The sequence below is a fragment of the Balaenoptera borealis genome, assembly GCF_965194805.1.
Source record: "Balaenoptera borealis genome assembly, chromosome: 5".
NCBI lineage: Eukaryota > Metazoa > Chordata > Mammalia > Artiodactyla > Balaenopteridae > Balaenoptera > Balaenoptera borealis.
The window spans coordinates 126,775,559-126,847,647 of NC_138862.1; the positions used below are offsets into that span (position 1 = coordinate 126,775,559).

General features: G+C 41.9%; 1 long non-coding RNA gene and 3 pseudogenes across 4 annotated transcripts in view; all 4 read right to left on the reverse strand.

Annotated features, from left to right (window-relative positions):
• Positions 1 to 3,778: 3,778 nt before the first annotated feature.
• Positions 3,779 to 4,729, reverse strand: LOC309629535 (proline-rich protein 23C pseudogene; annotated as a pseudogene). Its single transcript has one exon. The product of its transcript is annotated as a proline-rich protein 23C pseudogene (transcript).
• A 7,986-nt stretch (positions 4,730 to 12,715) lies between these two features.
• On the reverse strand, positions 12,716 to 13,753 carry LOC309629579 (proline-rich protein 23C pseudogene; annotated as a pseudogene). The gene has a single exon. The product of its transcript is annotated as a proline-rich protein 23C pseudogene (transcript).
• Positions 13,754 to 19,805: 6,052 nt separating this feature from the next.
• On the reverse strand, positions 19,806 to 20,600 carry LOC309629537 (proline-rich protein 23C pseudogene; annotated as a pseudogene). Its single transcript has one exon. The product of its transcript is annotated as a proline-rich protein 23C pseudogene (transcript).
• A 49,249-nt stretch (positions 20,601 to 69,849) lies between these two features.
• The window catches only part of LOC309629588, a 7,323-nt gene continuing 5,083 nt past the window's right edge, over positions 69,850 to 72,089 (reverse strand). Inside the window, exons 1-2 of the long non-coding RNA XR_014245121.1 lie at positions 72,074 to 72,089; positions 69,850 to 71,754 (exon numbers count right to left, since the gene is read on the reverse strand). The exon at positions 72,074 to 72,089 is cut by the window's right edge and continues 5,083 nt beyond it. This is a non-coding gene — a long non-coding RNA (uncharacterized lncRNA). The remainder of the gene's footprint in view (positions 71,755 to 72,073) is intronic.

Consider the following 72,089-nt stretch of genomic DNA (forward strand, 5'->3'; position numbering starts at 1 on the left):
TTTTGCTAAGGCTGAGGCAAGTCAATGAAAACCTTTTATAGGCTTCCTTGTTCTTTGAACAAAGTAGATTATCTACACATTGTGTTAGGACTAAATCACAAGGGAAATTTAGATCTTTTCACGCTTGATCAACAACCAGGGAAAAATAGAAGGGGGTTCCAGTGTACTCCAGGGGCATGACTGTCCATGTACGTTGTGGTCCTCTCCAGGTAAAAGCAAAATCACATTGACTGTCTTGGTCTAGAGGCACACGAAAAAAAGGCAGAGCAAAGATTCATTAGAGTGAGGCAAGTGGCTTCATGTGGAATTGATGAGAAAATGGTTTTTGGGTTAATTTTTGTCAGGAAGTGAGGTATACCTATTATATTGATGGCCTTAAGGTCTTGAACAAATCAAAATCCTTGTCTGTTTGGCTTCATTTCTTGCTGGATGAGAGTGTTACAAAGGCAGTGCGTGGGAAGACCTTTGTAGAAGGCATTCAACTATACATTTGAGCTCTTCTTTTGGCATCAAGGGATATTGTGGGAAGTTTGGGTAATGGTTTTGTAGAATGATTCTGAACTTCAATAAGTTCTGCTCCCATTATCTTTTCTACGTCAGTGAAATTTCTAACTCATAAAGGTCTGATGTTGTGTCAAGACATTTATCTGGAGTATCTATCAAATATAATGGGGAATGTAAAGGTGTATTCAGACCAAACAACATTGATTATGAATAGAGAACTCCTCTGAAAACTCAAGAAATATTCCCTCTGGTGTGCTTCTAATATAACAATTCTATGTGTAAAGTTAAGTTCTACCCTGTTAGATTGGCAGGTGTGTTGTCACGGAGCAGGAAGGAATGTTTCCAGTCAAAGGGCTCAAGGGTTACATATAAAGGCTGAGAGACAGGGAAAATCTGTGCGTTATTTGAAATACTGATCACGTGTGTGGGACGTTTATGCCAAGGAAGAGGCTGAGCAAAGGTGGCAGGGTTTATTATAGAAAGAGTAGCAGTTGCATTGATTTTTATTGGAAATGTTTCAGGTATGATTTTTAGGAGACTTTGCCCAACTTTTCAGGCTTGTTTTTGAACCCTTAGGTTTATTGTGGCAAGAGAGATCCTGCAGGTCCTTTCCTGGGTCAGTCCAGTCTGCTTTACCATCCAGAAATGAGCATCGGCAGTTCTGACCAATATGTGTATGAGTGATTTGTGTCAAGACAAGTCTGGGGCTTATGCACCCAAAAGAACGCTAAATTCTTCTCTGAATATTTGCTGGTCTTGTCTGAATTTAGAGACATTTTTACAAATAGCTCTTAATTCAGCTCAGGTCCAAGGTTTAAGCTCTGAAGTTGTCTGAATACCTGGTGCATGGGGGTGGATCTTCAGAGGCAGCTGGCATTTTGGATTCTTGGGAGGTTTGTTGGGCAAAGGCAGGGGACCTGGACAAGGGGAATTAAAAGAGGAGTCAGTGGAATTCAGAAGGAGAGAGAATGGCAGGAGAAGAGGCACAGGGAGATCTGGGAAAAGCAACTGGAGGACTTAATAGAGAAATAAGTCTAGTTGTCTTTCAAATTGGTCATTAGCTTTGGCCAGAGAATGTTTTAATGAAGCAGCTTTTGATTCAGAGTTTTGTTTGGAAGCTTCCTTATACCAAATCAAAATATGCTGCCCATTGAAACTGAGAAATCTTCTCCCCTTCTTATCGAAGGAGCCTCTCAAATCCACAATTTTGTTCAAGCCAAATCCTCCTTAGTGAAGCTATGAGGAGTTGAATGAGACAACATGTAAGAAGCAGGCATGTTTCCTGGAAGAGTAGAAGCTCTACACTTAAACTACCCCATAAGAGCTGGCAATGGTGGGTAAATGAGGTGCTTGTACATCTCATGACTTAGGCCCCAACATGACTTCTCTGAATGCAGACTCCAGAGCCTCCACCACCTGACACCAAAGAGAACACTCTTTCTGGATTAAAGCCAAACTTTCAGGTCAAAAGAAAATCAGGAGAAGAAAACCTCATTTGGTTTTATTGAATACCCACTGCAAAGTGTGTGCAAATGGATGCCAGTCTGATGAGAATGGAGTTCTGCCATTTGCAACAACGTGGATGGACCTAGAGTGTACTCTGCTTAATGAAATTAGTCAGAGAAAGACATATACTCTATGTTATCACTCAATGTGGAAGCTAAAAAATAAAACAAATAAATGCATAGAATAAAACAGAAACAGACTCACAGATAATGAGAACAAAGTAATGGTTGTCACCGGGGAGAGGGGAGGGAGGAACAAGATAGGGTAGAGGACTGAGAGATTAAAACTACTGTGTATAAAGTAAGTAAGGAATAAGGACATATTGTACAGCAGAGGAAAATATACCCACTTTTTGTAATAAAGTTAACTGGAATATAATCTATAAAAATATTGAATTATTTTGTTGAGCACCAAAAACTAATATTGTAAATCAACTATACTTCAAAAAAAAAAAAAGAAAGAAAGAAAGGGATGACCCTATTGACTATACCAGTCAACGTGGATTTGAAGTAATATCCAATAAAAAAGATTAAGGAGGGACTTCCCTGGTGATGAAATGGTTAAGAATCCGTCTGCCAATGCAGGGGACACGGGTTCGAGCTCTGGTCCCGGAAGATCCCACATGCCACGGAGCAGCTAAGCCCATGCACCACAACTACTGAGCCTGTGCTCTGGAGCCCATGAGCCACAACTACTGAAGCCTGCGTGCCATAACTACTGAAGCCCACGCGCCAAGAGCCCATGCTCCGCAACAAGAGAAGCCACCGCAATGAGAAGCCCGCGCCCTGCAACAAAGAGCAGCCCCAGCTCGTCGCAACTAGAGAAAGCCCGCACACAGCAACGAAGACCCAACGCAGCCAAAAATAAATGAATAAAAGTAAATAAATAAATTTATTTTCTAAAAACATTAAGGAAAAATAAGATGTAAGAGGCTTCTCAAAAAAAAGAGACATACTCTCATTATTTGGAGAGATCTTTATCAGTCAAGCAAGAGAATCTACAGAGAAGTGGTTACAGAAATTATGTAATTTTGCTGGATGTCAGACCAATATAAGAGCAAATTATTTCTATATGCTAGTAGTAATGTACAAAACATATTTGGGATCTTCGAAGTGTAAAACACAGAATCTTTAGAATTACAAACTTTTCCAGGACAAGAGAAATATATTAAAAGCATATAAGAAGAATGGAAAACAGCTGGCTCTTTTGAGAAAATACCACCCCAAACCCAGCAATAAAGTTAAACCATTTGCCAACCTGCTCATTCAAAAAGAGGAGGGTGCCTGGTCATTGTTCCCCATTCTGTGTTCTGTATCCAACAAAGACTTGTCCACATACAACTACTGGCTACATTCCCCCAAACGGGCTAGAGCTGCCATCCAGAAAAGGTCAAACTGGGTAGAGGGTTGCTGTAAACTAGTATGGACACTAAGTCCAAAACCCTGTAAACAAAACAAATTTAGCAATTACTCTATTAAGGGGGTTGGGGGGAACAGGGGTATGGGCAGTGGTAGGGTGCCCGGAAAAGGATGGCTTTTGAGAGAAAAGTGCTGGCGCTTAGGTTTGAAGCGAATGGGAGGGGGGTAGAGCTGCTTAAGGGTGCCCTCCCTAGAGGAAATCTAAGCAGCAGTGTGGCTGTCGGAAAGCACACTGTATTTCAAGCGGCTTTTCTTTGCCCGGGTGAGCTTCCTTTCAGGTGTTTTAATCAGTCACTGATCAAAACTCTGCAGTGCAGCCTGCATCCACAAAGCATCTGTTCCTGTGATTCTTACGGTGTGTGCAAGGTACACACAGCCAATATCAGAAGACCCTCTCCTGCTGCCCGTTCAGTTGGCCAGGAATTGTGGGAGGCAGTTGATTCAGGGAACAGGCATCTCCGGGCCTTGCGTGGAGGACCATGAGGGCGTTGGGGACGCTGGTGAGGACCTGGACTTGGAGAGGGAGGTAGAGGTTGGAGTGGTGAGTCGGGGAAGGGCTCCGGAAGGTGCAAGTCCAGGTTGTCGTCGTGGTGAGGAGAGCCTCTCTCTGGACTAGTGTTGGGGGCCCGCGGGGATGGCTCTGAGACTAGGCCCAACAGGTCGAAGCCAGACATACATCCAGCCGAGGGGCGGAGCCCAGCGACCGAGACTGCAGCAGCATCCGTCCCAGCCGGCAGGAAGTCGGCGTCAGCATCCGCCTCCTCCTCGTTGACCTCTTCTTGGCAGGCGATGTCTGGGACAGCTGGGCACAAGAATCCCGGCTCCAGGGCCATGTACTCTCCGGGAGCGCTCAGGAAAGCGCCCCGTCCCAGGCCCTGTCCCCACGGGCCTTCCACTCCCGAGCCCAGGAGGGCCTCGGGGACCAGCATGAGGATGCGATCTCCGAGAGACACCTGCATCACGGACGTTGGCTCGGGCTCCAGCAGCACGTCGACGTCGTCCAGGGACACGTGCAGGGCACAGCCGGTGGGCAGGACCACCACGAAGATGAGCGTGTCCGCGGTCGGGGGCCAGGTCAGGTTGTCCAGGCTGGGCGCCACCTTGGACTTGGACTCGGGGCCCGCGGGCTCCTCCGTTCGCCGGCGCTTGGCAGGGCCCGGTCCTCCGGGCTGCGGTCCCCACCGGTCCGCAGGGGAGGCGCTGGGGCTGCGGGGCCGGCTGCCCATCTTCTCAATGTCGCCGCGGGCCTGGGGCCTGGCAGAAGGCGAGGAAGGGCTGGGTCCTGCAGGCAGTGACAGATCGGTTTGACAGGTGAGGCCGACGCAGGGCGGTGGGGCGCAGGACTGCGGGACGAGGGAGGAGCCTTCGGAGCTCTGGGGGCGCCTCTCGGGATCCCTCAGTCCTGGCTTCCAGGGGAGCTGCTGCGCTAGTCTTTGCGTGTGTGAATCTTCAGGTCCTCACGTGGACTGGTTTGCGCAGGAGTGGGCCAAGGACGTTGTGAGTGACGCCGGCGGAACCTGAGTCGCAAAGCGTTCTCACGCTAAGCTCCGCCCCTTCCTAGGCTCCGCCCCTAGAAGTGGAGGCCTCTGTGTCGCCCAGTAGCCCTGGCTGTGGTGGGTAGTTTACTCTAGAGAAATACTTTCATAGGCCTCAAGGGGGCTGAGCAATCGTGCCGCTCTAGGACTAGGCTTCCTGGGTCGAGTTCCTCGCTTTCCTTGTGTTGACCTCAGATACGGAAAACCTTAACCGGAAAACTGATTCAAGTTCAAGTCCCACCAGTGGACAGCTGCACCAGGACAGTGAGACGTAGTTCCCTCTTCCCCTGAGACCTCGCCCTGGAAGTGACCTTTTAACTTCTTTTGGTCCAACAGTGAGGTGAATTTTTGGATGACATCCTTAAGCCTCTCCTTGCCTGTGATGTCAATGACTGTCAGATCCTTGAAGGTGGTTGCCAAGAGAAGGTGTGGCTCGACGGCCTGACCAGTGTTAATAGGAGAAAACATCCAAGAATGATTCTGGCATAGGTAATACTTTCATATGGTTTCAGAGGAAGGTGAAACATTTCCCTCCCTGTCCTTTAACCACGTGATTGCTCACTTTGTCCCTTTTTACAAAATAGCTTATATGTTCTCATTTTGAGGGCCACATAGCATTCCTTTGTACTGAATTCCATTTAAATCGGGCTTCTCTCAATGGGCGTTCAAACTAGTGATTTGTGAATTGGCAGTCACTGGGCTTCTCTGGCCAATTGGTGTAAAATGCAGATTCTTTGATGCATCCCAGAACCACTGCCCAGAATTCCTGGAGTCATGGGCGTAGGAATTCTCCTTAAGCACCTCCACAAAGATTTTGTTTTGTCCGAAAGTTTAAGATCACTGCATTTGTTTTCATTCAGCATTTGAGGGGTTCAGGAATAGGGCGGTTTATGGTTGAGGTCACATCCCAGCCTGTTAGTGACAAAGTCATGAAGGGAACTCAAACTTCCTGGGCCTGCCTTGAGGGGTTTCCCCTACACTCCCGGCCTGCACCCGCTCTCCTGGCTGCATTTCCAGTGTTTCAGCCACGGGCCAAGAAATTCCCCTGCTTAGGTCAGGATGCTGGCTGGGGGAACTTACAGGAGCTGTACACTGGCATAGGGGGCCCTGCCAGGAACCTGAGTTCTCGTGGGGTGAATGTGGATGCCACTGGCACCTTCCTCTATGTTCCCAGGTGATGGGAGCCGTTGCTGTGCGCCTGTTGTTTGGACAGAGGGCGGAGTGGGGAGATGTTGGGGAGCTTGCAGGAAAGAACTACTTTTGTCCTGGAGAATTCTGTTGGTGAAGCTTGAATATCCCATGGTCAGGGAATGTTCAATGGGGGCTCCATTCAGGAGAGTGAGTGTGAACATGCTCTGTTTTAAGGGCCAGAAGGAGGAACCCAAACTTGGCCAGGACACAGGGTGGGGCTCGGGGCTGTTGGCCTGGCCAGGGATGGGGGCCCTGAACGTGGTGGCTCCTGTCCCAGCCTGTGCCACCTCTTGTCCACGGCTCTCCTGACCTCAGTAGTCTCACATCTGGGCTCATCATTGTCCTGGGCCCTGTGAATCCTCACTGTGAGCTCCCCTCCCAAGGGAATGTGGTCCTGTCCTGAGACAAATGCAGTTACTGGGGGCCTGGCATAGTCGCACCCGATTTCCTCCTCTGGTCAGCCGCTTTCTTTTTTTTTTTTTTTTTTAATTGGCCGTGCGGTGAGGCCTGCTGGGATCTTAGTTCCCGGACCAGGGATTGAACCCGTCCCCTCTGTAGTGGAAGCTTGGTGTTCTAACCACTGGACCACCAAGGAATGCCCTTGGTCAGCCACGGGCAAGTCATTTCACCTTCGCTAACCTCAGTTTCCTTACATGTGAAATGGGGAGAATGCCATCTACTGTGCAGGGGGCTTGTGAGATAATGTATGTAAAATGTTCTTGGAACACAATAAGTGCTTAGTAAATAGTAACTATTTACTGTTTATGATGTTTATAATCTGTCTTTCCCACTTGACATTGTCAGCCCTGTTCTCATCATCTTGAACAGTGCCTGGCATGTAGCCGACATCCAATGAATGGTAAACAATATCATCATCATCATCGTCATCCTAAAAAGGGGTCTGATCTGCTAGAAAGTACTGGTCCAGGTGTTTTCATGGCATAACATCTATATAATTGAGGAATGGCTTGCCGAGCACCAGATCAGATATCTTTCCTTCTGCCTTATTTTTGTTTACTCTAAGATGTCCAAAGACTGTCAGGTTGGATTATCAGGCCCACTCATTGGGCTTTCTTGGTGTCATTCCAACCTGACTATCCAATCAACATGAACTGCTTGAACCACTATGGGGGCGAATTAGCAAATAAATCCCGGTTCTGGGTAGGTTACAAGATGGCTGCCGATCGTCCATCTGATGAGGGCTATTCTGCTATCCCCCTAGAATGCATAACTAGCTTTTAAAAATTCCTATTTATTTTTATTCACTTTAGGAATAATACCTGAATACATATTTTAGAATATCTAAACAGCATAGTTAAAGCTGGAGCTCCCTTCAACTCCCCACAAACTCCCAATCCAGTAGTAATGTGACAAGATCCTTTTCTATGGACTTACAAACATAACACAGGGGATTTGTTTTCTTCCCGAATGGCAAAGTATTGTGGGTCTTTTTCTGCAATTTGTTGGATCTTATTGCTGTTTGGTATTGTCATCCACAAAGTACATTATCCCTTCTGTTTTTAATGGGAGAGACCTTTTCCAACATGCAATACAAGCTTTTATATGAAAATGTTGTATAAGAAAAGGCAGCTTCAAACATCTCTTGTACAGCAACACCTTTGTCTTTGCCTGAAGCAGAATGAGGTACTGGCCCACTCACTCTCTGCTTACCTCACAGTAATACTGGCAATTCTGGTATATTATGCTGAGCTTTCTTTACTTCCGGAACATGTTACTGAGTGGTGAATTGCATTGAATTAGTGATGCTATCCCAATGATTTGATACGATGATGGCCTGTGTTGTCACACGATTATTAATCCTTTACTATTTTAAGAATGACAAAACTGTCATTGAAGTAGTTATTTGGCCTTTTAAAGGCTGAGGCTGAAGCCAAATACAGTTTGGGTTTTTTTTGTTTTTTTTAACCAAGGACTTCAGCTTCTGTGTTATAAGTGACAGACAATGATTTCTGTATCTTAATTTTGAATTCAGCTTTCTTATGGAATTCTCTTATATTTTTTCAGTTTTTTTTTAGGTTTACATACATATGGTTTGCAAATGGTCTTTTTCTTCGCTTTAAGATTTTAAACATCTAATTTCTTTCTCTTGTCTGATTTTGTTGGCTAGTATCGCCAGTACAATGTCAAATATTATTGGAAGAGTGGCATCTTTTCTTGTTCTAGACTTTGGTGGGACTCCTGCTAGTGTTTGCCTATTAAGCATATTGCTCAGAAATAAATGTCATGTCAAAGAATTATCAATGTCCTGCTGTTTTATTGAATATTTAATGCATTATTTTGAAATATTTCCAAACTTAACAGAAACAGTGCAAAAACAATGTAAAGAATTCTCATTTATCCTCTATTAACTTTTAACACTTTGCCACATTTGCTGTATCATTCTTTATTCCTGTCTCTCAGAAAGACCACAGGATATGTATGTTTATATAGATAGATAGATAAAAATAAACATACATAAATATTTGTTCCTTGAATCATTAGAGAGTAAGTTGTATATATTCAGACTCTCTTCCCCAGAATTGTTCAGTGTGTATTTCCTAACACTAATATTCTCTCATATATATTTTAGAACAGTTATCAATTTAAGAAAAATTTAACATTGCTGCCATGCTTTAATCCATAATCCATTTTCCAATTTTGTCAATTATACTAACAATATCCTTTATTATATATCTCTATCTCTGTTATCTATTTAAAAATTTTAAATTTAGTATTATTTTTTCTTCCAGCTTTATTGAGATGTAATTGACATACAGCACTGTTTGTTTAAGGTGTACAGCATAATGATTTGACTTATATACATCATGAAATGATTACCACAATAAGTTTAGTTAAAGTCCCTCATCTCCTATAGGTACAAAATTAAAGAAATAGAAAAAAATTGTTGTCTTGTGATGAGAACTCTTTAGATTTATTCTCTTAACTCAGCAGTGTGAATTATAGTTAGTGTGCTATACATTACATCCTTAGTACTTATTTATCTTATAAGTGGAAGTTTGTACCTTTGGTCTACTTTCATGCAATTAACCACCCCCCTTTTTTTCTTTCTTTTTTTTTTTTTTTTTGCCTATAAGATGCAGGTTAGGATCATGCATTTCTTTCAGGTGTCATGTCTCCTTAGTTAACTTTTATCTGGAATAGTTCCTTAGCCTTCTGCTGTTTTTCAAGCCATTAATATTTTTGAAAATTATAAGTAGTTATTTCTTAGTGTTCCTCAATTTGAGATTCTCTGATGTTTCCTCATGATAAGAGTAAAATTATATAAATATTTTTGCCTTGAAAAGTAATAAATGATCCTGTGTCTTTCTCTGGAGACACATCACATCCACTTGTTCCTTACAGGTGATGTTAATTTTTCTTTTTTCAATTTAATGCTTATTAGTAAAGTTATGGATAACTTTGGGTTATCATAACTTTGGGTAATCATCACCACAGCCAGTTTTAGAACATCTTCATTACCTCAGAAAGTTCCCTTATGCCTATTTGCATTAAATCCTTTCTCAAAACCCCAGACCAAGATAATCGCTGATTGCCTCTGTCTATAAATTTGCCTTTTTACTGGATATTTCATAGAAATGAATCATTCAATGTGTAGTCTTTTGCATCTGGCTTGTTTCAGTTAATATACTGTTTTGGTAGTTTATTCCTGTTGTAGCAGCTGTTATCCATGGTTTATCCATGTTGTAGCATGTTGTATATGTTCTTTCATTTTACTTGAGGAGTAGTATCTCTTGTATGGAAATACCACATTTGCATTTCCATACATTCATCAGTATTTGGACATTTGGATCATTTCTATTTGGGGGCTATTATGAGTAATGCTGCTATGAACACTCCTATACATGTCTTTGTGGGGACATATGTTTTCAGGTCTCTTGCATAGATTCCAAGGAATGGAATTCTTGGGTCAAATGGCAAGTTTACGTTCCACTTTCCAGAATGGCTGTACAGTTTGACGTTCTCACCAGCAATGCATGTGGGTTTCACTCTTTCCTCATTCTCACTAGAACTTGGTATTGTCTGTCTTCTTTGATTATAGCCATTCTAGTGAGTGTGTTTTGGTATGTCATTGTGGCTTTAACTTGCATTTCTCTAATGACTAATGACATTGAATATCTTCTCATGAGTGTATTAGCTAAGCCTATGTTGTGTATCTTTTATGGTTAAATATCTATTCAAATCTTTTGTCCATTTAAAAATTCTCTCATTTGCCTTATTTTTGAGTTGTAAAAGTTCTTTATATATTCTGGATACAAGTCCTTTATCTGATATGTGATTGCACATATTTTCTCCCATTTTATGGACTTTCCTCCATTGTTTCATTGTGATATAATTGACATATAACATTATATTAGTTATAGGTTTATTTTAAAAATTTTTATTGGTGACTTTTGATGTGCATGTGTTTAAAATTTTGATGACTTTCAGAATACCAAGTTTAAAAAATGGATTGTAAGTTTGGTGTTGTATCTAAGAACCTTCTGCCCAACCAAGGTCATAAAGATTTCCCCCCTTTTTTTTGAAGAAATTAATAGCTTTAGTTTTTACATCTAGGTCTTTCATCCAATTTGTGGTTTTGTATGTGGGTATGGTGTAAACTAATAGTTTAAGGGTTTTTTTGAATGTGATGATTCAATTGTTAAAAAGACTATGGCTTTTACATTTAATTGTCTTGGCACTTTTGTCAGAACTAAATTGACCATCAATGTAAAGATTTGTTTCTGACTCATAATTCTGTTCCATTGACCTGTTGTATGACTATTCATGTGCCAATAGCACACTGTCTTGATTATTGTATCTTTTGAATAAGATCTGAAACTTATTAGTGTAAGTCCTTCAATACAACTGCTACTCTTTCTGTAATAAACCCTGCCACCTTTGCTCAGCCTCTTCCTTGGCGTAAACGCCCCACACACATGATCAATTTTTCAAATAACGCACAGATTTTCCCTGTCTCCCAGCCTTTATATGAAACCCTTGAGCCCTTTGACTGGAAACATTCCTTCCTGCTCTGTGACAACACACCTGCCAATCTAACAGGGTAGAACTTAACTTTACACAGAGAATTGTTATATTAGAAGCACACCAGAGGGAATATTTCTTGAGTTTTCAGAGGACCTCTCTGTTCATAGCCAATTGACTCTGTTCTGAGTATACCTTTGCATTCCCACTCTATTTGATAAATACCCCAGATTTTGACACCAAATCTGACCCTCTATCGGCTAGATATTCCCCTGATATAGAAAAAATAATGGGAAAAAAGAAAAAGAGGTAAAATAATGGGAGCAGAACTTATTAAAGTTCAGATACATTCTACCAAGTTGTTACCCAAACTTCCCACAATACCCCTTGATGCCAAAAGAAGAGCTCAAACGTATAGTTGAATGCCTTCTACAAAGGTCTTCCCATGCACTGCCTTTGTAACACTCTCATCCAGCAAGAAATGAAGCCAAACAGACAAGGATTTTGATTTGTTCAACACCTTAAGGCCATCGACAAAATATGTATACCTCACTACCTGACAGAAATTAACCCAAATACCATCCTATCATCAATTCCACCTGAAGCCACTTGCTTCACTCTAATGTATCTTTGCTCTGCCTTTTTTTCGTTTGCCTCTAGACCAAGGCAGTCAATATGATTTTGCTACCTGGAGAGGACAACAACATACCTGGACAGTCATGCCCCTGGAGTACACTGCAGCTCCCTTCTATTTTTCCCTGGTTGTCGATCAAGAGTTAAAAGATCTAAATTTCCCTTGTGATTTAGTCCTACCACAATGTGTAAATGATCTAGTTTGTTCAAAGAACAAGGAAGCCTGTAAAAGGATTCCATTGACTTGCCCCAGCCTCAGCAAAAAGGAGACATAAAATTTCAAATATAATTATTATTTTGCCAAAATACAGTCCATTATTCAGAGCATGACTCATCTCAGGAGGGAAAAACATCCAGAAAAGTTCACAATGGGCAGAGGGTAGTCAAACTATCACAGACACTAGGGACAAAACCATGTAGACAAAAGAAATTTAGCAATTACTCTATCGACCAGAAAAGGAGTGGAAGGGGCAGTGGTAGTGTGCCTGGGAAAGGATGGCTTTTTAGAGAAAAGTGCTGTCGCTTAAGTTTGAAGCAAACTGGGAGGTGGAGGCGGGTAGAGCTGGTTAAGAGTGCCCTCCCTAGGGGCTTCCCTGGTGGCGCAGTGGTTGAGAATCTGCCTGCTAATGCAGGGGACACGGGTTCGAGCCCTGGTCTGGGAAGATCCCACATGCCACGGAGCAGCTGGGCCCGTGAGCCACAACTACTGAGCCTGCGCGTCTGGAGCCTGTGCCCCGCGACGGGAGGGGCCGCGATAGTGAGAGGTCCGCGCACCGCAATGAAGAGCGGTCCCCGCACCGCGATGAGGAGTGGCCCCCACTTGCCTCAACTAGAGAAAGCCCTCGCACGAACCGAAGACCCAACACAGCCAAAAATAAAATAAAATAAATAAATAAAGTAGCTATAAAAAAAGAAAAGTGCTTTAAAAAAAAAAAAAAAAAGAGTGCCCTCCCTAGAGGAAATCTAAGCAGCAGTCTGGCTGTCGGAAAGCACACTGTATTTCAAGCGGCTTTTCTTTGCCCGGGTGAGCTTCCTTTCAGGTGTTTTAGTCAGTCACTGATCAAAATTCTGCAGTGCAGCCTGCATCCATAAAGCATCTGTTCCTGTGATTCTTACAGTGTGTGCAATGCACACACAGCCAATATCAGAAGACTATCCTGGTCCCCGTTCAATTGGCCAGGAATTGTGGGAGGCAGTTGATTCAGGGAACAGGCATCTCCGGGCCTTGCGTGGAGGACCATGAGGGCGTTGGGGACGCTGGTGAGGACCTGGACTTGGAGAGGGAGGTAGAGGTTGGAGTGGTGAGTCGGAGAAGGGCTCTGGAAGGTGCAAGTCCAGATTGTCATCGTGGTGAGGAGAGCGTCTCTCTGGGCTAGGGTTGGGGGTCCAAGGGGACGGCTCTGAGACTAGGCCCAACAGGTAGAAGCCAAGCACACTTCCAGCAGAAAGGCGGAGCCCAGCAACGGAGCCGGCTGTGGCATCCATCCCGGGTGGCAGGAACTCAGCATCCATGTCCGCATCCTCCCTTTGGCCTCTTCTTGGCAGTGATCTCTGGGACAGCTGAGCAGAAGTATCCCTGCTCCAGGGTAATGTACTCCCCGGGAGTGAGCAGGAAAGCGCCCCGTTCCAGGCCCTGTCCCAAGGGGTGTTCGATGCCCGAGCCCACCAGGGCCTTAGGGACCAGCATGAGGATGCGATCTCCGAGAGACACTTGCCTCACGGACGCTGGCTCGGGCTCCAGCACCACGTCGACGTCGTCCAGGGGCACGTGCAGGGCACAGCCAGCGGGCAGGACCACCAAGAAGATGAGCGTGTCCGCAGTTGGGGGCCAGGTCAGGTTGTCCAGGCTGGGCGCCGCCTTGGACTTGGACTCGGGGCCCGCGGGCTCCTCCTTTCGCGGTGCTTGGCAGGGCCCGGTCCTCCAGGCTGCGGTCCCCACTGGTCCGCAGGGGAGGCGCTGGGGCTGCGGGGCCGGCTGCCCATCATCCCAATGGCGGCGCGGGCGGCGCTCCCTGGGCCAAGCAAAGAGCGAGGTGGAGTTGGTCCTGCAGGCAGTGATTCCTGATTGACAGGTGAGGTGGGCCAGGTCTCTGTGGTGCAGGACTAGGCGACGCGGTTCAAAACTTCGGAGCTCCAGGGGCGCCTCTCGGTCCTGGCTTCTAGGGGAGCTGCTGGGCTCGGCTTTGCGTGTGTGAATCTTCAGGTCCTCACGTGGACTGGTTTGCACAGGAGTGGGCCAAGGATGTTGTGAGTGACGCCGGCGGAACCTGAGTCGCAAAGCATCCTCACGCTAAGCCCCGCCCCTTCCTAGGCTCTGCCCCTAGAAGTGGAGGCCTCTGTGTCGCCCAATAGCCCTGGCAGTAGTGGGAAGTTTACTCTAGAGAAATACTTTTATAGGCCTCAGCAGGGCTGAGCAGTCGTGCCGCTCTAGGACTAGGCTTCCTGGGTCGAATTCTTGGCTTTCCTCGTGTTGACATCAGATGTAGAAATCCTTAACCAGAAAACCGATTAAATTTCAAGTCCTACCAGTGGAACATTGCACCAGGACAGTGAGATGCAGTTCCCTTGTCCCCTGAGACCTCGCCCTGGAAGTGACCTTTTATCTTCTTTTGGTCCAAAAGTGGAGTGTGTTGGGGATGGCATCCCCAAGCTTCTGTTTACCTGAGTTGTTAATGACTGTCAGATCCTCCCAGCCGTGTCGAAAGGGAAAGAGATGTTAGGATTGAGGGTCTTTATTGCAGTCGCTGCAGGATCAACTTATATATCTATCAGTTTAGCATGATGGTCATTGTTATAATTCCATTAACTAAACCAACAGTTCACATTCTCTAAATTGACCTACACTACACTTGAGAGGTGTATCTGTTGTAGTCCAATTGACAAATGATGAAAAGGTCATGCCAAAGGAAGAGGCAATTGGCCAGAGCCCGGAACTAGCAGATCTGGGTCTGACGCGTCAGCCTCCCCTCAAGATGATGCAGGCGGCAGTGCCTTTGATCTGGGTGTCACTTTAAAGTTGAGTCTATCGGCAGATGGTATTGGTAAAGGGAAGGTGTGTCTCAACAGCTTATCCAGAGTTAATAGGAGAAAACACTCTATAATTACTTTGGAATGGGTAATACTTTCATCTGGTTTCAGAGTAATGTGAAACATTTCCTTTCCTGTCCTTCAACCATGTGATTGCTCACTTTGTCCCTTTTTATAAAATAGCTTGTATGTTCTCATTTTTAGGGCCACATAGCATTCCTTTGTACAGAATTCTGTTAAAATCAGGCTTCCCTTGATGGGCATTTAAGCTAGTGATCTATGAATTGGCAGACACGGGCCTTCTCTGTCCAGTTAGTGTAAAATGCAGTTTCTTTGCCACATCCCAGAACCAATGATCAGAATTCTGGGAGCCATGGGCATAAAAATTCCTTGTACGCACCTGCACAAAGATTCTGTTTTGGCAGAAAGTTTAAGATCACTGAACTTGTTTTCATTCAGCATTTGAGAGGTTCAGGAACAGAGAGGTTTATGGTTGAGGTCCTGTCCCTGCTTGTTGGTGACAATGTCATGAAGAGAACTCAAACTTCCTGGGCCTGCATTCAGGAGTTTCCCCTACACTACTGCCTGTATTCACTCATGGCTGCATGTCCCATGTTTTTGGCTGCTGGCCAAGAAATTCCCCTGCTTAGGTCAAGACTCTGGCTGCGGGGAACATTCAGGGGCCATACACTGGCTTGGTGGGCCCTGCCAGGAACCTGAGTTCTCATGGGGTGAAAGTGATGTCGCTGGCACCTATCTCTATGTTCCCAGGTGATGGGAGCAGCTGCTGTGCTCCTATTGTTTGGACAGAGGGTGGGGTGGGGAGATGGAGGGAGATGTTAGGGAGCTTTCAGGAAACAACTAATTTGGTCCTGGAGAATTCTGTGGGCAACACTTGAACGTACCATGATCAGGGAATAATGGGGGCTCCATTCAGGAGAGTGAGTGTGAACATGCTTTGTTTTAAGGGACAGATGGAGGAGCCAAAACCTGGCCAGGACACCAGGTGTAGCTCAGGGCTCTTGGCATAATCAGTATTGGGGCCCTGAATGTGGTGGCTACTGTCCCTGCCTTGTACCACCACCTCTTGTCCACGGCTTTACTGACCTCAATAGTCTCACGTCTGGGGTCATCATTGTCCTGGGCCCTGTGAGTCCTCACTGTGAGCTCCCCTCCCAAGGAAATGTGGTCCTGTCCTGAGACAAAGGCAGTTACTGGGGGTCTGGTATAGACACTCCCAAGTTCCTCTTCGGGTCAGACCCTTTATAACTGGGTGATCACAGGAAGTCCTTTCACCTTCTCTAACCTTAGTTTCCTACGTGTGAAGTGGGGAGAATGCCATCTACTGTGCAGGGGGGTTGTGAGATAATGTATGTAAAATGTTCTTGGAACACGGTAAATGCTTAGTAAATAGTAGCTATTTACTGCTTATTATGTTTATAATCTGCCTTTCCAACTTCACAGTGTAAAGCCCTGTTCTCAGAATCTTGAACAGTGCCTGGCATGTAACCGACATCCAATGAATGGTAACCAATATCATCATCATCGTCCTAAAAAGGGGTCTGATCTGTTAGAAAGTACTGGTCCAGGTGTTTTCATGGCATGACCTCTAAGTAATTTAGAAATGGCTTGCTGTGCACCAGATCAGATACCTTTCCTTCTGCCTTATTTTTGTTTACTCTAGACGCCCAAATAACGTCAGGGTGGTTTATCAGGCCCACTCACTGGGCTTTCTTGGTGTCAATCAATACTGACTATTCAAACAGTATGAACTGCTTGAACCACTGTGGGACACAATTAGCAAATAAATCCTGGTCCTGGGTAGGGTACACGATGGCTCTCTACAGTCCCACTGGGAGAGGAAATGTGACAGAATTTGGGCACAGGAAGCCAGGCACAAGATGGATATCACCGAGTGAGACTCAGGACTTTTTGCAACATTGGTCATCTGGGCACAGTGAATGCTTTGTACTACCATTTGAGACTCTAAGGCACAGGCCCAGGGCACCAGCCTGACAGTACTCTTGACATTGGCTCTAATGAGGGCCATTCTGTTATTCCCCAAGAATGCATAACTAGCTTTTTCAAATTCCTATTTATTTTTATTCACTTTAGGAATAATACCTGGATGCATATTTTAGAAAATCTAAACAGCATAGTTAAAGCTGTAGCTCCCTTCAACTCCCCACAAACTACTAATCCACTATTGATGTGAGAAGATGCTTTTCTATGTATCAATATTTACAAACTTAACACAGGGAATTAGTTTTCTTCCTGGAATGGCAAAGTATGGTGGGTCTTCTTCTGCAATATGTTAGAGCTTATTGCGATTTGGTATTGTCATCAGCAAAGTACATTGTCTCTTCTACCTTTTATTGGAGAGACTCTTTCCAACACACAATACAGGCTTTTATATGAAAATGTTGTATAAGAAAGGACAGCTTCAAACATTTCTTGTACAGCAACCCTGTTGTATTTGCCTGAAGCAGAATAATGGTAATGCCCCTCTTGCAGTTTCTATTAATAAGAGTACTGGCATTATTGATACTATGTATAAAATAGATAACTAATGAGAACATTCTGTATAGCAAAGGGAACTCTACTCATTGCTCTGTGGTGACTTAATGGGAAGAAGATCCAAAAATGAGGGGATATATGTATATGTATATCTGAATCACTTTGCTGTACAGGAGAAACTCACACAACATTGTAAAGCAAATATACTCTGATAAAAATTAATTTTAAAAACGGGAAAAAAAGAGTATTGGAAGTCCTAGCCACAGAAATCGGGTAAAACCATGAAATAAAGGGAATACATATTTGACATGAAGAAGGAGAATTGTCACTATTTTCAGATGATATAATACTTTGGAAATAGAAAAACATTAAATTCACCATGCCGAAAGTATCGGCACTACAAAAAGACTTCCACAAACTCACAGCGTACAAGATGAATACACAAAAACATACTGCTTTTCCATAAAAAATGAAGGAACTCCCTGAAAGAAAAAGAAAAAGCACGAGAAGAAGAATGCCTTCGCAAATCATGCCTAAAAGAATTCAACACCTCGGGATACACTTAACCAATGAGGTGAAAGACCTATATTCTGAAAACTGTAAAACACTGACGAACCCAATAGAAGATGATACATAGAAATGGAAAGAGAGCCCGAGCTCTGGGATTGCAAGGATTAAGATTGTTCAAATGGCCATACAACCTGAAGCAATCTACAGACTGAAGGCAATCCCTAGCAAAATACCCATGACGTCTTTCTTAGAACTAGTACAAATATTCCTAAAATTTGTAGGGAGGCACACAAGACCCAGCATAGACCCAGCATGGCCAAAGCAAAGAAGACGGCTGGAGCTACCATGCTCCCAGGCTTCAGACCAAACCACAAAGCTACAGAAATCAAAACAGTCTTCTACTGGCACAGAAACAGACACAGAACTCAATGGTAAAGGACAGAGAGCCCAGAAATGGGCCCAGAAGTAAACCCAGGCAGCTACGGTCAATGAGTCGACGACATAGGAGGCACGAGTACACAACTGACAACAGACAGTCTCTTCCACAAGTGGTGCAGGCAAAACTGGACACCTATATGGAAAACAATGAGACTAGAACATTTCTACACACCTTCCACAAACCTGAACTCAAAATGGGTGAAAGACCTAAAGGTGAGACCTGAATCCCTAAAACTCCTCGATGAGACACTGGCAGAACACTCTTGGACATAAATCGTAGCACTCTCTTTGGCAAGGGCTCTGTCTCCTCAGGCAAAAGTCATCTAAGCAAACCTAAACACAGGGGACCTAGTTGAACTTCAAAGCTTTCGCACAGCAAAGGAGACCATCGACAAAACGAAAAGGCAACCTAAAAATGGGACACAATATCTGCATGTGAAATGACCGACAAGGGGTGAATCCAAACGTATAAACAGCTCATACGGCTCCATAGGAGGAAAACCAACCAACCAACCAACCAACCAACCAACAACCCAGTCGAAACATAGGCAGAACATTGGAATACACTTCTTTTTCCAAAGATGACAGGCAGATGGCTATCAGGCACCTGAAAAGATGCTCCACATCGCTAATCATTAGAGAAATGCAAATCCAAACAGCCATGACATATCACCTCACACCTGTCACAGTGGCTAGCATTCAACAGGCTCCAAATAAGAAATCTTCGCAAGGAGGTGGAGAATAGGGAAGCCCCGTACATTGTTAGTGGGAATGGCAATTGGGGCAGCCACTATGCAGAACAGCATAAAGCTTCCTCAAAACACTACAAAGAGAGCCACCATGTCATCCAGCCATTCCACTCCTGGATACACATCCCGAAAACAACCAAACCACTCATTAGAAATGATATATGAACCCGGATGTTTCTAGCAGCACTACTGACTATAGCCAAAACATGGAAGCAACCCTAGTGCCCATCCACAGACCAACAGATAAAGAGGAGGTGGGATACATACACACACATACACACACACACAAAGAGGTGACAGCCGCCATCCAGAAAAGTTCACACTGGGCAGAGGGTTGTCATAAACTAGCACGGACACTAGGGACCAAACCCTGTGGTCAAAAGAGAGTTAACAATTACTCTATTGGGGAGGGGAAGGGGCAGTGGTAGGGTGCCTGGGAAAGGATGCCTCTTTAGAGAAAAGTGCTGACCATTGGGTTTGAAGGGAAATTGGGGTGTGTGGGTGGGGTAGAGCTGCTTAAGGGTGCCCTCCCTAGAGAAAACCTAAGCAGCAGTCGGGCTGTCTGAAAGCACACTCTATTTCAAGATGCTTTTCTGTGCCAGGGTGAGCTTCCTTCCCAGGGTTCTAGTCAGCCATGGATGCAAAATTCTGCAATGCAGCGTGCATCCAAAACGCATCTGGCCCTTGTGATGCTTGTCGGGTGGGCAATGTACACACAGGCGTCATCAGAAGACTCTGTCGTGGTCCCCAGCCTGGTGTGGAGGATTGGTGGCTGGGCCTGGGGGAGGGGCAGTTCATTCCAACATCAGGCATCTCCGGACCTTGCGACGTGGACCGTGAGGGCGTTGGGGGCACTCGTGGGGACCCGAACAAGGAGAGGGAGGTAGAGGTTGGAGTGGTAAGTCAGGGAAGGGCTCTGGAAGGTGCAAGTCCAGGTTGTTGTCGTGGTGAGGAGAGCCTCTCTCTGGACTGGGGTTGGGTGCCCGAGGCCAGGGCTCTGGGAGGAAGCCCTGCACGTCGGGGCCCGACACCCTTGTGGCGGGACTGCAGAGCCCAGCGTCGCAGCCGGCTTCAGCATCCATCCCAGGCTGCGGGAACTCAGCGTCCGCATCCGCGTCCTCCTCCTTGGCCTCTTCGTGGCAGGCGATCTCTGGGACAGCTGCGCACAAGAATCCCGGCTCCAGGGCCATGTACTCCCCGGGAGCGCTCAGGAAAGCGGCCCGTTCCAGGCCCTGTACCCACGGAACTTCCACACCCGAGCCCAGGAGACCCTCGTGGACCAGCAGGAGGATGTGATCTCTGAGAGACACTTGCCTCATGGACGTGGGCTCGGCCTCCAACAGCACTTCGACATGGTCCAGGGGCAGGTGCAGGGCACAGCCGGCGGACAGGACCAGCACGGAGGTGAGCGTGCTCACAGCTGGGGACTCGGGCACGTTGTCCAGGCTGGGAGCCACCTCGGACTCGGACTTGGACTCCGGGCCCGCGGGCTACTCCGTTCGGCGGCGCTTGGCAGGGCCGGGTCCTCCGGCCTGCGGTCCCCACCGGGCCGCACGGGACGCGCTGGGGCTGCGGGGCCGGCTGCCCATCTCCTCGACCGACGGACGGCGCTCCCGGGGCCTGGCAGAGGGCGAGGAGGCGCTCGGTCCTGCACGCCGTGACGCGTTTCCACGACGGGTGAGGCAAGCCGAGGCGGGCCGGGTGGGGCCCAGAAACGGCGCGATGCAGGGCTAGTCCTCGGAGCTCTGGGGCCGCCTCCCAGGAGTCCCACAGTGCAGGCTGCCAGGAGAGCCGCGTCCGGCACCTCAGCTCCCTGCTCACCGAAGCCCGCTCCTCGACACACCCACAAGCCATGGCCAAAGCTGTTGCAAGTGAGACCAGTGCAGCTAGGGACGCAACTAATACATCCTCACGTCAGGCTCCGCCCCCTCCGAGGCTCCGCCCCTGTAGAAGTCGTGGTAGCCCAGCCTTGTGATAGACAGCCCTGGCTCTGTGGGGGGAAGAGTTCACTGTAGGGAACTACTCTTAGAGGCCTGCAGGGGGCTCCCCGAACCATCCTGCCCCTCTAGGGCTAGGCTTCCAGGGTCCAGTGTAGGTCCCTCCTCCCGCGGAAGCCCCGCCCCGGACGCATCCTGGCCTCTTTTCTTTGGGTCCCATACTGGGGGTGAGTCTGGGATGGCATCCTTAAAGTCTCCCTGGGCCAAAGCTGTCAAGGACGCTCAGATCCGCCCAGCGGTCTTGAAAGGGAAAGCAGTCTTAGGAGTAAGGCTCTTAATAGCAGCCGCTGCATGATCAACTTCTATTGATATATCTATCCCTTGAGCACAACGATGGTCATGGTGATACTTGCATCAACTGAACCACGAGTTCACTTTCTCTAATGGGACCTAAACTACACCTGAGAGGTGTAGTTGTTGTAGCCCATGGACACGTGATGAAAACGTCATGAAGAAGGACCAACCAATTTGCCCAGGAGGCCGGAACTAGCAGAGCTGGGTCTGACGCGTCAGACTCCCCTCCAGAAGATGCAGGCGGCAGCACCTCTGATCTGGGTGTCACTTGAGACGCACGTCTACGCCGTGGATCCTGGCGGCCAAGGGAAGGTGTAGCTAAGCTTCCTCTCCAGTATTAACAGGGGAAAACACTCCACGCTGATTTCGGAATGCGGAATCCTTGCGCATGGTGGCAGAGGACCGAGGAACCCTTCCGTCCAGCCTCGTCCTTTAAGCACGCGGTTGCTCACTCTGTCCCTTTTGATACGACAGAGTCTCCTGTATACTCTCATTCTTAGGGCCTCATCGCATTCCTTTCCACACAATTCCATTTCAATCAGGCCTCTCTCCATGGGCATTTAACCTAGTGGTCTGTGACTTGGCCGGCACTGGCATCCTCTGGCCAATTGGTGTAAAACTGCAGATTCTTGACCACATCCCAGACCAACTGGTCAGAATTCCTAGAGCCATGGGCCTTGGAATTCTCTGGAAGCAGCTCCACAAAAGATTCTGTTTGATGCCAAAGTGGAAAACCAAGCCACTAGTTTTCATTCAGCATTTGAGGGGTTCATGTACAAGGGCGGCTGGTGCTTGAGGTCAGGGCCCTGCTGGGTGGTGACAAAGGCACCAAGGGAACTCAAACTTCGTGGGCCTGCCTTCAGGGGTTTTCCCTGCACTAATGGCCAGCCTCCGCTCTCATGGCTTGAATTCCGGTGTCCCTGGCCAAAGGCCAACCATTTCCCCTGAGCTGGCCACTCCCGTCTGGGCGCTGGCAGGGCAAACACGCTTGCAGGCACGCACGCGCACAGGCTCTACACCAGCGCTGGGTGGGGGGGGGCAGGGGAGGGGCCTCCCTGGAGCCAGAGTTCCCGTGGGGTAAATGTGGACGCTACAGTCTCCAAACTCTATGCTCCCAGGTGATGGGAGCAGCCGCTGTTATCCTGCTGTTGGGACAGAGGGCACTGGGAGGTGGGGAAGAGGAGTCTGGGGCGAGGGAAAGCGGGGCCGTGGGGCCAGTGGGCCAGGGGTCGGGGTTGGGGTGTGACGGCGGAACATCTGCTTTAGCCCTGGAGAATTCTGAAGGCAACCGTTGAATGTCCCACGCCTCTCACCTCCCGCTCGGGCAATAATGGGGGTTCCATTCTGGAGGCTGAGGGTGGACATGCCAGGTTGCAAGCGACAGAAGGACGACCTGAAAGCTGGCCAGGACACAGGCAGGGGTTCGGGGCTCTGGCCTGGCCAGGAATGGGGCCCTGAATGCAGTGGCTCTGGTCCCTGCCCGGTGCCACCTCCGGTGGGCTGCTCTCCTGAACTCAGTACTTTCACATCCTGGCTCATCATTGTCCTGGGCCCCAGGAATCCTCACGGTGAGCTCCCCACCTAAGGGAATGTGGTCCTGTCCCAAGATAAAGCCAGTCGGCAGGGGGAGAGGGGAAACAACTCCCTCCAGTTAATAACGGCCATTGATGACAAACCCACAGCAAACATCAGACTCAAAGGGTAACCGCTCAAAGCCTTTCCTCTCACCTTCCCCAACCAGATAAGGATGCCCCTCTCACCACTCCTATTTGACAGAATATCGCAAGTCCGAGCCCCAGCAATCAGGCCAAAACGAGAAAGAAAAGGCATCCACATTGGAAGCAAAGAAGTGAAACTGTCACTATTTGCACACGACATGATCCTTTAGAGAGAAAACCCTAAAGTCTCCACCCCAAAACTATTATCACTAACAAATGAATTCCACAAAGTTACAGCCTACAAGATTCATACACAGAAACCTGGTGCTTTTCTCTACACTAGGAAGGAATTCTCCGAAGTAAAAAGGAAATCGTGAGAAAAAGACTCCCATCTCAAATTGCATCGAAAGGAATTCAACACCTCGGGATACACTTAACCAATGAGGTGAAAGACCTATATTCTGAAAACTGTAAAACACTGACGAAGACAATGGAAGCTGATATATAGAAATGGAAAGAGATCCTGTGCTCTGGGATTGCAAGGATGAAGATTGTTCAAATGGCCATACTACCTGAAGCAATCTACAGACTGAAGGCAATCCCTAGCAAAATACCCATGACGTCTTCCTTAGAACTAGTACAAATATTCCTACAATTTGTAGGGAGGCACACAAGACCCAGCATAGACCCAGCATGGCCAAAGCAAAGAAGACGGCTGGAGCTACCATGCTCCCAGGCTTCAGATCAAACTACAAAGCTACAGAAATCAAAACAGTCTTCTACTGGCACAGAAACAGACACAGAACTCAATGGTAACAGACAGAGAGCCCAGAAATGGGCCCAGAAGTAAACCCAGGCAGCTACAGTCAATGAGTCGATGACATAGGAGGCACGAGTACACAACTGACAACAGACAGTCTCTTCCACAAGTGGTGCAGGCAAAACTGGACAGCTACATGGAAAACAATGAGACTAGAACATTTCTACACACCTTCCACAAACCTGAACTCAAAATGGGTGAAAGACCTAAAGGTGAGACCTGAATCCCTAAAACTCCTCGATGAGACACTGGCAGAACACTCTTGGACATAAATCGTAGCACTCTCTTTGGCAAGGGCTCTGTCTCCTCAGGCAAAAGTCATCTAAGCAAACCTAAACACACGGGACCTAGTTGAACTTCAAAGCTTTCGCACAGCAAAGGAGACCATCGACAAAACGAAAAGGCAACCTAAAAATGGGACACAATATCTGCATGTGAAATGACCGACAAGGGGTGAATCCAAATGTATAAACAGCTCATACAGCTCCATAGGAGGAAAACCAACCAACCAACCAACCAACCAACCAACAACCCAATCGAAACATAGGCAGAACATTGGAATACACTTCTTTTTCCAAAGATGACAGGCAGATGGCTATCAGGCACCTGAAAAGATGCTCCACATCGCTAATCATTAGAGAAATGCAAATCCAAACAGCCATGACATATCACCTCACACCTGTCACAGTGGCTAGCATCCAACAGGCTCCAAATAAGAAATCTTCGCAAGGAGGTGGAGAATAGGGAAGCCCCGTACATTGTTAGTGGGAATGGCAATTGGGGCAGCCACTATGCAGAACAGCATAAAGTTTCCTCAAAACATACAAACTGAAACACCACGTCATCCAGCTTTTCCACTCCTAAACATATATATCCTGAAAACACTCACGGGAAAAGATACATGTACCTGTATGTTATAGCATCATCACTGACAGTAGTCAAAGCATAGAAGCAACCCTAGCGCCCATCCACAGACTGATAGGTAAAAAGAATTGGGATACACACACACTCACACACACACACACACACACACTCCCTCAATGGAATAATACTCAGTCCTAACTAAAACTCAAACTCTGCCATTTGCAGCAATGTAGATGGACCTAGGCAATATTATCCTTTGTGGTAGTAGCGAGACAGCAAAGACAAACAATGAATGTTATCAGTTACATGGGGGATGTAAAAAATAATGCAAACTAATACATATGCAACACTGAAACAGACCTACAGCCCTAAAAACAAACTTGTGGTTACCAAATGAGACAAGAAGAGAGACAGGACAAATTAGGTATGAGATTAACAGATAAAAACTATTATACATAAAAAATAACCAAAAAGCATTTACTGTATAGCACAGGGAATTATACCTACTATCTTGCAATAACCCATAATGTAATATAGTGGAAGAAGAATTCACTATGTTGTTCTCCTGAAACTCACTCAATATTGGAAATCAAACTATGCTTCAATTAAAATGTTTTTGAAAAAACAAGGAACCAGGGATCAAGATGGCAGATTAGTAGGAGGACATGGAGTTCACCTCTCCCCAAAAATGCATCAAGAATACATCTACAGGGACTTCCCTGGCAATCCAGTGGTTAAGACTCCATGCTTCCCCTGCAGGGGCCACAGGTTCTATCCTTGGTCGGGAAACTAAGATCCTGCATGCAGTGCAGCCAAAACAAACAAACAAAAAGAACAAAAGAATACGTCTACAAATGGAACAGTTCTCACAGAGCACAAGTTGAACGCTAGCAGAGGACCCTGGACACCTAAAAGGACAAGGAAAAGCCCTGTAATACCAGTTAGGATGAAAGAAAGAAGAAGGGGAAAGGAAGAGGAGAGGAAGCGGGATGGGAGCTGCACCCCTGGCATGGGAGTTGAAGGAGAGGAGAGGTTCCTACAGTCAGTGAAGCCCCCTCACCAGTGGAGTTGGGACAGAAGGGGTGCTTCGGGGGCTGTCGGAGGACAGCAGAGCAACCGATCTGTGTCAGGCAAGACAGAATGAGACCTACACAAATGGTCTGTGCCAGAGCCCTTCGTGCCCCATCCTGAGATGTGTGTCCAATGCTGCAGATGGAGCTGGGTGCTGGAGCACGGAGTCTGGAAAGCAAACCTGGGGAGAGGACTGCTGTTGGCTGGGAGGAGACAGCCTGAGGAAAGGAGAGTGAGGAAATCCACAACCTGGAATGCTTGAGGAGGAAACCCCGACTGTCATGGAAGTGAAGTGCCATTGTTGGGTGCCACGCAAGAGGAGGGGCTGCCATTGCAACCTTCTCCCTATGCTCCAGCCCCTGCCTTCCTTGGCACTAAGAAGAGCCCCTGCTGGGGTCAGCTCTCTCACACCCACAGCCACGAGCTAACCTGCATGCCCCGTCCCCACCAGGGCTGCTACGACCCCAGCCACCACCACCTCCGCACCCCCTCCTTGCCAGAGCAGACTTGTGTGCTCCGGGACAGCCTCGGGAGCAGACCTCTGTGGGTGGCCCACACACAGAGGTGGGGCTGAAACCACAGCTGAGCCCCAGGGACCATGCAACTAAGGATGAAAAGCTGAATTCTCTCCTTGCAGCTGCACAAACTGTGAATTGACACCCCCATGACTGGCTTTGTAAACTCAGCAGCTAGAAAACATCTGAATGGACAGCAAGTGCTCCCGCAGCCAAGACGGGTCTAGCTTTAGCAGCTGTAGACTTTGTGGGCACATCCACGTGGGGTTGGGCCAGGCCAGCGTCTGAGCTGCCCCCATAGTGCCCACAGCAGGTCCAGATCCATGATTACTACAACCCTGGGTCCTGACTTCAGTGGATCTACCCTGGTGGCATGGTGAAAACAATGTCTGAGACACCAGGGCCAATTGCTGGCATACCCACAGTTAAGGTGGGGCCGAGAGCAGTGCCAACAGTAGTGTAATCTGAGAGCTCGCACAATGCATGAATGGTGACACAACAGAGCACACCCACTGGTGAACAGCTCCAGAGGAGGAATACTCAGTGGCTTCCCTCACAGTGGGCATGCTCCACTACCACCTACCTCACACCACAGATCAGAAACACAGCTAAGAAACAGATCTGCGGGCCTCTACTCCAACAACTAGTGAGCAGACCCCACCTCTGACATGGCAGTGACAAACACAGAGCAAAGGGGAGGCCCTGCTCAATATCCAGTTCAGGCTCTGGTCACCAGGACATTAGTCACACCTCCTATAAAGGGGATAATGGCCAGCATACACTGAGGAAACAGGTGGCAGAAATCTATACTAAAAACAACCCACACACTGAAAAACATTAAAACCACACAGCCTATACAGGGATGTTCCCACATAAAATAGCCCTCCAAGACAGTCTGAGGGTCTGGCATTGGACGGAAGAACCCCAGAGCACTTAGCTTTGAAGGCCAGCAGGGTGTGAGTGCAGGAACTCCACAGGGCTGAGGGAAACAGAGATGCACTCTTGGAGGGTGCACACAAGGTCTCACGTGCACTGGGACCCAGCACAAAGGAGTACCTCCATAGGAACCTTGGCTACACCTACCTACAGCTCTTGGAGGGTCTCCTGGGGAGGCAAAGTTCCACTATAGCTCACTGTGGGGGCAAGGACACTGGTAGCGGAAGCCCCAGGGAATACTGATTGGAATGAGCTCTCCCAGAGGTCCATATTTCAGTACCTAGACCAGGCCCCACCCAACAACCTGTAGGTTCCAGTGCTGCAAAGCCTCAGACCAAACAACCACCAGGACAGAAACACAGCCCCACCCATCAGAAGACAGGCTGCCTAAAGATGTACTAAGCTTATAGCCACCTCAAAACACACCCCTTGACACGGCCCTGCCCATCAGAGGAACAAGACCCAGCTCCACCCACCAGAGAGCAGGCACCAGTCCATCCCACCAGAAAGCCTGCAGAAGCCCCTGGACCAACCTCACCCATCAGGGGGCAGACACCAGAAGCAAGAGGAACTACGACCCTGCAGCTTGTGGAAAGGAGACCACAAACACAAAAAGACAAAATGAGAAAACAGAGGAGTATGCTGAAAACGAAGGAACAAGATAAAAACCCACAAGAACAACTGAAGAGATAGGCAATCCACCTGAAAGATAATTCAGAGTAATGATAGTAAAGATGATCCAAAATCATCAAAAGAATGGAGGCACAGATGTAGAAGATAAAGAAATGTTTAACAAGGAGAGAGAAGACTTAAAGAACAAACAATCAGAGATGAATACAATAACTGAAGTAAAAAATACACTAGAAGGAATCAATAGCAGAATAACTGAGGCAGAAGTACGAATAAGTGACCTGGAAGACAGAGTGGTGGAAATCACTGCCACAGAACAGAATAAAGAAAAAAGAATGAAAAGAAATGAGGACAGTCACAGAGACCTCTGGAACAATATTAAATGCACCAACATTTGCATTATAGGGGTCCCAGAAGGAGAAGAGAAAGAGAAAGGGCCTGAGAAAATATTTGAACATATTATAACCAAAAATTTCCCTAACAGGAGAAAGAAAACACTCACTCAAGTCCAGGAAGTGAAGAGAATCCCATACAGGATGAACCCAAGGAGGAACGCAGTGAGACATGTATTAATCAAACAGACAAAAATTAAATACAATGAAAAAATATCAAAAGCAACAAGGGAAAGCAACAAATAACATACAAGGGAATCCCCATAAGGTTATCGGCTGATTTTTCAGCAGAAACTCTGCAGGCCAGAAGGGAATGGTACGAAATATTTCAAGTGATGAAAGGGAAAAACCTACAACCAAGAATACTCTACCCAGCAAGGTTCTCATTCAAATTCAACAGGGAAATCAAAAGTTTTACAGACAAGCAAAAGCTAAAAGAATTCAGCACTACCAAACGAGCTTTACAACAAATGCTAAAGGAACTTCTCCAGGCATGAAAGAGACCAGCAATTTAAAACAACCTTGTACATGTATTGACTACTATAACAAAACTTAATGGGAACAGCAAACCAAAAAACTATAGTAGATACACACACAAAAAAGAAAAAGTGGACTTCCTTGTGGCACAGTGGTTAAGAATCTGCCTGCCAGTGCAGGGGACACGGGTTCGAGCCCTGGTCTGGGAAGAACCCACGTGCCATGGAGCAACTAAGCCCATGCACCACAACTACTGAGCCTGCACTCTAGACCCCACGAGCCACAACTACTGAGCCCATGTGCCACAACTACTGAAGCCCACATGCCTAGAGCCTGTGTTCCCCAACAAGAGAAGCCACCACAATGAGAAGCTGGCACACTGCAATGAAGAGTAGCCTGTGCTCACCACAACTAGAGAAAGCCCACGCTCAGCAACAAACACACAACACAGCAATAAATAAATAAATAAATTTATTTTTAAAAAAAGAAAAAGCAACCCAAACACAACACTAAAGATGGTCATCCAACCACAAGAGAGGAGAAAAAAAGAGGAAGGGAAGAAAAAAGACCTCCAAAAACAAACCTGAACAATTAAGAAAATGGCAATAGGAACATACATAGTGGTAATTACCTTAAATGTAACTGTATTAAACCCTCCAACCAAAAGATATAAACTAGCTGAACGGATACAAAAACAAGACCTGTATATATGCTGCTTACAAGAAGACCCAATTCATACCTAGGGATGCATACAGACTGAAAGTGATGAGATGGAAAAAGGTATTCCATGCAAATGGAAATCAAAAGAAAGCTGGAGTAGCAATACTCATATCAGACAAAATAGACTTTAAACACTGTTACAAGAGAGAAGAAAGAACAATACATAATGATCAAGGAATCAATCCAAGCAGAAGATATAACAATTGTAAATATATATGGACCCAACATAGGAGCACCTCAATATATAAGGCAAATGCTACCAGCCATAAAAGGGGAAATTGATGGTAACACAATAATAGTGGAAGATTTTAACACCCCCACTTACCCCAATGGACAGATCATCAAGACAGAAAATTAATAAGGAAACACAAGCCATAAATGACACATCAGAACAGATAGACTTAACTGATATCTATAGGACATTCCATCCAAAAGCAGCAGAATACACATTCTTCACCAGTGTACATGGAACATTCTACAGGATAGATGACATCCTGGGCCACAAATCAAGCCTCGGTAAATTTAAGAAACTTGAAATCATATCAAGTATCTTTTCTGACCATAATGCTATGAGATTAGATATCAATTACAGGGGGAAAAAATGGAAAAAACAAAACACAGGGAATTCCCTGGTGGTCCAGTGGTTAAGAATCTGCCTGCCAATGCAGGGGACATGGGTTTGAGACCTGGTCTGGGAAGATCCCACATGCCACAGAGCAACTAAGCCCGTGTGCCACAACTACTGAGCCTGTGCTATAGAGCCCGCAAGCCACAACTACTGAGCCCGCATGCCACAACTACTGAAGCCCGTGTGCCTAGAGCCCATACTCCGCAACAAGAGAAGCCACCGCAATGGCAACCTAAATGCCCATCGACAGACAAATGGATAAAGAAGATATGGTACATATATACAATGGAATATTACTCAGCCAGAAAAAGGAACAAAATTGGGTCATTTGTAGAGACGTGGATGGATCTAGAGACTGTCATACAGAGTGAATAAGTCAGAAAGAGAAAAACAAATATCGTATATTAACGCATACATGTGGAACCTAGAAAATGATACAGATGAACCAGTTTGCCGAGCAGAAATTGAGACACAGAAGTAGAGAAAAAACATATGGACACCAAGGAGGGAAAGTGGCAGGGGGTGGGGGTTGTGGTGTGATGAATTGGGAGATTGGGATTGACATGTATTCATTGATGTGTATAAAATGGGTGACTAATGAGAAAAAAAAATATTTGATAATGGAATGGACTTGGAATCTTTGATCACCTACGACAGTTCCTTGAACTTTGTAGGTGTCTAAAATAATATTCAATAATTCTTTGCCAACTTTTGATCTTAATGAACTAAATAAGGCTTTTGTCTTAGCTTTCTTAATAAGTTATAACACAGAGAAAAGTGCATAAGTCATAAGTTTAACTATAAACGTATGACTTATGTGAGTTATCTGAACTCCCACTAGTATAACCACTACTCAGATCAAGAAACAGAACTTTCCCAGCACCTCGGAAGCCTTCCTTATACCATTTCCTGGTCATGACCCCTGCTTTCTGCCCCCAAAGTAACAATTATCTTCACCATAAATTTGTTTTGCCCAGTTTTGAATTTTTTAAAAAGAAACCATACAATGTATATCATTTTATGTCTGCCTTGTTTTACTGAATATTGCTCATGAGTTTTATTTCTGTTGTTGCTTGTAGCAGTGTTCACTTATTTTTATTGTCGTCTATATTTTATTATATAAATGCAAAATATATTCTAATGTTAAAAAAATTAAAATAAAAAAATTAAAATTAAAAAAAAATAATAAAATTTTTAAAAAAAGAGAAGCCCACACACTGCAACCAAGAGTAGCCCCCACTTGCTGCAACAAGAGAAAGCCCGCATGCAGCAACGAAGACCCAACAAAGCCAAAAATAAACAAATAAATTTATTAAAAAAACAAAACAAAACACATGGAGGCTAAACAATATGTTACTAAACAACCAGTGGATCACTGAAGAAATCAAAGAGGAAACACAAACATTCCTACAGACAAATGACAATGAAAACATGACAATCCAAAATCTATGGGACACAGTCAAAGCAGTTCTAAGAGGGAAGTTTATAGCAATACAATCTTACCTCAGGAAACAAGAAAAATCTCGAATAAAAAACCTAACCTTACACCTGAAGCAACTAGAGAAAGAAAAACAAAGAAAACCTAAAGTTAGTTGAAGGAAAGAAATCATAAAGATCAGATCAGAAATAAATGAAAAAGAAATGAAGAAAATGATAGCAAAGATCAATAAAACTAAAAGCTGGTTCTTTGATAAGATAAACAAAATCGATAAACCATTGGCCAGACTCATGAAGAAAAAAAGGGAGAAGACTCAAATCAATAGAATTAGAAAAGAAAAAGCAGAAGTAACAACTGACACTGCAGAAATACAAAGGATCATGAAAGATTACTACAAGCAACTATATGCCAATAAAATGGACAACCTGGAAGAAATGAACAAATTCTTAGAAATGCACAACCTTCCAATACTGAACCAGGAAGAAATAGAAAATAGAAAAAGACCAATCACAAGCACTGAAATTGAAACTGTGATTTAAAATCTTCCAACAAACAAAAGCCCAGGACCAGATGGCTTCACAGGCGAATTCTATCAAACATTCAGAGAAGAGCTAACACATATCCTTCTCAAACTCTTCCAAAATACAGCAGAGGAACACTCCCAAACTCATTCTATGAGACCATCATCACCTTGATACCAAAACCAGACAAAGATGTCACAAAGAAAGAAAACTACAGGCCAATATCACTGATGGACAAAGATGCAAAAAACCTCAACAAAATTCTAGCAAACTGAATCCAACAGCACATTAAAAGGATCATACACCATGATCAAGTGGGGTTTATCCCTGGAATGCAAGGATACCTCAACATACGCAAATCAATCAGTATGATAAACCATACTAACAAATGGAAGGATAAAAACCACATGATCATCTCAATAGATGCAGAAAAAGCTTTTGACAAAATTCAACACCCATTTATGATAAAAACTCTCCAGAAAGTAGGCATAGAGGGAACTTACCTCAACATAATAAAGGGCATATATGACAAACCCACAGCCAACATCGTTCTCAACGGTGAAAAACTGAAACCATTTCCACTAAGAACAGGAACAAGACAAGGTTGTCCACTCTCACCACTATTATTCAACATAGTTTTGGAAGTTTTAGCCACAGCAATCAGAGAAGAAAAAGAAATAAAAGGAATCCAAATCGGAAAAAAAGAAGTAAAACTGTCACTGTTTGAAGATGACATGATACTATACACAGAGAACCCTAAAGATGCTATCAGAAAACTACTAGAGCTAATGAATGAATTTGGTAAAGTAGCAGGATACAAAATTAATGCACAGAAATATCCTGCATTCCTATACACTAATGATGAAAAATCTGAAAGAGAAATTAAGGAAACAATCCCACTTACCATTGCAACAAAAAGAATAAAATATCTAGGAATAAACCTACCTAAGGAGACAAAAGACCTGTATGCAGAAAACTATAAGACACTGATGAAAGAAATTAAAGATGATACAAACAGATGGAGACATATACCATGTTCTTGTACTGGAAGAATCAACATTGTGAAAATGACTCTACTACCCAAAGCAATCTACAGATTCAGTGCAAACCCTATCAAAGTACCACCGGCATTTTTCACAGAACTAAAACAAAAAATTGCACAATTTGTATGGAAACTCAAAAGACCCCGAATAGCCAAAGCAATCTTGAGAAAGAAAAACGGAGCTGGAGGAATCAGGGTCCCGGACTTCAGACTATACTACAAAGCTACAATAATCAAGACAGTATGGTACTGGTACAAAAACAGAACTATAGATCAATGGAACAGGATAGAAAGCCCAGAGATAAACCCATGCACATATGGTCACCTAATCTTTGTTAAAGGAGGCAAGAATATACAATGGAAAAAAGACAGCTTCTTCAATAAGCATTTCTCAGAAAACTGGACAGCTACATGTAAAAGAATGAAATTAGAACACTCCCTAACACCACACACAAAAATAAACTCAAAATGGATTAAAGACCTAAATGTAAGGCCAGACACTATAAAACTCTTAGAGGAAAACACAGGCAGAACACCCTATGACATAAATCACAGCAAGATCCTTTTTGACCCACCTCGTAGAGAAATGGAAATAAAAATAAAAATAAACAAATGGGACCTAATGACACTTAAAAGCTTTTGCACAGCAAAGGAAACCATAAACAAGACAAAAAGACAACCCTCAGAGAAAATATTTGCAAACGAAGCAACTGACAAAGGACTAATCTCTAAAATACACAAGCAGCTCATGCAGCTCAATATCAAAATAACAAACAACCCAATCCAAAAGTGGGCAGAAGACCTAAACAGACATTTCTCCAAAGAAGATATACAGATTACCAGCAAACAGATGAAAGGATGCTCAACATCGCTAATCATTAGAGAAATGCAAATCAAAACCACAATGAGATATCACCTCACACCTATCAGAATGGCTATTATCAAAAACACAACAAATAGAGTTTGGCCAAAATGGAAGAATAGAAATACCCTGAGTTCACCTCCTCTTTCGGGCACACCAATATTACAATTTACAGAACACCTGTGGATAAAAAAGATTAGAACCTACTGGAAAAAATCTTCTGCGACTAAAGATATAAAGAAGAAACAACAGTGAGATGAGTAGGAAAGGCTGAGTATTGTATAGTCAAGACACATACCCCTGGGTGGGTGACCCACAAACAGGAGAATAATTACAATTGCAGAGGGTCCCCCCAAACAGTAAGGGGTCTGAACCCACATCAGGCTACCAAGCCTGGGGATCTTGTGCCAGGAAGACAAGCCCCTAGAACATCTGGCTTTAAAGGCCAGCAAGGCTTAAATTTACTAGACACAGAGGGCTGTGGGAAAAAGACACTCCACTCTTAAAGGGTGTACACAAAACCTCACATGCTCAGGGACCCAGATCAGAAGCAGTCATTTGAAAGGAGTCTGGATCAGTCCTACCTGCTGATCTTGGACAGTCTCACAGAGAGGCAAGAGGCAATTGGTGCTCACCCTCAGGGACACAGACACTGGTGGCAGCCATTTTGGGGAGCTCATTCTACCATATAGAGTCTGGTGCTGGCAAGCACCATTTTGGAATCCTACATCTAGCTTATTAGCCTCAGGACCCAGCCCTGCCCACACCCACCAGCCCCTAGGCAACAATACTGGCATGCCTCAGTCCAGACAACTCACTGGTCAGGGACATAGCCCCACCCACCAGGACACAGACTGCCTTAATAACCTCTGAACCCACAGTCGTCCCTGGACATGGCCCTGCACAGCAGAGGGCCCAGGATCAGGCCCCACACACCACTGCACAGGCACTAGATCTAAGACCCCCCAAGGTCCTACAACCAGAGACCTCGGGATGCAGCTCCACAAACAATGGGCAGAACCTGCCCCAGAATTCCCAGCCTTGCCCACCAGTGAGCCTGCTCTAGCCTCAGGACAAGTCTCATCCACCAGTGGGCTGCAACCAGCCCCAGGAAACTGCAGCCCCATAGCCTGAAGACACAGCCCACCCACCAGTAAGCCAGCACCAGCCCTGGGACTGGCTGGGCCCCAGCCCTGCCCACCAGCAAGCCTGCTTTAGCCTTGGGACCAGCCTCACCCACCGTCAAGAGGACACCAGCCCCAGGAAAACTGCAGCCATGCAGCCTGCAGACCCACCCCACCCACCAGCAGGCCAACATAATATTTGGGACACCCCAGGCCCTGCATCCAGTTGTGTCAGGAACCAGCTACACCACTAGTGGCTGGACACCAGCTCTGGGAACCCTGGACTCTGCAACCAGACCTGAGGATCCAGGTCTGCCCACCAATAAGCCAGAACTAGCCCCAGGACCAGGCTTCAGCCACCAGTGAGCAGGCACAAGCCCCAGCATCTCTTGGACCCAAACTCTGACCAATAGTCAGCCAGCATTAGCCTCAGGGCCCACCCCAGGGTTCTGAAGCCTGCCGCCTCATGACCCAGCCTCACCAAGCAGCAGCTGGCAGTCTCTGCACAAGGCAGGGCCTGACAATCAACTGGACCAGGGCAAGCCAAGCCTACCAGTCTACCCTCAGTAACCAGCCCACCACAACAGAAAGGCCTAAGCATCCTACATATAGAACATATAAATCTAGTCACCAGAGGGGAGTGTGTTGTTACATACAAGACATCTCCTACAAAAGGCCACTTCTCCGAGGTCAGGAAATGTAACCAACCTACCAGATACATAGAAATAAAAACAGCAAGTTAGACAAAATGAGGCAACAAGGGAACATGTTTCAAAAGAAGAAACAAGGAAAGAAACCCAGAAGAAGAGCTAAGTAGAGTGGAAATAGCCAATCTACCTGAGAAAGGATTCAAGGTATTGATAATAAAGATGATCAGGGCTTCCCTGGTGGTGCAGTGGTTGAGAATCTGCCTGCTAATGCAGGGGACACGGGTTCGAGCCCTGGTCTGGGAAGATCCCACATGCCGCGGAGCAGCTAGGCCCGTGAGCCACAACTACTGAGCCTGCGCGTCTGGAGCCTGTGCTCCGCAACAAGAGAGGTCACGATAGTGAGAGGCCTGCGCACCGCAATGAAGAGTGGCCCCCACTTGCCGCAGCTAGAGGAAGCCCTCACACAGAAACGAAGACCCAGCACAGCCAAATAAATAAATAAATAATAATTAAAGGTGCTAATAATTTAAAAAAAAAAAAGATGATCAGAGAAGTCAGGAGAAGAATGGACAGAGTGAGAAGTTAGAAGTCTTTAACAAAGAGTTAGAAAATATAAAGAACAACCAAATAGAGATGAAGAATATAATAACTGAAATAAAAAATACACAAGAAGGATTCAACAGTAGACCAAATGAAACAGAGGAACAGATCAGTGAGCTGGAAGACAGAGTAGTTGAAACCATTGAAGATGAAAAGAAAGAAGAAAAAAGAATGAAAAGAAATGAGGGCAGGTTAAGACAATTCTGGGACAACATCAAGTATACTAACATTCACATTATAGGGGTCCTAGAGGAGAAGGGAGTGAGAAAGGGACTGAGAACATATTTGTAGACATAATAGCTGAAAACTTCCCTAACCTGGGAAAGGAAACAGACATCCAAGCTCAGGAAGCACAGAAGTCCCAAATAGGATCAACCCAAAGAAGACCACACCAAGATACATTGTAATTAAAGTGGCAAAAATTAAAGACGAAGAGAGCATCAAAGAAAAAGCAACTAGCTACATAGAAGGTAACTCTCATGAGGTTATCAGTTGACTTTACAGTCCAAACTCTGGGGCCAGAAGGGAGTGGCACGATATATTTAAGATGAGGAAAGGGGAAAACCTATAAACAAGAATACTCTACCCAAGGAGACTCTCATTCAGATTTGATGGAGAGATCAAAAGTTTTATAGACAAGCAAAAGCTAACAGAGTTCAGCACACCAAACCAGCTTTGTGAGAAATGTTAAAGAGACTTCTGTAAGCAAAGAAGAAAAGGCCACAACCAGAAAAATGAAAATTATGAGGAGAAAAAGCTCATCAGTAAAGGTAAAAATACAGTAAAGGTAGTAAATCAACCATGTACAAAGCTAGTAGGAAGGTTGAAAGACAAAAGTAGTAAACTCATCTATATCCACAATAAGCAGTTGAGGGATACACAAAACAATTAGATTTAAAATATGACATCAGAATAAGTAATCATGGGGTAGGAGAGTAAAAATACAAGGTTGTTAAAATGTGTTTGAAATTAAGAGATCAGTAACTTAAAATAACCATACAGATATAGATAGATAGATGAGAGATAGATAGATAGATAGATAGATATAGATATAGATACATAGATTGCTATATATAAACCCCATGGTAACCACAAACCAAAAATCTATAACAGATACACACACAAAAGACACAAAGAAATCCAAACATAACACTGGAGATAGTTATGAAATGACAAAAGAAGAAGAAATAAACAAAAAAGAACTACAAAAACAATGAACAAAATGGCAATAAGCTCACAGATGTAGAAAACAAACTAGTGGTTAGAGGCAAGGGATAAAATAGGGAGTAGGGGATTAAGAGGCGTAAACTACCATGTATAAGATAAATAAGCTACAGGGATATACTGTACAGCAGAGGGAATATAGCCAATATTTCATAATAACTCTAAATGTAGTATAAATTTTAAAAACTGTGAATCACTATATTGTACACCTGAAACTTATATAATACTGTAGATCAACTATACCTCAATTAAAAAAGAAAAAATGGAAATAAGTACAAACATATCAATAATGACTTTAAATGTAAATAGAATAACTGCTCCAATCAAAAGACAGAGAGCAGCTGAATGGATACAAAAACAAGACCAGTTTATATGCTGCCTACAAGAGACTCACTTCAGATGTAAAGACACACAGAGACTGAAAGTAAGCATATGGAAAAAGGTACTCCATGCATATGGAAATCAAAAGAAAGCTGGGATAGCAATACTTACATCAGACAAAATCGACTTTAAAACAGACTGTTACTAGAGACAAAGAAGGACATTACATGTTGATCAAGAGATCAATCCAAGAAGAAGATATAACTATTGTAAATATATATACCCCCAACATAGGAACACCTAAATACGTAAAGAAAATATTAACAGACATAAAGGGAGAAATTGACAGTAACACAATAATAGTAGGGAATTTCAACACCTTACTTACAGCTATAGATCATTCAGAAGAAAATCAATAAGGGAACACTGGCCTTAAATGACACTATACCAGAGAGACTTAATAGATATATATAGAACATTTAATCCAAAAGCAGAATACACATTCTTTTCAAATGCACATGGAACATTCTCCAGGATAGATCACATGCCAGGCCACAAAACAAGTCTCAGCAAATTTAAGAAAACTGAAATCATATCAAGCATCTTTTCTGAACACAATACTATGAGACTAGAAATCAGCTACAAGGAAAAAAATTGAAAAAAACCACAAACACATTGAGTCTAAACAACATGCTGCTGAACAATGAATGGGTCACTGAAGAAATTTTAAAATACCTGGAAACAAATGAAAATGAAAACACAATAATTGTAACAAATCTATGGTACACTGAAAAAGCAGTTCTAAGAGGGAAGTTTGTAGATACAAGCTTACCTAAGGAAACAAGAAAAATCTCAATTAAACAACCTAATCTTACACCTAAAGGAACTAGAAAAAGAAGAACAAATAAAACCCAAAGTTAGAAGAAGAAAAGACATCATAAATCAGAGCAGAAAAAAAAAACAGAGACTAAAATAACAATAGAAAAGGTCAATACAACTAAGAGCTGACTCTTTAAAAAGATAAACAAAATTGACAAAACTTTAGCCAGATTCACCAAGAAACAATAGAGAGGGCCCAAATAAATAAAATCAGAAATAAAAAAGGGGAAGTTACAATCAACACCACAGAAATACAAAGGATCATAAGGATCAGACCATGAACAATTACACGCCATTAAAATGGACAACCTAGAAAATGGACAAATTCTTGGAAATGTACAATCTCCCAAGACTGAGTAGTAAGAAATAGAAAATATGAACAAATTACCAGTAATGAAATTAAATCAGTAACTTTTTAAAAACTCTCATTTGACAGAGACTTATAGGCAGACAAAGAAGTGAGAAAACTTTGTAGTGGAAGAAGGGAGGGCTTCAGGTATGTATCACTGGTGGTTGCTGGCACAGAGAAGCTGGAGGCACACTAACTAGAAGCAGACAATCCTATTTATTTGGGTTGGGTTGGTTTGTGTACTTTATGTCTTAGGCATAGCATATTTGACTTTCTTTAGTTGGTCCTGAGCTGGAAATGGGGGTGAAAATTGGGGAAGCTGGCAGTTGTTGACCAAGTCCTCATCAACTGGGGCCAGTTACTGCAGAGGTTATGGTTTTACTTCTGGGATGGTTGCTACAAAGGATGTGGGTCAGAATTCTATTGTCATATGTGATCTGGCCATTGTTCACTTGTATATTATATCTTTCAGATCCTATTATCCCTGTGGCTACCAAGGAAGCCAGCCATCTCCTGCCATCACTGGCCAACCCTGGCCTGCTGAACTCAATCACATTAGTGCCTGGAGGCATTCCTTTTTGGTTTGTTATACAACACCTCTCAAGGCTCTCCCCACACTTCATAGTAGGTGATATATTATTCAGCCTTAAGTAGTATATCCACTGTATCATATCCACCGTCCTGAACTTTTCTATCTTTATTCTATTGTATTGTGCTTAACTTTAGTTACTGGGCTTTAGTTACTGGCCCCTTTTCCCAACAACTCTCCCAAGAACCCAAAATGCCAGCTGCCTCAGAAGATACGCCCTCATGCATCAGGTAGAGTTTAAACGTTGGACATGAGCTGAATTAAGAGCTATTAGTTACACACTACTATATATAAAATAGATAAACAATAAGGACCTACTGTATAGCTTAGGGAACTAAATTCAATATCCTGTAATAACCTATAATGGAAAAGAATCTGAAAAAAGTGTGTGTGTGTATAGAATATATAGTATCACCTTGCTGTACACCTGAAACTAACACATTTTAAATCACCTATACTTTAATTTTTTTTAAAGAGCTATTACTAAAAATTATTCTAAATTCAGACAAGACCAGCAAATATTCATAGAAGAATTTTAAACTATTTTGGGTGCATATGACTCAGAGTTACCAATACCTGCCACATATCATTCATACACATATTGGTCAGAACAGCAAATGCTAATTCCTGGATGGGAAAGATTGGATTCATCTAGGAAAGGACTTACAGGATCTCTCTTACCAAAAGAGAGGGTCCAAAAACAAGCCTGAAAAGTTGGGCAAAGTCTCCTAAAAACCATACCTGAAACATTTCCAATAAAATCGATACAAGTGTTACTGTTTCTATATTAAGCCCTGCCACCATTGCTCAGCCTCTTCCTTCAAGCAAACATACCACACAGGTGATCAATATTTTTAAAACTCACAGATTTTCCCCATCTCCCAGCCTTTAACTGTAACCCTTGAGCCCTTTGACTGGAAACATACCTTCCTGCTGTGTGATAACACACCTACAAATTTTCCCATACAATGCCGTAAGTAAAGAAGCCAGTCTGAAAGGACTACATACTGTGTAGATACAACTATGTAATATTCTGAAAGAGGCAAAACTACAGAAAGAGTAAAGTGATCAGTGGTTGATAAGGTTTCAGAGGGATGGAGGTGAATAGGTGGAGCACAAGGGATTTGTAGGGTGGGGAAACTACCCTGTATGATCCTGTATGGATGAATGACATTATGCATTTGTCAAAAGTATAAGCTATACAACACAAAAGGGTGAATCTTAATGTAAACTATGAATTTTAGTTAATCATAATGTATTAATATCAGTTTGTCAATTGTAAGAACTGTACCATAGTAATACAAGATATTAATAATAGGGGAAACTGTGTGGGGGAGAGGGGAGGTATATCTGTGCTACCAAAAACACTAATTTGAAACGATACATGCACCCCAATGTTCACTGTAGCATTATTACAATTGCCAATGTATGGAACAACCTAAGTGTTCATCAACAGATGAATGGATAAAGAAGATGTGGTGTATATACACAATGGAATATTACTCAGCCATAAAAAAGAATGAAATTTTGCCATTTGTGACAATATGGATGGACCTGGAGGGTATTATACTCAGTAAAATAAGTCAAACAGAGAAAGACAAATACTGTATGTTTTCATTTATATGTGGAAGCTAAAAATTAAACAAACGAACAAATGTAACAAAACAGAAACAAACTCACAGATACAGAGAACAAACTAGTGGTTACCAGGCGAGAGAAGTGTGGGGAGAGAAGTTACAAAGATGTAATGTACAGCACAGGGAATACAGACAATATTATATAATAACTATATACAGTGTACAATCTATAAAAATATCGAATCAGTATGTTGTACACTTAAAACTAATAAAATATTGTAAGTCAACTATACTTCAATGCTAAATAAATAAATAAATAAATAAAATGGGAAAATCGAAAAATGCCAACAATTTTTCTTGCCTAAATAGAAAAATTCATCCTAAAATTCATAGGGAATGTCAAGGGATCCCGAATAGCCGAAACAATACTGAAAAAGAAAAATAAAGTTAATGTTCTTATATTTTCCAATTTCAAAACTTATTATAAAGCTACAGTAATCAAAACAATGTTCTACTGGCATAATGACAGACATAGAGACCAATGCAATAGAATAGAGAGCCCAGAAATAAACTCTTGCATGTATGCTATAGTAATTTTTAGCAAGGGTGCCAAGACCATACAATGCAGGAAGGACAATCTTTTCGAAAAACTTTCTGTGTTAGAGAGGGTGGGCAGTGAAATAGGTGAAGGGATTAAGAGGTAAAAGCTCCCAGTTACAAAATAAGACATGGGGATGTTAATATATGGCATAAGGAATATGGTCAAGAATATTGTAATATTCAACACATATATTGTAATAACTTTATATGCAGACACATAGTTACTAGACTAGTCATTGTGATCATTTTAATGAATGCAAATGTCTAATCACTATGTAGTACTCCTGAAACTAACATAATATTGTATGTCAACCATATTTCAATAAAACAATTTTTGGGGGGAAACTGGGTATCCACATGCAAAACAATAAATGAAGTTGAACCCTTACCTTAAACCACATACAAAAATAAACTCAAAATGGATCAAAGACCTAAAATAATAAAACTCTTAGATGAAAACATAAGGGAAAAACTTCATAACATTGAATCTGGCAATGATTTCTTGGATATTACACCAAATACATAGGCAACAAAGGTAAAATACGTAAACTGGGATACATCAAAATTTAAAACTCCTGTGCATCAAAGGACACAATATATAGAGTGAAATGGCAACCTATGGAATGGGAAAAATATTTGCAAAATATCTGAATATCTGACATGTGGTTAATATCCAGAATATATAAAGAACTACAACTCAATGGCAAAAAAATAAATAACCTGATGTTTAAAAGGGTAAAGAACTTGAATAGACATTTCTGCAAAGAAAATATACAAATGGCAGTCAAGCATATGAAAAGATGTGCAACCTCACTAATAATTAGAGAAATGCAAACCAAACTGCAATGAGATGTCACTTCATACCTATTAGAGTAGTTGCTATAAAAAAACAAAAATAAGGACTTCCCTGGCAGTCCAATGGTTAGGATTCTGTGCTCCCAGTGCAGGGGCACATGTTTGATCCCTGTTCAGGGAACTAATATCCCGCATGCTGCAATGAGTGGCCAAAAAAACAAAACAAAAAAACAAGTGTTGGCAAAGATGTGGAAAAATTGAAACCATTGTGCACTGTTGGTCAGAATGTAAAACGGTGCAGCCATTATGGAAAATAAAATGACAGTTCATCAAAAAATTGAGAATAGAACTACTATATAATGCATTGATTCCACTTCCAGTATATATCAAAAAGAATTGAAAACAGGATCTCAAAGAGATATTTGTACAGCCACATTGATAGCAACATTATTCACAATAGCCAAAAGGTAGAAGCAAACCAAATGTCCATAAAGGAATGAATGGATAAACAAAATTTGGTAGATGCATACAATGGAATATTATTCTGCCTTATAAAGGAAGGAAAATCTGATAAATCCCACAACATGGAATAATATGGAGAACATTATGTTAAGTGAAATAAGCCAGCCACAAAAGATAAATACTGTATGATTTTACTTGTATTAGGTATCTAGTGTAGTCAAACTGACAGAGACAGAAAATAGAATGGTGGTTTCCAGTGGTTGGAGAGAGGAGGCAATGTGGAGTCATTGCTTAAAGGTCTGCTGAAAAGTAGTTGTTGCTAAGAGTCTATAGACTTTTAGTTTTGCAAGATGAAAAAGTTAGGGAGATTGGTTATGCAACAATGCAAATATACTTAACACTACTGAACTGTACACTTTAGTGTGATAAATTTTAAGGTATATGTCTTTTATGTTATGTGTATCGAAAACAATTTTGTTTAAAAGACAACTAAGGAAAGGACTTCCCTCGTGGCGCAGTGGTTAAGAATCCGCCTGCTAATGCAGGGGACACGGGTTAGAGGCCTGGTCCGGGAAGATCCCACATGCCGCAGAGCAACTAAGCCCGTGCACCACAACTACTGAGCCTGCACTCTAGACCCCACAAACCACAACTACTGAGCCCGCGTGCCACAACTACTGAAGCCCACGTGCCTAGAGCCCGTGCTCCGCAATAAGGGAAGCTACCACAAAGAGAAGCCCATGCAACGCAATGAAGAGTAGCCCCCGCTCGCCACAACTAGAGAAAGCCCGCGTGCAGCAACAAAAACCCAATGCAGACAAAAATAAATAAATTTAAAAAAAAAAAGACAACTGAGGAATTAGGGCCAGAGCAACTACCCAGCACCTGCAGGAGCTGTGGGGCAAGGCGCCCCTACACTGTGACTCTGATTAGGGCAATGAAAAGTCCATGAGCTCCGGGCATTAAAGGACAGGTGGTGTGAGTGAAACCCCTTAGGATGAGCCTGGAAGGAGGGGCCTTCACACCAGGGCACCCACCTGTTTCTCACCACAGGACTCCCCTGCCAGGCACCAGCATCTCCTGAGATCCTGTGAGATCTGTCTTCCCAGGAAGTGTAGTCTTGGCCATAGTGCCTGAGGTGATTCTGCCTTTCTCTGAGGGGTCCCTGGTGCTCTGAGCATCCCAGCCCATCCCAGCCAATCCTCTCTCAGCCCATCACTGGCAACTTTTAAAAGAGCTGTTTTGGTGGTGATGTGAGCAAAAGCTGACCGAAGTAGATTGAGAGGTGAGTGGAGTTGAGAAAGCAGGAAGAGACAAAACTTGTACTAACTCCAGCCTCCGTGAATGAAGTCTGAGAGGCATTTTGACTTGAACTGAATTACACCACTGGCTTTACTCGTTCTCCAGCTTGCAGATGGCAGATTATGGGACTTCTCTGCCTCCATAAGCAGGGGGCAGACAGCAGAAGCAAGAGGAACTACGACCCAGCAGCCTGCAGAAAGAAGACCACAAACACAGTAAGTTAGACAAAATGAGATGACACAGAAATATGTTGCCTATGAAGGAGCAAGGTAAGAACCCATAAGACCAAATAAATGAAGAGGAAATAGGAAATCTACCTGAAAAAGAATTCAGAGTAATGATAGTAAACATGATCCAAGATCTTGAAAATAAAATGGAGGCATGGATCGAGAAGATACAAAAAATATTTAACAAGGACCTAAAAGAACTAAAGAACAAATGAACAGTGATGAACAACACAATAACTGACATGAAAAATACACTGGAAGGAATCGATAGCAGAACAACTGAGGCAGAAGAACAGATAAGTGAGCTGGAAGATAGAATGGTGGAAATAACTGCCACAAAGCAGAATAAAGGCAAAAGAATGAAAAGAAATGAGGACAGTCTCAGAGACCCCTGGGACAACATTAAACACACAAGCATTTGAATTATAGGGGTCCCAGAAGAAGAAAAGGGAAAGGGCCAGAGAAAATATTTGAAGAGATTATGGTCGAAAACTTCCCTAACATGGGAAAGGAAATAATCACCCAAGTCCAGGAAGCACAGAGCGTCCCATACAGTAAAAACCCAAGGAGAAACATACTGAGACACATATTAATCAAACTAACAAAAATTAAATGCAAAGAAAAAATATTAAAAGCAGCAAGGGAAAATCAACAAATAACATACAAGGGAATCCCCACAAGGTTATCAACTGATTTTTTAGCAGAAACTCTGCAGGTCAGAAGGGAGTGGGATGATATATTTAAAGTGGTGAAAGGGAATAAGCTACAACCAAAATTACTCTACCCAGCAAAGATCTCATTCAGGTTCGACAGCAAAATCAAAAGCTTTAAAGACAAGCAAAAGCTAAGAGAATGCAGCACCACAAAAACAGCTTTACAACAAATGCTAAAGGAACTTCTCTAGGTGGGAACACAACAGAAGAAAAAGACCCAAAAAAACAAACCCAGAACAATTTAAAAAATGGTAATAAGAACATACATATTGATAGCGACCTTAAATGTAAATGTATTAAATACTTCAACCAAAAGACATAGACTGGCTGAATGGATACAAAAACAAGACCAGTATATATCCTGTATAAAGAGACCCACTTCAGGGACTTCCCTGGTGGCACAGTGGTTTAGAATACACCTGCCAGTGCAGGGGACATGGGTTCAATCCCTGGTCTGGGAAGATCCCACATGCTGTGGAGCAACTAAGACCATGTGCCACAATTACTGAGCCTGCGCTCCACAGTCCATGAGCCACAACTACTGAGCCTGTGTGCCACAACTACTGAAGCCTGAGCACCTAGAGCCCATGCTCCACAACAAGAGAATCCACTGCAATGAGAACCCCCCACACCGCAATGAAGAGTAGCCCCCACTCACTACAACTAGAGAAAGCCCACGCACAGCAATGAAGACCCAATGAAGCCAAACATATATAAATAAATAATTTTTTTAAAAAATAAAGAGATCCATTTCAGACCTAGATACACATACAGACTGAAAGGGAGGGAATGGAAAAAGATACTCCATGCAAATGGAAATAAAAAGAAAGCTGGAGTAGCAATACTCATATCAGAGAAGACAGACTTTAAAATAAAAACTATTACAAGAGAAAAGGAAGGACACTACATAATGATCAAGGGATCAATCCAAGAAGAAGATATAACAATTGTAAATATTTATGCACCCAACATAGGAGCACCTCAATACATAAAGCAAATGTTAACAGCCATAAAAGGGGAAATGAACAGTAACACAATAAGAGTGGGGTTCGTTAATACTCCACTTACATCAGTAGACAGATCATCAACATGGAAAATTAATATGGAAACACAAGCCATAAATGACACATTATAACAGATAGACTTAATTGATATTTATAGGACATTCCATCCAAAAGCAGCAGAATACACTTTCTTCTCAAGTGCACAAGGAACTTTCTCCAGGATAGATCACATCTTGGGTCACAAATCGAGCCACGGTAAATTTTAGAAAAGTGAAATCGTATCAAGCATCTTTTCAACCACAATTCTATGAGATTAGAAATCAATTACAGGAAAAACTGTAAAAAACACAAACACATGGAGGCCAAACAATATGTCACTAAATGACCAATGGATCACTGAAGAAGTCAAAGAGGAAATGATAAAACACCTAGAAACAAATGACAAGGAAAACACAATGACCCAAAATCTATGGGATACAGCAAAAGCGGTTCTAAGAGGGAAGTTTATAGCAACACAATCCCACCTCAAGAAACAAGAAAAATCTCAAATAAACAACTTAACCTTAAGTTAAAAAAACTAAAGAAAGGAAAACAAACAAAACCCAAAGTTAATAGAAGGAAAGACATCATAAAGATCAGAGCAGAAATAAATGAAATAGAAATGAAGAAAACAATAGCAAAGATCAATGAAACTAAAAGGTGGTACTTTGACAAGATAAACAAAATGGATAAACCTTTAGCCAGACTCGTCAAGAAAAAAGGGGTGAGGATTCAAATCGATAAAATTAGAAATGAAAAAGGAGACGTAACAAGTGACACTGCAGAAATACAAAGGATCATGACAGATTACTGAAAGAAACTATATGCCCCAAAAATGGACAAGCTGGAAGAAATGGACAAATTCTCCGAAAGGTACAACCTTCCAAGACTAACCAGGAGGAAATATAAAACATGAAAAGACCAATCACAAGGAATGAAATTGAAACTGTGATTAAAAATCTTCCCACAAACAGAAGTCCAGGATCAGGTGGCTTCACAGGTGAATTCTATCAAACATGTAGAGAAGAGCTAACACCTATCCTTCTCAAGCTCACCCAAAAAATTTCAGAGGAAGGAACATTCTATGAGGCCACCACCACCCTGATACCAAAACCAGACAAAGATGTCACAAAAAAAAAAAAGAAAATTACGGGCCAATATCACTGATGAACATAGATGTAAAAATCCTCAACAAAAGACTAGCAAACAGAATCCAACAACACATTAAAAGGATCATACACCATGATCAAGTGGGATTTATCCCACAGATGGAAGAATTCTTCAACATACACAAATCAATCAATGTGATACACCATATTAACAAACTGAAGAATAAAAACCATATGATCATCTCAATAGATGCAGAAAAAGCTTTTAACAAAATTCAACACCCATTTATGATAAAAACTCTCCAGAAAGTGGTTATAGAGGGAATCTACCTCAACATAATAAAGACTGTATAAGACAAACACACCGAAAACATTATTCTCAATGGTGAAAAACTGAAAGCACTTCCTCTAAGATCAGGAACAAGGCAAGGATGCCCACTCTCACCACTTTTATTCAACATAGTTTTGGAAGTCCTAGCCACGGCAATCAGAGAAGAAATAAAAGGAATCCAAATTGGAAAAGAAGTAAAACTGCCACTGCTTGCAGATGACATGATACTGTACATAGAAAATCCTAAAGATGCCACCAGAATACTACTAGAGAACTTCCCTGGTGGCACAGTGGTTAAGAATCCATCTGCCAACACAGGGGACATGGGTTCGAGCCTTGGTCTGGGAAGACGCCGCAGAGCAACTAAGCCCGTGTGCCACAACTACTGAGCCTGTGCTCTAGAGCCCACGAGCCACAACTACTGAAGCCCACGCATCACAACTACTGAAGCCTATGCTCCTAGAGCCCGTGTTCCACAACAAGAGAAGCCACCATAATGAGAAGCCTGCACACTGCAACGAAGAGTAGCCCCTGCTCTCCACAACTAGAGAAAGCTTGCATGCAGCCACGAAGACCCAACACAGCCAAAAATAAAATAAATAAAATAAATAAATTTATTTTTTAAAAAAGAATACTACTAGAGCTAATCAATGAATTTGGTAAAGTTTCAGGATAAAAAATTAATACACAGAAATCTTTTGCATTCCTATACACTAACAATGAAAGATCCGAAAGAGATCCCATTTACCATTGCAACAAAAAGAATAAATTCCTAGGAATAAACCTACCTAAGGAGGCAAAAACCTGTACTCAGAAAACTATAAGATACTGCTTAAAGAAATCAAAGACAACACAAACAGATGGAGAGATATGCCATGTTCTTAGATTGGAAGAATCAATATTGTGAAAATGACTATACTACCCAAAGCAATCTACAGATTCAAGGCAATCTCTATCAAATTACCAATGGCATTTTTCACAAAAGTAGAACAAAAAATTTTACAATTTGTATGGAAAAACCAAAGACCATGAATAGCCAAAGCAATCTTGAGAAAGAAAAACGGAGTTGGAGGAATCAGGTTTCCTGACTTCAGACTATACTACAAAGCTACAGTAATCAAGACAGTATGAGCAACCAAGACTGTGCGCCACACTACTGAGCCTGTGCTCTAGAGCCCACGAGCCACAACTATTGAGCCACGTACCACAACTACTGAAGCCCAGGTGCCTAGAGCCCATGCTCTGCAACCAGAGAAGTCTCCACAGTGAGAAGCCTAAGCACCACAATGAAGAGTAGCCCCTGCTCGCTGCAACTAGAGAAAGCCCGCATGCAGCAACAAAGACCCAACGCAGCCAAAAATAAATAATTTTTTTTAAAAAAGACAGTATGGTACTGGCACAAAAGCAGAAATATCAATCAATGGAACAGGATAGAAAGCACAGAGATAAACCCACACAGCTCTGGTCACCTAATCTATGACAAAGGAGGCAAGAATATACAATGGAGAAAAGACAGTCTCTTTAATAAGTGGTGCTGTGAAAACTTGACAGCTACATGTAAAAGAATGAAATTAGAACACTCCCTAACACCATACACAAAAATAAACTCAAAATGGATTAAAGACCTAAATGTAAGGCCGGACACAGTAAAACTCTTAGAGGAAAGCATAGGCAGAAAACTCTTTCACATAAATTGCAGCAAGATCTTTTTTGACCCACCTTCTAGAGTAATGAAAATAGAAACAAAAATAAACAAATGGGACCTAATTAAATTTAAAAGCTTTTGCACAGCAAAGGAAACCATAAACAAGATGAAAAGACAACCCTCAGAATGGGAGAAAATACTTGCAAATGAAGCAACTGACAAAGGATTCATCTCCAAAATATACAAGCAGCTCATGCAGCTCAATATCAAAAAAACAAACAACCCAATCAAAAAATGGGCAGAAGACCTAAATAGTCATTTTTCCAAAGAAGAAATAAATATGGCCAAAAAGCACATGAAAAGATGTTCAACATCGCTAATTATTAGAGAAATGCAAATGAAAACTTCAATTAGGTATCACCTCACACCAGTCAGAATGGCCATCATCAAAAAATCTACAAACAATAAATGCTGGAGAGGGTGTGGAGAAAAGGGAACCTTCTTACACTGTTGGTGAGCACGTAAATTTATACAGCCATTATGGAAAACAGTATGGAGGTTCCTTAAAAAACTAAAAACAGAATTACCATACGACCCAACAATCCCACCCCCAGGCATATACCCCGGGAAAACCATAATCCAGAAAGATACATGCACACCAATGTTCATTGCAGCAATATTTACAATAGCCAGGACATGGAAGCAACCTAAATGACCGTCACAGAGGAACGGAAAAGATGTGGTACATATATACAATGGAATATTACTCAGCCCTAAAAAGGAATGAAATTTTGCCATTTGCAGAGACATGAACAGACCTAGAGACTGTCATACAGAGTGATGTAAGTCAGAAAGAGAAAAACAAGTATCATATAATATCTCTTATACATGGAATCTAGAAAAATGACACAGATGAACTTATTTGCAAAGCAGAAATAGCAACAGACATAGAGAACAAATGAAGGGATACCAAGGGGGGAAGGAGGGTGGGATGAAGTGAGAGATTGGGATTGACATACGTACACTACTCTGTACAGAACAGATAACTAATGAGAACCTACTGTATAGCACAGGGAACTCTCCTCAATGCTCTGTGGTGACCTAAATGGGAAGGAAATCCAAAAAAGAGGGGATATATGTATACATATACTTGATTCACTTTGTGGTACAGCAGAAACTAACACAACATTTTAAAGCAACTATACTCCAATAAAAATTAATTTTTAAAAAAGACAACAGAGGCTATTTCCATGTCACTTGTCACCTGTCAACAACATAATCCTTGAAAAATTGTGAAAATGAGACATAGCCAGGAATCAAAGTTTCAACGGCACTTTGAACATCTTCAGATAGGTTTTTTCCAGCTTCCACATTTCATGAGATTTGAATATGCTTTGAGTTTTGTACATCTTTTTTCAGCATGGTTTCCATCATTTCCAGGCTGAACAACTACAGTCCTTCCAGTTGCTAAAAAGCTGCTTAATGTTGTATATCCAACCTGGAGCATACCAGTGGCCAAGACACATACTTTATGGGAACCATTTATAAAAGATCTCTCTAAGGCATTGCCCCTTACTCAAAAACTACACTGTCCAAACCACCCTCAATTTCCTAGAGAGGTTAATAGCACCAATAGCATCCTTAAATTAAAATCAGTAAAACTTTAAGAAACCCTTGTGCTCCCTTGGCCAATTGTACTCCTGCTGGATTTTATGAGGCCACACTTTCCACTCTCTTGGGGACACATTTCTTATCCCTCTATGAACTGGTAACTGGAAAGCCCATGAATTTAGGGATTTCATCTCCAATTCTAGATTCTGTCCTATTGTATGCATACACGGCAAAATACTGCTAGAGACTCACATACATACCTAGTCCGATCACCAACAGGTTAAGTCCATTTTCCAATCACATCTTCCTAAAAAGCCACTTTATGATCTTTAGTCAGGAGATTTCACCTACTAGACAAGATATCAGGGAAAAAACTGCTCTTAAACTTCATTGCAAGGGACCTTATCAGGTACTACTAACAATAAATAGAGCCATGAAACTGCAGGAAGTTAATCCTTATGTTAACATTTCACAACTAAAGAAACAATTCAGAATTCCATAAAATCTTAAGTCCATCCTAAGAGGGGACATCAATTAAGGATTCTCAGTTTTAGAAGCAGCCAATCTTTTTTTTTTATTGGAGTATAGTTGCTTTACACTGCTGTGTCAGTTTCTGCTGTACAGCAAAGTGAATCAGCCATACATCTACATACATCCCCTCTTTTTTGCATTTCCTTCCCATTTAGGTCACCACAGAGCATTGAGTAGAGTTCCCTGTGCTATACAATAGGTTCTCATTAGTTATCTAATATTTTATACATAGTAGTGTATATATGTCAGTTTCAATCTCCCATTTCATCCCACCCTTGCCTTTCCCCCTTGGTATCCATACGTTTGTCCTCCACGTCTGTGTCTCTATTTCTGCTTTGCAAATAAAATCATCCGTACCATTTTTCTAGAGTCCACATATATGCGTTAATATATGATATCTGTTTTTCTCTTTCTGCTTACTTCACTCTGTATGACAGTCTCTAGGTCCATCCACATCTCTGCAAATGACACAATTTCATTCCTTTTTATGGCTGAGTAATATTCCATTGTATATATGTACCACATCTTCTTTACCCATTCCTCTGTTGATGAACATTTAGGTTGCTTCCATGTCCTGGTTACTGTAAATACTGCTGCAATGAACATTGGGGTGCATGTAACTTTTTGAATTATGGCTTTCTCAGGGTATATCCCCAGGAGTGGGATTGTGGGTCATATGGCAGTTCTTTTTTTAGTTTTTTAAGGAGCCTCCATACTGTTCTCCATAGCAGCTGTATCAATTTACATTCCCACCAACAGTGTAGGAGGGTTCCCTTTTCTCCACACCTTCTTCAGCATTTAATGTTTGTAGATTTTTTGATGATGGCCATTCTGAACAGTGTGAGGTGATACCTCATTATAGTTTTGAATTGCGTTTCTCTAATAATTAGTGATGTTGAGCATCTTTTCATGTGTTTGCTGGCCATCTGTATGTCTTCTTTGGAGAAATGTCTATTTAGGTCTTCCAGCCACTTTTTTGATTGGGTTGTTTGGGTTTGGGGTTTTTTTTGTTTTTTGTTTGTTTGTCTTTTTGATATTTAGCTGCATGAGCTGTTTATATATTTTGGAGATTAATCCCTTGTCAGTTGCTTCTTTTGCAAATATTTTCTCCCATTCTGGGGGTTGCCTTTTTGTCTTGCTTATGGTTTCCTTTGCTGTGCAAAAAATTTTAAGTTTAATTAGTCCCATTGGAAGCAGACAATCTTTAAAACCAGATAGTTAAGGAGTGATGTCAGCAAGAGAGTATAACAGAAATTCCTCAGCACACTTCCCTCACTGAAACAATGATGTGACTCCCATGCATAGACAAAAGATCCTTTGTGGGAGCCTTAGGACCAGGTAGGAGGTTGTGAAACCCCAATAGAGCCCAATATCAAGGAAGGACGCTTTTACAAGGCAGGCCTCAGTGGCAGGCCCACTAACACTGGTGTGGTACCAGCTGTAGATGCAACAGCTGCCCCATCCCCCTACGGACATGGCTCCAGCCCCACTTCTCAGCAGCCCTCCTACTAACCCCATCCATCAATGGATACAGAAGGGGCCACTCCATCAGTGCCCCCAGTAACAGGCCCACCAACTATGGACCCAAATGCAGACCCTAAAAGCAGCCCTATAATCCAGTTCTAGTCCTGCTTGTCCACAGTCCCAGAGCAGTCCCACCATTCTGGGAACCCAATAAGAGAAAGTCTTTACCTGACAAAACCAGTCTGTAAACATTGTAAGAGGCTTCTGCCTCTTCAAATACACAGACGTCAATGCAAAGTTATAAGGATTATAAAGAAACAGGCAAACACTGCGTCAGCAAAGGGAAATCAATACAACGACAGTAACTGACCCAAAGAAAAGGTGACCCATGAACTACTTGACAAAGAATTCAAAGTAATAAGCTTAATGAAACTTAATAAGCTACCAGAGAACATAGGTAAACAACTAAATGAAATCAAGAAAAATACATAAACAAAATGAGAAGTTTTAATAAAGAAACAGAAGCCATGAAAAAGAACCAAAGAGAAATCCTGGAGCTAAAGCATATGATAACTGAACTGAAATTTTCAATCTAGAGCTTAAGAGAAGATTCAAACATGTAGAAGAAATAATCAGAAAACTCAGAAAGAAGTCATTTGAAATTATCCAGTTAGAGTGACTAAGAGAAAAAAGAATTAAAAAGAATGAAGAAAGTATATGAGACTTATGTGAAATCATCAAATGAAAGAAGATACACATCATGAGAGTTCCAGAAAAAGAAGGGAGAAAGGGGCAGAAAGCTTATATAAAGAAATAATATCTGATAACTCCCAAACCTAAAAAGGGAAATGGGCATCTTGATTCATGAAGCCCAGAAGTCCCCAGAGACACATTTTAATTAAATTATCAAAAAGCAAAGAGAGAATTTTGAAAGCAAATTGTCATGTACAAGGAAGCCTATCAGAGGTTTTATCAACAGAAACTTTAAAGGCCAGGAAACAGTGTGATGATATATTTAAAATACTTAAAGAATAAAACTTCCAACCAAGAATATTTTTCCTGGAAAAACTGCCCTTTAAGAATGAAGGACAGGGCTTCCCTGGTGGCGCAGTGGTTGAGAATCTGCCTGCCAATGCAGGGGACATGGGTTCGAGCCCTGGTCTGGGAAGATCCCACATGCCGCGGAGCAACTAGGCCTGTGAGCCACAAATACTGAGCCTGCGCGTCTGGAGCCTGTGCTCCGCAAAAAGAGAGGCCGCGATAGTGAAAGGCCCGCGCACCGCGATGAAGAGTAGCCCCCACTTGCCGCAACTAGAGAAAGCCCTCGCACAGAAACGAAGACCCAACACAGCCAAAAAAAAAAAAAAAAGAATGAAGGACAGGGGGACTTCCCTGGTGGCGCAGTGGTTAAGAATCTGCCTGCCAATGCAGGGGACATGGGTTCGATCCCTGTCCCAGGAAGATCCCACACGCCACGGAGCAACTAAGCCCTTGCACCACAACTACTGAGCCTGCACTCTAGAGCCCATGAGCCACAACTACTGAGCCTGTGCACCACAACTACTGAATCCCACGTGCCTAGAGCCCGTGCTCCACAACAAAAGAAGCCACCAAAATGAGAAGCCCATGCACCACAACAAAGAGTAGCCCCCGCTTGTTTGTTAGGTCACAAACAAGTCTTAAAAAGTTTAAGAAGACTAAAATCATTCCAAGTTTCTTTTCCAACCACAATGGAATGAAAGTAGAAATCGATAATAATAAGAAAAAGGGAAATTTCACGAATGCATGGAAACAAAACTAAATACTCTTAAACAATCATTGGGTCAAAAGGAAATCAAAATGGAATTTTTAAAATATCTCAAGACAAATGAAAACAAAGACACAACATAACAAAACTTACGGGATGCAGCAAAAGCAGTACTAAGGGGGGACTTTACAGCAATAAACACTGACATCAAAAAAGATCTCAGTAAATCAACCTAACTTTACACTAAAAGAACTAGAAAAGAAGAACAAAGTCCTAAGTTAGAAGAAGGAAGAAAATAATAAAAATTAGAACAAAAATAAGTTAGAGAATAGAAAAGCAATAGAAAAGTCAACAAAACTGAGATTTAAAAAAAATAAATAAACAAAATCAACAAACCCTGAGCTTGACTAAGAAAAGAAGAGAGAAGATTCAAATAAATAAAATCACAAATGAAAGAGGAGGCGTTACAATAGATACCTTAGAAATAAAAAAGAACCTTAAGGGACGATTATGAACAATTATACACCAACAAATTGCACAACCTAGAAGAAATGAACAAATTCCTAAAAACATACAACCTACCAACACTGAATCAAGAAGAAATAGAATGCCTGAGCAAAGCAATAACAAATAAGGAGATTGAATCAAAACCCTCCTAACTGAGTAAAGCCCAGGACTAGATGGCTTCACTTGTGAATTCTACCAAACACTCAAAGAAGAATTAACACTAAACCTTCTTAAACTCTTCCAAAAAATAAAAGATGCAGGAACACTTTCAAGCTCATTTTATGAGGACAGCATCACTCTGATACCAAAGCCAGACAAAGACCCCACAAGAAAAGAAAACTGCATTCCAATAACCTTGATGAACATAGACGCAAAGATGCTCAATACAGTACCAGCAAACCAAACTAAACAGCACGTTCAAAGGATTATATTCCATGACCAAGTGGAATTTATCCTTGGGATGCAAAGGCAATTCAACACTTCCAAATCAATCAATGTGATACACCACATTAACAGAATGAAAGATAAAAACCACATGATCATCTCAATAGATGCAGAAAAGCAATTGAAAAAAATTCAACGTCCATTCATGATAAAATCTCTCAACTATATATGTGTGTGTGTGTGTATATAACACTTTCTGATTTCAAAGTATATTATAAATCTACAGTTTGAAAACAATGTAGTACCGGCATAAAAACAGGCTAATGCAATAGAATAGAGAGCCCAGAATAAATCCACACATTTTCAGTCAACTGATGTTCAACAAGGGTGGCAAGAATACAAAATAGGCAAATGATAGTCTCTTCAACAAATGGTGTTGGAAAACTGCATATCCACAAGTAGAACAATGAAGTTGGACTCTTATCTGATACCATATACAAAAATCAACTCAAATGGATTGATTTAAACATAAGAACTGAAACATTAAAACTACTACAGGGAAGCATAGAGAAAAAGCTTCTTGACATTGGTCTGGGCATTGATTTGCTGGATATGACATCAAAAGCACAGGCATTAAAGCAAAAATAGTCAAGTGAGTTTCCATCAAACTAAAAACCTTTTGCACAGCAAAGGAAACAACAGAATGAAAAGGTAGCACACGGAATTAGAGAAGATATTTGCAAACCATACATCTGACATGCAGTTAATATTCAAAATATATAAGGGACTCAAACAATAGTAAAAAAAAAAATTTTTAAGCCCATTTAAAAATAAGCAAAAGTTCTGAGTAGGCATTTTTTAAAAGAAGACATACAAAAGGCCAACAGATACATGAAAAAGTACTCAACAACATTAATATCAAGGAAATGCACATCAAAACCACAATGAGGGACTTCCTTGGTGGTCCACTGGGTAAGACTCCGTGCTCCCAGTGCAGGGAGCCTGGGTTTGATCCCTGGTTGGGGAACTAGATCCTGCACGCATGCAGCAACTAAGAGTTCACATGCTGCAACTAAGAAGTCTGCATGCCGCAAATAAAAAGATCCCGCATGCCGCAACTAAGACCCAGCGCAGTCTAAATTAATAAATAAATAAATAAATATTTAAATATTTTAAAAAAGGAAACACATATTTAACCCAGGCTAATGTAAAGCCTTTGTTCTGACCTTGTGCTGTGAACAACTCCTTTTTTCTTAGCTCACCATGTGACCCCACTGGATATTACTCCTGTGTGACCAGGATGCCTGATCCTGTTTGTGTCAAGCTAATCATCACATGCTTTAGGAACATATTCTGACACTTGTCTGTACACTGAGCCCCCAATTCTATAAACCACTATGGCTGGAAATTGTGACTCAGATGTAAGCTCCAAAATGAGGCCACTCTTGATTATGAGGCATTCAACTTGGAAGAATTACTGACTCATAGTTTATGCAAACAATTCGAGCAGTGTTCTCACCGGTGAGAAACAGACAAATAGAAAATCCTACAAGAAACTTATCACTAACGCTGGCAAAATTATTAATGATATCTCCTCTATCGCAGATGGAATACAGATCAATTTCAACTTATTGGCACAGCTAGTGATGAAAAAGGCATTACTGTAGATTTCTTATTAGTTGGTCATTAAGGCATTTGTACCATTGCTAATATTTTTGCTGGACTTGGATCAATGCAAGAGAAAAGTTGGAACAGACTATACGTCACCCCAAAGAAAAAGCTAGTTGGCTCTCTAAGGCTGATCCTTATGGCCTATGGGGTTTGTTTTCTTGGATTGAGTAGGGCAATTGGGGTCCCTGGTTCTAAAACAACTAATAAAAGGACTGTTAGTTGTTCTTGTTTTTGTCACAGTGGTCATAATGCTGGTCTGTTGAGTTCTATCCAGTCTTCAATGCTTCTGCACAGCCATTCCTTCATCAGATGATAGCCAGGATGGTATAAAAAGATCAAGAAGATCTTGCAATACTATTAACCATGGAGATGAAGGAACAATCCCTAAGCAGTGAAGGTCAAGATCTTTACCCTTTAAGCTGGGACAAAGTGAGAGAGTGGCATGGACATATATACACTACCAAATGTAAAACGAATGGCTAGTGGGAAGCAGCCGCATAGCACATGGAGATCAGCTCGGTGCTTTGTGACCACCTAGAGGGGTGGGATAGGGAAGGTGAGAGGGAGGGAGACGCAAGAGGGAAGAGATATGGGGACATATGTATATGTATAACTGATTCACTTTGTTATAAAGCAGAAACTAACACACCATTGTAAAGCAATTATACTCCAATAAAGATGTTAAAAACAAAACAACAACAACAACAACAACAAAAAGATCTCTACGCTTCCCTGAAGTGATCCACCTCTTGCAAGCATGAGAATGATCAAAAGGAGGGGGGAGGCTGAGAAACTGAATACACAAACAAACAATGACCAGATCATATATGACAATACAACACTGACCCACAGCTTCTGTAGCAACCTGCCCTGGAAGCCAAACCACAACCTCTACAGCAGCCAGCTCCAAATGGTCAGGACTTGGTCAATGACAGAGGGGCAGAATTTCAGCCCTCTCAAAGGAGCTGAAAGCCCAGCTGCCACCACATGCTTTGAGATTCAGTTCCTCCAGTGAACCCCAGTGTCACCTGTGCACCTGCACTTCCACTGCATTTGGACCTTGTAAAGGTTTTTAGTTATTTTGAGAGCTGACATCTATGTTTAGTATTATTCCTGTCAATATTAACTGTCTGCAGAAGAAAGAATACTCCCTCCCCATAATGATTAACAGCTTAACCAGAATTCACACTCATACACACACACACACACACATACACACACACACTTACACTATACCATGTTCCCTCCCATATGGCTCAGAATAAAGAATCAGCAATTGATTAGTCTCAAGTCCCAGCCTAGGATAATGATTCTATTTCTGCAAATAGTGACTTTCATTTCTCCAGAGCATCACACCCTATGCCTAAATAAATAACTGAAGACTTCCATTTTGGACTAGAATTTCCAAAGAAAAGCCTCATGAACAAAACATGTAAAAGTGCTAGACACATTTTTTAAATATTCTTTAAAATCACCAAATTCTGGCAAATAAAGAAATACTGAGAGACCAAAATGACTAGAAGTCCACGGTGGCCTAGAACTTTGGTTTTATGAACGAAACATGGGGATCAGGAAGCAAACCTAAGTATATACACAGGATGGGAACACTCTTGCATTGGAGAACTTCTGAATAGACTTCAGACCCCCCAAATATGACTCTACCAGTAGGTGAAGTAAAAGAACTCAATCTTCAAAGGGAAATTCTAGGAAATTTTGCCTATCCCAACCTCATCTCTGAAGGAAGGGGGAAATTAAGGTTCCTCTGCGAATTTCACAGTGAGGGCAGGGAAGTATACATTTGGTACCCAAATAATCCATTGTTTACCAGGAGCTCATTCCCCTCAAGAGTGAGGGTCTTGGTCACTTGACCAGGTAAGCCACTTAGACCAACAGAGGTGCAAACCAAGGTTGGCCCTCATAGGACGTTGGTCTAGAACTCACTCTGTCTGTATGAAAACAGAAACAAGGAAGTAAGAGAGGAAGGAGAAAGGGAAGAAGGAAAAGTGACAGGAAGGAAAGGAAGGCAATAGCCGGGAGGGACAAAAGAGAGAGACAGATTAAGAACTGAGTGCAAAGGCTTCCCTCCTTGATGCTTCTGGGAACTTCCCAAAGCAACCCAAGTCCTCTCTGAGAGAATACCCCTTATCCCTAGGCCTCAAAGTTCTCTCAGAAAAATAAAGTTCCAGCGAGCATAACCTCACAATCCAAAGCAGGGACTTAGGTAACAAGTCAACGTAAATGAGAGACAGCTTAAAGAAGAAATAGTAAAATCAGCTCCTCAAACAATGAAGATATTCGCCAGATCCATACTATTTTAAAGGTATATATAATTTTTTCAGCAAAATAAAAGAAGGACAAAATGAGGCTAAGAAACAAGAAACTATCAAAAATGACATAACCGGTTTTTTTAATTGGTTAAAATGAACTTCCAGAGCTATGCTATACAAACATTTAAATAGGAATACAATTTATGCATTTAAACGATTAGAAACAGCAGAAGAGTTATGGAAACTACCTATAATTTACCATAAAAGGGCACAGACACAAAAATAACAAAAAGAGAATAAGAGTTATCAGAGGAAAGTTAAGTTCTAACATATGACTGGTGAAGTTTCAGAGAGTAGAAATACAGAAAATGAAATAAAGGGCAATATTTGAAGAGATTCATGATGAATGAGAATGGTCGTAACTGATAAAAGAAAAAAAAAGCATTCATTTATTCCATATATGTTTTTATGTGTCCAGTATATAGCTGAGAGTGTTCCAAAATTGGAAATACAGCAAAGAGAAAAACAGTTAAAAATCACTGTGATCGTGAGCTTATACTCTGGTGAAGAGAATACAGAAGATAAACAAGACATAATGAAAATGCACAGCATGTTAAACACTCAAAAGTGCTAAAAATTAAGAGGAGGTAGAGGGTCAGAGACTATCAGGGAAAGCCTTAGATGGGGCTTTTTGAGTAACAGTCTGAAAGGAGTGAGGAACCATGCAGATAGATGGATATAAGAGGAACAACTGCAAAATCTGTAAGTATGTCTGTCAATTTCTAGGAAAATCACAGAGGCCAGGCAGCTGTAACAGAAGGAGCAAGCGGGGAGAGTGATAGGAGGTGCAGTCTGATGTAATGGAGGTGGGATGTCCAGATCATATAGAGCCCTATAGGCCCATATAAAAACATGGGTTTTGGGCTTCCCTGGTGGCGCAGTGGTTAAGAACCTGCCTGCCAACGCAGGGGACATGGGTTCGAGCCCTGATCCGGGAAGATCCCACATGCTGCGGAGCAACTAAGCCCGTGCGCCACAACTACTGAGCCTGAGTTCTAGAGCCTGCAAGCCACAACTACTGAAGCCCGCGTGCCTAGAGTCCATGCTCCGTAACAAGAGAAGCCACCGCAAGAGAAGCCCGCGTACTGCAACGAAGAGTAGCCCCCGCTCGCCGCAACTACAGAAAGCCCACGCACAGCAATGAAGACCCAATGCAGCCAAAAATAAATAAATAAAATAAATAAATTTATTTTAAAAATAAATAAATAAATAAATAAAAACATGGGCTTTGACCCTGAGTGAAACTGGACATGTTTGAGCAGAGGAGTGACATGATCTGACTTATGGTTTAACAGAACCACTCTAGCTATTGCGTAGAGACTAGCCTGAAAAGAGACAAAGAGAGGGGAGGAGACCACTTAGGAGGTTTCTATGGTATTCACTAAAGGGATGAAAATGGCAACAGGGTGGAAGCAGGAGGGATGGTAAGAAGTGCTATGGTCCAGGATATCTAGATGGAATGGATGTGAAAGAAAGACTTTCAAGGACAATTCCAAGTTTTTGGCTTGAGCAAAAGGAAGGAAGTACCATTACTGTGATGGGAAACACTTTGAAAATATCAGGTTTGGGGAAATATGAGTTCAAATTTGGACTTGAAGTTTGGGCTGACATTAGATTTTTTTAATTAATTTTATTGGAGCAAAATGATTCATCTATACATATACATATACCCCTCTTTTTTGGATCTCCTTCCCATTTAGGTCACCACAGGGTATTAAGTAGAGTTCCCTATGTTATACAGTATGTTTTCATTAGTTATCTATTTTATACATAGTATCAATACTGTATATATGCCAATCCCAGTCTCCCAATTCCTCCCACTCCCCCGCCTTTCCCCCTCGGTATCCATACATTTGTTCTCTATAGCTGTGTCTCTATTTCTGCTTTGCAAATAAAATCATCTATACCATTTTTCTAAATTCCACATATATGCATTAATATACAATATTTGTTTTTCTGTTTCTGACTTCCTTCACCCTGTATGACAGTACCACGTCCATCCACGTCTCTGCAAATGACACAATTTTGTTCCTTTTTATGGCTAAGTAATATTCCATTGTATATATGTACCACATTTTCTTTATCCATTCCTCTGTTGATGGACACTTAGGTTGCTTCCACGTCCTGGCTATTGTAAATATTGCTGCAGTGAACGTTGGGGTGCATGTGTTTTTTGAATTGTCGTTTTCTCTGGGTATATGCCCAGTAGTGGGATTGCTGGGTCATATGGTAGTTCTATTTTTAGTTCTTTAAGGAACCTCCATACTGTTCTCCATAGTGGCTGTATCAATTTACATTCCCACCAACAGTGCAAGAGGGTTCCCTTTTCTCCACACCCTCTCCAGCATTTGTTTGTAGATTTTTTGATGATGGCCATTCTGACTGGTGTGAGGTGATACCTAACTGAAGTTTTCATTTGCATTTCTCTAATAATTAGCGATGTTGAACATCTTTTCATGTGCTTTTTGGCCATATTTATTTCTTCTTTGGAAAAATGACTATATAGGTCTTCTGCCCATTTTTTGATTGGGTTGTTTGTTTTTTTGATATTGAGCTGCATGAGCTGCTTGTATATTTTGGAGATTAATCCTTTGTCAGTTGCTTCATTTGCAAGTATTTTCTCCCATTCTGAGGGTTGTCTTTTCGTCTTGTTTATGGTTTCCTTTGCTGTGCAAAAGCTTTTAAGTTTAACTGGGTCCCATTTGTTTATTTTTGGTTTTGTTTTCATTACACTAGGAGGTGGGTCAAAAAAGATCTTGCTGCGATTTATGTCAAAGAATGTTCTGCCTATGTTTTCTTCTAACATTTTTATAGTGTCTGGGCTTCCATTTAGGTATTTAATCCATTTTGAGTTTATTTTTGTGTATGGTGTTAGGGGGTGTTCTAATTTCATTCTTTTACATGTAGCTGTCCAGTTTTCACAGCACCACTTATTGAAGAGTCTGTTTTTCTCCATTGTATATTTTTGTCTCCTTTGTCATAGATTAGGTGACCATAGGTGTGTGAGTTTGTTTCTGTGCTTTCTATACTGTTCCATTGACCTATATTTCTGTTTTTGTGCCAGTACCATACTGTCTTGATTACTGTAGCTTTGTAGTATAGTATGAAGCCAGGGAGACTGATTTCTCCAGCTCCGTTTTTCTTTCTCAAGATTGCTTTGGCTATTTGTGGTCTTTTGTGTTTCCATACAAACTGTAAAATTTTGTTCTATTTCTGTGAAAAATGCCATTTGTAATTTGATAGGGTTGCATTGAATCTGTAGATTGCTTTGGGTAGTACAGTCATTTTCACAATATTGATTCTTCCAATCCAAGAACATGGTATATCTCTCTATCTGTTTGTGTCATCTTTGATTTCTTTACTCAGTGTCTTATAGTTTTCTGAGTACAGGTCTTTTGCCTCCTTAGGTAGGTTTATTCCTAGGTATTTTGTTGTTGTTGTTGCAATGGTAAATGGGATTGTTTCCTTAATTTCTCTTTCTGATCTTTCATTGTTAGTGTATAGGAATGCAAGAGATTTCTGTGTATTAAATTTGTATCCTGTGACTTTATTAAATTGATTGATTAGCTCTGGTAGTTTTCTGGTGGCATCTTTAGGATTTTCTATGAATAATATCATGTCATCTGCAAACAGTGACAGTTTTACTTTTTCTTTTCCAATTTGGATTCCTTTTATTTCTTTTTCTTCTCTGATTGCCATGGCTAGGACTTCCAAAACTATGTTGAATAAAAGTGGTGAGACTGGACACCGTTGTCTTGTTCCTGAACTTAGTGGAAATGCTTTCAGTTTTCACCACTGAGAATAATGTTTGTTGTGGGTTTGTCATATATGGGCTTTATTATATTGAGGTAGGTTCCCTCTATGCCCACTTTCTGGAGAGTTTTTTTTAATCATAAATGGGTGCTGAATTTTGTCAAAAGCATATTCTGCATCTATTGAGATGATCATATTTTTTTTTCTTCAGTTTGTTAATATGGCATATTACATTGATTGATTTGTATATATTGAAGAATCCTTGTATCCCTGGGATAAATCCCACTTGATCATGGTGTATGATCCTTTTATTGCGTTGTTGGATTTGGTTTGCTAGTATCTTGTTGAGGATTTTTGCATCTATGTTCATCAGTGATATTGGCCTGTAATTTTCTTTTTCTGTGATACCTTTGTGTGGTTTTGGTATCAGGGTGATGGTGTCCTCATAGAATGAGTTTGGGAGTGTTCCTCCCTCTGAAATTTTTGGAATAGTTTGAAAAGGATAGGTGTTAGCTCCTCTCTAAACGTTTGGTAGAATATGCCTGTGAAGCCATCTGGTCCTGGACTTTTGTTTGTTGGAAGATTTTTAATCACAGTTTCAATTCCATTCCTTGTGATTGGTCTGTTCATATTTTCTATTTCTTCCTGGTTCAGTCTTGGAAGGTTGTACTTTTCTAAGAATTTGTCCGTTTCTTCCAGGTTGTCCATTCTATTGGCATAAAGTAGCTTGAGTAGTCTATGATCCTTTGTATTTCTGCAGCATCAGTTGTAACTGCTCCTTTTTCATTTCTAATTTTATTGATTTGTGTCCTCTCCCTTTTTTTCTTGATGAGTCTGGCTAAAGGTTTAACAATTTGTTTATCTTCTCAAGGTACCAGCTTTTAGTTTTATTGTTCTTTACTATTGTTTTCTTTGTTTCTATTTCATTTATTTCTGCTCTGATCTTTATGATTTCTTTCCTTCTACTAACTTTGGGTTTTGTTTCTTCTTCTTTCTCTACTCGCTTTAGGTGTAAGGTTACGTTGTTTATTTGAGATTTTTCTTGTTTCTTGAGGTAGGATTGTATTGCTATAAACTTCCCTCTTAGAACTGCTTTTGCTGCATCCCATAGGTTTTGGATCATCGTGTTTTCATTGTCATTTGTCTCTAGGTATTTTTTGATTTCCTCTTTGATTTCTTCAGTGATCTCTTGGTTATCTAGTAGCATATTGTTTAGCCTATATGCGTTTGTATTTTTTACATTTTTTTCCTATAATTGATTTCTAATCTCATAGCGTTGTGGTCAGAAAACATGCTTGATACAATTGTAATTTTCTAAAATTTACCAAGGCTTGATTTGTGACCCAAGATATGATCTATCCTGGAGAATGTTCTGTGTGCAGCTGAGAAGAAAGTGTATTCTCCTGCTTTCAGATGGAATGTCCTGTAAATATCAATTAAAGTCAATTTGGTCTGTTTTGTCATTTAAAGCTTGTGTTTCCTTATTTATTTTCTGTCTGGATGATCTGTCCATTGGGGTAAGTGGGGTGTTAACGTCCTCCACTATTATTGTGTTACTGTCAATTTCCCCTTTTATGGCTGTTAGCATTTGGCTTATGTATTGAGGTGTTCCTATGTTGGGTGCATAAATATTTACAATTATTATATCTTCTTCCTGGAGTGACCCCTTGATCATTATATAGTGTCCTTCCTTGTCTCTTGTAATAGTCTTTATTTTAAAGTCTATCTTGTCTGATATGAGTACTGCTACTCCAGCTTTCTTTTGATTCACATTTGCATGGAATGCCTTTTTCCATACCCTTTCAGTCTGTATGTGTCCCTAGGTCTGTAGTGGGTCTCTTTAGACAGCATGTATACGGGTCTTGTTTTTGTATCCATTCAGCTAGTCTGTGTTTTTTTGTTGGAGCATTTAATCTATTTACATTTAAGGTAATTATCGATATGTATGTTCCAATTACCATTTTCTTAACTGTTTTGGGTTTGTTCTTTTAGGTCTTTTTCTTCTCTTGTGCTTCCCGCCTAGAGAAGTTCCTTTAGCCTTTGTTGTAAAGCTTGTTTGGTGGTGAATTCTCTTAGCTCTTGCTTGTCTTTAAAGCTTTTGATTTCTCCATCGAATCTGAATGAGATCCTTGCTAGGCAGAGTAATCTTGGTTGTAGGTTTTTCTCTTTCATCACTTTAAATATGTCCTGCCACTCCCTTCTGGCCTGAAGTTTCTGCTGAAAACTCAGTTCATAACCTCAGAGGTATTCCCTTGTAGGTTATTTGTTGATTTTCCCTGCTGCTTTTAATATTTTTTCTTTGTATTTAATTTTTGTTTGATTAGTATGTGTCTCGGCACGTTTCTCCTTGGGTTTATCCTGTATGGGATGCTCTGTGCTTCCTGGACTTGATTGACTGTTTCCTTTCCCATATTAGGGAAGTTTTCAACTATAATCTCTTCAAATATTTTCTCTGGCCCTTTCCCTTTTCTTCTGGGACCCCTATAATTCGAATGCTGGTGTGTTTAATGTTGTCCCAGAGGTCTCTGAGCCTGTCCTCATTTCTTTTCATTCTTTTTTCTTTATTCTGCTCTGTGGCAGTTATTTCCACCATTCTATCTTCCGGCTCACTTATCTGTTCTTCTGCCTCAATTGTTCTGCTATCGATTCCTTCCAGTGTATTTTTCATTTCAATTATTGTGTTGTTCATCACTGATTGTTTGTTCTTTAGTTCTTCTAGGTCCTTGTTAAACATTTCTTATATCTTCTGGATCCATGCCTCCATTCTATTTCCGAGATCATGGATCATCTTTACTATCATTACTCTGCTTTCTTTTTCATGTAGATTTCCTATTTCCTCTTCATTTATTTGGTCTTGTCGGATTTTACCTCGGTCCTTCATCTGCAACATATTTCTCTGTCGTCTCATTTTGTCTAACCTACTGTGTTTATGGTCTCCTTTCCACAGGCTGCAGGGTTGTTGTTCCTCTTGCTTCTGTTGTCTGCAACCTCATGAGTGAGGTTGGTCCAGGGGTTTGTGTAGGCTCACTGGTGGGAGGGACTTGTGCCTGCACTCTGGAGGGTGGAGCTGAGCCTTTTCCCTCTGAAGGGCAGGGCTGCATTAGGTGGTGTGTTTTGGGGTGTCTGTGAGCTTAGTATGACTTTAGGCAGCCTGTCTGCTGATGGGTGGGGCTGTGTTCCTGTCTTGCTGGTTGTTTGGCATGAGGTGTCCAGCACTGGAGTGCATGTTCTAGGATATGGTTGGGTCAATGCATCCAGGCTGGGTGGGGGTGATGCTGGGGAAAGGGAGGCCCCAGGATCTGGATCTAAGAAACTGGATGAGGTTTTCCCAAGATTGCCAGGGCCATGAGCCAGGAATCATCATGGAGAGAAGCCAAGGACATTGCTAGGGATCTTGTTAAAAGGCAGGTCATGATTCAGGAGGTCTGGAATGGGGCCTGAGATTCTGCATTCCTGACAAGCCCCCAAATGCTGCTTATGCTGCTTAATTTGCTCTTCAGTTTCTAAAAATCCATGTTTTTTTCCTCCGATTTACTGAACATTTAAACATTTACATCTGAAGCAAGGTCCTGGGGTGATGTCCTACCTACCATGTGCAGCCCACAGCAGGCAGGACATGGTGACCTATTAGATTGACTTATATAAAATCGATAATATTCAACCATTCTGAACTACAAAAATGAAAACTGTATATGGTTCAACTTAACAGATATCCAGGAGAAAATGCTGACAATGTAGTTGGATGTTCTTGAGAAAGCTACAGGAGGGAGACTCATATCTGGGAGTCACCAACATACAGATGGCACTTAAAAGAAGACAGAAGGTTGATGGGAAAAAATAAGGTCAACAACAAGGTCCTGGGATAGTCCAACCTTCAGAAGAAAGAGCAAACAGATAAAGAAATTGAGAAAGAGAAGCAATAGATGGGGAGAGTGTGAGATCTTGCATGCCACAGGGGAAAAGGTTTAAAGAGAGAGAGAGAGATTGGCTGTGTCATATGATGTCCATGAGGACTGAGAATTAACCCCTGGATTTCATAATGTGGGGGTCACTGGTGACCTTAATGAGAGTGCTTATAGATGACTGGCATGGACACAAGACTGATTGGAGTGGGTGCAAGAGAGAGTGGAAGGAGGGAAATTAGAGAATGAAGGTATAGTTGACTAATACAACAGTTTTGGTGTATAAGGAAGGAGAAAACTGATGTAGAAACTGGAGGAGAAATTCATGTCAGGAGAGTTTTTGTTTTAAGATGAAAGAGTTTACCTCTCAATTATGTACTGAAGTTTTTTTGGCCGTGTTGCACAGCATGTGGGATCTTAGTTCCCGAACCAGGGATTGAACCTCCGTCTCCTGCTGTGGAAGCGCGGGGTCTTAACCACTGGACAACCAGGGAAGTCCCTGTATTGAAGATATTGATTCAGTAGAGGTAGCTAAAATGTGATGATGATGGACAGAGATGGGAAAATTGCTAGAGTGATGTTCTTGAAGAGGCAAAATGAGATGAGATCATTTGCACCAATGCAGGGAGTGTGGCCTTTGCTAGGAGCAAGATATTTCATCTATGGGAACAGGAGAAAAAGCAGAATATATAGTCTCAGTGGAGCCTGGTGAGATGTGACTTGGGGAGTTTTGGAAAATATTTTCTGATTGCTTCATTCATACAGTGAAAAAGAAGCAAGGTGACCATCTAGGAGAGAAAATAAGGGATGAGGTATTGGAGGTCTGCAGAGAGAAGAGAAAGCATGCAATGTTCATCTAAAAGAGTGAGCGAATCGGGTACAGCAACATAGTAAAGTCAATGGGCAGCAGTAGGAGCCCATGTGACGTATGTGACCATGAATATAAATTGAGACCAGTCAATGGGGTTAAGTGTTCTTCTCCAACCCCCTTCAGCTTGGAAAGTGCAGGCACAGAGTAGCAGATATATCGATCAGCAAAGCAGGAGACAGGAAAAAGAAATGAAGATATAAAATGGCTAAGACTGATGTCAAAGAGAGTACTGCCTATATTTTCTCTAGGAGTTCTACGGTTTCAAGTCTTACACTGAAGTCTTTAATGCATTTTGAGATGACTTTTGTGTGTGGTGTGAGATAGTGGTCTAGTTTCTTTTTTTTTTTTTTTTTTTTTTTTGCATGTGGCTGCCCAGTTTTCCCAACACCATTTTTTAATATAAATTTATTTATTTATTTATTTATTTATTTTTGGCTGCGTTGGGTCTTCGTTGTGGTGCATGGGCTTCTCATTGCAGTGGCTTCTCTTGTTGTGAAGCACAGGCTCTAGGCACACGGGCTTCAGTAGTTGTGGCACATGGGCTCACAAGTTGTGGCTCACGGGCTCTAGAGCACAGGCTCAGTAGTTGTGGTGCACGGGCTTAGTTGCTCCGTGGCATGTGGGATCTTGCCAGACCAGGAATCGAACCCGTGTCCCCCTGCATTGGCAGGCGGATTTTTAACCACTGCACCACAAGGGAAGTGCTCCCATCACCATTTATTGAAGAGACTGTCCTTTTCCATTGTACACTCTTTGCTTCCTTGCCATGAATTAATTATCCATATATGTATGGGTTTATTCCCAGGTTCCCAATTATGTTCCATTGACCTATGTATCTGCTTTTCTGCAAATATAATGCTGTTTTGATTATTGTGGCTTTATAATATAGTTTTAAATCAGAGAGTGTGATACCTCCAAGTTTGTTCTTTTTATCAGGATTGCTTTGACTGTTCAGGGTCTCTTATGGTTTCATGTAAATCTAAGAAATTTTTATTCTATTTTTGCAAAAAATATCCTTGGGACTTTGATAGAGATTGCATTGAATCTGAAGATTGCTTTAGGTAATATAGACATTTGAACAATGTTATTTCTTCCAATCCATGAGTGCAGAATACTTTTCCACTTATTTGTCTCCTCAGGCAAGGGAAACACAAGCAAAAGTAAACAAACAGGACTACATCAAACTAAGAAGTTTCTGCACAGTAAAGGAAACCAGCAACAAAATGAAAAGGGAACCTACCTAATGGAAGAAGATACTTGCAAATCATATATCCGATAAGGGGTTAACATCCAAAACATAGAAAGAACTCACAACAACAAAAAAAAGAAAACAACCCCAAAATGGGTATAGGACATTTTCCAAAAAAGACATAGATGGCCAATAGACACAAGAAAAGATGTTCAACATCACAAATTATTAGAGAAATGCAAATCAAAACCACAATGACTTAAAGTCTATTTCTCTTAAAGTCTATGTCTGATATAAGTATTGCTCCCCAGCTTTCTTTTTATTTCCATTTGCATGGAATATCTTTTTCCATCCCCTCACTTTCAGTCTATGTGTGTCTTTAGATCTGAAGTGAGTCTCTTGTAGGCAGCATATATATGGGTCTTGTTTTTGTATCCATTCAGCCACTCTGTCTTTTTTTTTTCCAAAACAAACAACTTTTTATTGAAGTATAGTTGATTTACAATGTTGTATTAGTTTCAGGTGTACAGCAAAGTGATCTATATATGTATATATTCTTTTTCAGATTCTTTTCCACTATAAGTTATTATATACAAGATATTGAATATAGTTCCCTGTGCCATACAGTAGGTCCTTATTTATCTATCACCCTATGTCTTTTGATTGGAGCATTTAGTCCATTTTCTTTTAAAATAATTATTGATGTGTATGATCTTATTGCCATTTTATTAATTGTTTTGGGGTTGTTTTGTAGTGCTTTTTTCTTCCTTTCTTCTTCTTTCATTCTTTTGTCTTGTGATTTGATGACTATGTTTAATGTCCTGTTCAAATTCTTTCCTCTTTTTTCTGTGTGCATTTATTATAGATTTTTTTGTTTGTGGATATCATGAAGTTTATATACAGCAATATATTGTTATATGTGATTGTTTTAAGTTGCTGATCTCAAATTTCAAATGCATTTTAACAACCGTACAACTGTACTCTCCTCCCCTTATGATTACTGTTTTTGACATCATATTTTACATCTATTTATTTTGTGTATCCCCAAACTGCTTATTGTAGATATAGATGATATTACTACTTTTGGCTTTTAACCTTCCTACTAGCTTTGTACATGGTTGATTTTCTATCTTTACTGTATATTTTTTTAACCTGTCTCCTAAGGCAAAGGAAACAAAAGCCAAAATAAACAAATGGGACATAATTAAACCTAAAAGTTTTCACACAGCAAAGGAAACCATCAACAAAATGAAAAGACAACCTACTGAATGGGGGAAAATATTTGGAAATGAGATGACCAATAAGGAGTTAATATCCAAAATATATAAACAGCTCATACAACTCAATATCAAAAAGCAAACAACTTGGGCTTCCCTGGTGGCGCAGTGGTTGAGAGTCTGCCTGCTAATGCAGGGGACATGGGTTCCAGCCCTGGTCTGGGAAGATCCCACATGCCGTGGAGCAACTAGGCCTGTGAGCCACAACTACTGAGCCTGCGCGACTGGAGCCTGTGCTCCGCAACAAGAGAGGCCACGATAATGAGAGGCCCGCGCACCGTGATGAAGAGTGGCCCCCGCTTGCCACAACTAGAGAAAGCCCTCCCACAGAAACGAAGACCCAACACAGCCATAAATAAATAAATAAATAAATAGAATACCATGGCCAAAAATTAGTAAAAATAAAAAAAAAACAAAAAGCAAACAACTTGATTAAAAAATGGGCAGAAGAGGTGAACAGACATTTTTCCAAAGAAGACATAACAGTTGGCCAACAGGCACATGAAAAGATGCTCAACACCACTAACCATCAGAGAAATACAAATGAAACCACCATGAGATACCACCTCACACCTGTAAGAACACCTAACATCAAAACGACCACAAATAACAAATGTTGGCTAGGTTGTGAAATAAAGGGAACCCCCATACACTGTTGGTGGGAATGTGAATTGGTGCAGCCACTGTGGAAAACAGTGTGGAGGCTCCTCAAAAAACTAAATAGAATTACCATATGATACAGCAATTCCAATACTGGGTATATATCCAAAGAAAACAAAAACACTATTTTGAAAAGATACATGCACCTGAGTGTTCATGGCAGCATTATTTATGACAGCCAAAATATGGAAACAACCTAAGTGCCCATCAACAGATGAACAGCTAAAGAAGATGTGATGTGATATATATATGCATGCGTGTGTCTGTGTGTATGTATATACTCAGCCATAAAAAAAAAGAGTGAAATTTTGTCATTTACAACAACATGGATAGACTTGTAGGGTATTATGCATAGTGAAATAAGTCAGCCAGAGAAAGACAAATACTGTTATGTTATCTCTTAAACATGGAATCCAGAAAATAAAACAAACTAGTGGGGCTTCCCTGGTGGCACAGTGGTTGAGAGTCTGCCTGCCAATGCAGGGGACACGGGTTCGAGCCCTGGTCTGGGAAGGTCCCACGTGCCGCAGAGCAGATGGACCCGTGAGCCACAATTACTGAGCCTGCGCGTCTGGAGCCTGTGCTCCGCAACAAGAGAGGCTGCGACAGTGAGAGGCCCGCGCACCGCGATGAAGAGTGGTCCCCGCTTGCCACAACTAGAGAAAGCCCTCGCAAAGAAACAAAGACCCAACACAGCCATAAAATAAAATAAAATAAAATAAAATAAAATAAAATAAAATAAAATAAAACTAGTGAATATAACAAAAAAGAAACAGATT